Here is a 72,089-nt window from a genome sequence, read left to right on the forward strand (position 1 = left end):
CCAGAAGCAGGTGGTGGGGGACGGTGTCGAAAGCCGCCGAGAGATCCAGCAGTATTAGGGCAACAGTTTTCCCCTGATCTACGTGCATCCTGATGTGATCCAGCACTGCTAGGAGAGTTGTTTCCGTGCTGTTATTGGCCCTAAAACCCATTTGTGAGATGTCCAGCAGATTGTTTGCCTCGAGAAAGCTGGCCAGTTGTCTGTTGACCAGTTTCTCTAGGACTTTCGACAGGTAGGGAAGTTGGGATATGGGTCTGAAGTTGGCCGGATTGTTAATATCTAGACCAGCTTTTTTTACCAGGGGAGTGACAGTGGCGTTCTTCCAGCAGGATGGGAACTCTGCAGCATCTAACGAATGATTTAATACCTGAGTCACTGCAGGGCAGATCAAGGGAATGAGCTGCCGGAAAATGTGATGAGGGCAGGGGTCCAGGGGGGAGCCCAATTTGATTTCGAGCATTGCTTTGCCTACTTCCTCTTCGGAGTATGGGCCAAAGCTAGTGCAGCAGGCATGGGGGGAGGAGGGCTCGTGATCCACTGGGCTGCCTGTTTTGGGTTTAGAGAAAGATGAATAGATCTTGTCTATTTTTTCACAAAAAAAGTTGTTCATTTTATCACAACCTGCTTGAGAGGGGGTCAGGTTAGATGAGAGACTGGCTGGGCTGCAGAGCTCTTTTACAATTTTTGAAAAGCTCTTTTGAGGAGTTTTTGTTCTCGAAAATTCTGCTAGAAAAGTAATCTTTTTTTGCCTTCCTGATGGCTTTAGTATATTGTGACAGTTCTTTCTTGTAAACAGCCCTGGTCTTCAGGGTTCTTGTTAACCTCCATTTGTGTTCGAGCATTGTAAATTTTCTTTTTTGTGCCTTCAGTTCTTGGCCGTACCAGTTTTCGGATGCGGTGCGCCTGGGGTTGGCATCGCAACGGAGCTGTGAGCAGTGTTCCAGAGCCGAAGCGATGTGGCTCTGAAGTCTGTCTGCTGCTTCGTCAACGCTTGACTCTACTCTAGAAGGATGGACAAAGTGTTTCTGAAAGGTTTCAACCTTGAAGTTAGCATAGCATCTCCTATGGGTTGTAATTTGGTGGGAGGACCTAGGGTTTTTGGTAGATAAGTGAAAGTTAAACTCGACCAAAGAGTGGTCCGTCCACAATAGTGGTTTTATAGCAGAAATAGAGATGGAGTTGATATTGGAGAACAGCAGGTCAAGCGTGTGTCCCGCCCTGTGCGTTGGCTGATTCAACTGCAGGATATCCCCGGGGTGGCGCTAGTTCCCACTCCCCCCCCCCATGGACTTCCAATATTTGGTCGTCCTTCATTTTTCGCTAATATTCCTTCCGCCTGCGTGATTCCGCAGCGGTCCCCTCACTGCCCGTCACTCGCCCGCCCTGTAAACGGTCTCTGCCCTCGGCGATCCCCCTTCGCCTCAGCCCTTTGGTTTCCCGGCGATTCCTTCGCCTTTTTACTTCTCGGCGAAGGAGGAAGGCACCTTAGCAACGCCCGCGTTGCGTGCCTCTCCTCCCAAGCGACTTTCCTTTCCCCGGCGGCTGAGCTCGAGCGCTCCTCGGCAACTTTGCCAGTTGCTCTGCTCCAGCCGCCGGAGGAACCTTCTGTTCGTCGCGCTTCGCCCCTTATCACCAAAACAACGCCTTGGCATATATTACCCTTAGAAAAACGCATAGGTACCTAAATAGAGTTAGAATAGTACCCTAGGTTCCACTACCTACTCATTAAAAAAAAAAAGGGGAGTGGTTTCAAAACCCTAAATCAAAAAAAATATATATAAATAATAATATTTTTATATTCAAATATATTAAAAAAAATAATAATAATAATAACAATAATTAAGTCAAAAAAAAAAAGGAGGAGATAGAGAAAAAAGGAGAGAGAGAGGAGAAGCCTTTTACTTTACCTGCTAGTATCCCCTTCTGTCCCTTACTACACCATGCCTGACATGGATTCTGATGACGCCACTGCTAGTTCACCGGCCCCCTTGGACGACTCTCTCAAAAAATTCCTTCAACATGAAATTAAGTCATGTATGATATCCTCTCTTAAAGAAGTCATGCTCTCCAAAAGACCGTGTGATCCTCAGGATCCTCCCCTACACGGCAAGAGACCCAAAAAGACCAAACATTGCGAAAGCACTGCAGGCCCTAGCGCCTTTCACGGTACAGGAGGTCCTAGCACCTCGCTTTGGATGGGTGGCCACCGCGCCCCACTTGAACCTGATGTCTCTCGGGACACTACCTTGATCGGTGCCCATTGCGGCACAAATGTGTACGGTGTCCCTCGCGACACACTTTGGGATAGTGCTAACGAAAAAAGAAAGAATATTGGTCTTGACTCCTCCTCATCCTCCTTTGATGATAATGCCTCAAAAGACCTTTCAGACGAATTCGTCCTTGACCTGGATGAGGTCCACCATGATTTTAACTCGCAACCTGACCCGGAACCCTCCTCAAAAAATATTATTCTAAATCCTGTTGGAGAGGAGATGTTCTCTCCCCTGAACATCTCTCACCCCAACAGTTCAAAATGGTTCCCGCAGGATCATGTTTCTAAATTTGTTTCTCGCTGGTTGAGAAACCTTTTAGATAGAAACTCCAGGAATACTATGAGATCTGAATCCCCCAGACCTACCATCGATGAGAGGGTCTGTCAAACCCCCAACCTGGATCCTAGTCTTATCAAATTCTTATTTAAACTAGGGCGAGACCCCAGAAAAGGATTGGAGAGGGCCCTTAAAGGCTGCCAAGACCGCCTCTTGGACGTCTTGGGACCCCTCGTTAGGATCCTTGATATGGCCGAACAATCCCATCTCTCCTCCACACCCTTGAATATTGATCTCGTCCGAGGATGGAGCCAAAGGGCCATCTTTCTCCTTGGCAACGCTAACTCGAGCTTAAATATTGAACGGAGGAGATCCATTTTAAACAAGATCGACCCTAAGTTAGGTGATATGGCGGAGAAAGAACCCTCCCAGAACCCCAAGGGCCTTCTCTTTGGAGAGGACATAATCAAAGAAATTGGCAAATACGTATCCACCTTTACTGCCCTTGATAGAGCCCAAAATAACCTGAGACGGGTATTCAACAACAACCTTTTTGGCCAGGCCGGTAGAAGGGGTCGCTCTTCCGGCCGAGGCAACCAACGACCCTATTCATCCTTCAGAGGAACAGCAAGTGGCTTCTACCCCCCGAGACAACCCTTCTTTCCCCAGAGAGGAAGAGGTCAGAGAAACCGTGGTTCAAGAGGTCGAGGTACTCCCAACACCTCCAACTCTACAAGTAAGTACTACTCCTCCTTCTTCTTTCCCTCCCATAGTGGGGGCAGATTAAAACAGTTCTATCATGTTTGGGACTCAATTACCCAAGACCCATGGGTTCTGGAAACCGTCTTGGGCTTCAGGATAGATTTCTTTCAGATTCCCTTCCAATCACATTTACCCAGACCCTTTGCCCTTCCGGAAGATCAACAAATGATCGTGGAGGAAGAAATCATCTCCATGCTCAAAAAAGACGCAATCGTGGAAGTCCCCTGGTCCGATGCAAGGTTCATAAGCACACTATTTCTTGTTCAGAAAAAAGACAAGGGTTGGAGACCCGTTATAAACCTCCGAGAAGTCAACAAATTTCTAGTTTATCGTCACTTCAAAATGGAGGGTATCCACCTCCTGAGGGATCTCCTTCTCGAAGGAGACTGGCTGGTCAAGCTAGACCTGAAAGACGCCTACTTCACCATCCCTATGTACAAGGAACACCAACCTTTCCTTCAATTTGCTTGGAAAGAACGTCTTTACCAGTTCCAAGCTCTTCCCTTCGGCCTCTCTTCTGCCCCTTGGTGTTTTACCAAGATCATGAAGTGTGTTGTTACAATCCTAAGAGAGAGGGGTATCCGCCTCATCATTTACCTGGACGATATTCTTATCATGTCCCAATCCCACTCAGACCTCCTAAGAGATCTAGAAACTTCCATGAACTTAATAGAGAGCCTGGGATTCATCATCAACAGAGAGAAATCCATTCTCTCTCCCTGCAAAATTATAGAGTTCCTCGGTTTCACCCTAGACACCCTGAAATGCCTTCTCCTTCTCCCTGCCAAGAAGATTGCCAAGATACGGAAGGAGATCAGATCCGTGTTGAGACAAGACTCCTTAACTCTCCGCGAAGTAGCCAGACTTCTTGGGCTCCTTTCTTCTTCCATCCAGGATATTTTTCCGGGTCCCCTGAACTACCGCGCGCTTCAGAGAATAAAGAGGAAAGCCCTCAATTCGGGTCTGTGGTATGGGGACCTTGTATCTCTAGACCCAGATGCCAGGGCAGAGCTCTTCTGGTGGCTGGAGAACTTAGACGCCTGGAACGGCAAAGCTATCTTCGGCTCATCCCCGGATTTTGTCCTAGAATCAGATGCCAGCCTTCATGGCTGGGGTGCTCGCTTGGGAGACCAGAACACCAGTGGGGTTTGGACCCTGTCGGAATCCTCTCAACACATACATTTTCTGGAATTGACGGCCGGTTTATACGCCCTTATGAGCTTCAAACATTCCATCCAAGGGAGATCCGTTGTTCTGAAAATGGACAACATTTCCGCGGTGGCCTATATCAATCGCCTTGGAGGGACAAGATCCGCAGATCTCTCCGACCTTGCCAGGAAACTTTGGATGTTCTGTATGGAACACAAGATTTCCCTCAGGGTGGAGTATCTTTCCGGGAAATCGAATATTTCTGCAGACTGGAATTCAAGATTCCTCATAGACTTCTCGGACTGGAAACTCGATGTGAACGTATTCAATTCCCTCTTCCACTTTTGGGGTCCCATGGACGTGGACTTATTTGCCAGCAGACTTACCTTCCAACTTCCCAACTATTTCAGTTGGATGCCGGACCCGGGCGCTCTTGCCGTGAACGCGTTTCTCCAACCTTGGTCCCACTTCCTGGGTTATGCCTTCCCTCCTTTCGCCATGATTCAGAGGGTTCTTCAGAAGGTCAGATTGGAACAATGCCTTCTGATTCTAATAACTCCCTTTTGGCTGTCCCAGGCATGGTTCCCGACAGCCCTGGAACTAGCATGCGACATTCCCTTTCTGATCCCAGCCTCCCCAGGTCTGGTCTCAAACGCAGACGGCGAAGATCATCACCTTATTCTCGAGGGGAATTTGAACCTTCTTGCCTGGAAGGTGTCAGGCAATCTAACGAGCTGTCTGGACTTTCGTCAACAGCTCTCTCTCTCCTTGGAGAATCCTGGGCCCCTGGAACACACCTTAGATACAACAACATTTGGAAGAAATGGTTTCATTGGTGCCTGGAAAGGAGTTTGGATCCCGTGGAGACTCCTGTCGTGAATATCGTAAATTTCCTGGTCGAACAATTCGACAGAGGCCTCTCCTATCGCTCTATTAATTGCTTCAGATCCGCAATTTCTGCTGGTCATTCTCCTATCAACGGTAAATCGGTAGGTAAAAATCCTATTATTTGCAGGGTCCTCAAGAGTATAAGACTAAGAAGACCCCCTAGACCGAAATACCAGACCCTTTGGGATGTCAAGTCTATTTTAGACCTTCTTTGCTCTTGGCCTGATAATTCTTCCCTTAATAGAAAGTTCCTCTCCTTTAAGCTCGCCACGCTCTTATGTTTAATCTCTTGTAGGAGAGTATCCGACATCAGAAGTTTGGACATCTCAAATAGGTGTTATGATATGTTTGGGGTCAAGTTTGAATTGCTAAGAAGAACTAAAACCATGTCAGATTTTATCTTTTATCCTCGTTTTGACAGTTTTCCTAAACTGTGTGTGGTTGCTTGTATGAAAGAATACGACGCTAGGATGTCTCTCCTACGCCCTCATGATCCAAATCAAATTTTAGTTTCTTTTGTGAAACCTTTCAAACCTGTTTCTTCCACCTCCATTGCTAGATGGGTTAAGTCTACCATGAAACTCGCTGGTATAGACCTCTCCAAGTTCCAAGCACATTCTATCAGAGGAGCTATGGCCAGTAAGTCCTTTTGGTCAGGTGGTAAGTTGGATGATATCCTGAAAGCTGCCGACTGGTCAAATGCCAATACCTTTGCTCGTCATTACTGCAAGCCTATCGAGCATATGTCTGATGTGGTCCTTCGGGGCTACGAACATGCATAATGTAGCCTCCGGTCTTGTAATGAAATTGCGATTCTCCTATTAACATGACCAGAGAATCTGGATTTCATTAAAGACACGGAGGCTGACATTATCCCTCCCTCCTCCCTTTTACAACCTCTGGGATGTCCTTTATGATCTTATTACATCTTTGTTATATTTTTCTTGATCTTATTGATTGCTGCAATTGTTTTTTATCTATTATTATGCCTATGTGACAAGATAGCTCTTTAGGCTCTTGGTTCTTATTCATTTCTTTGTTTCAGGCAATTCCGTTTGACCGGCTGGCCTTGGACATGCTGACATTTCTTCCATGATGTTCTTCAAGCTTCCTGTTTTCTCAACCTATGAAGTTCGCTCCTTTCCCGGATCTCTCAGTTTTTGAAGTTCTTCCTGCTGCGATTCTTTTAAAAGAGGCAGATCATCTCCTGGTTACATCCTTTGTTGTTAACGCTAGAACGTTATCCTTTATGATGTAGTGCGGCTGTGTGAGTTGCTATTAAAGGATAATGCATAATGTCAGCCTCCGTGTCTTTAATGAAATCCAGATTCTCTGGTCATGTTTATAGGAGAATCGCAATTCTCTGGGACAACTGCAGGATCTCCATATTCTCGGTCAGTTGTCTGGTGAGGGGGTTGTTACTGTCATCATAGTGGATGTTAAAGTCCCCTATGAGCAATATGTTTTTGTTCTGAAGGCATATTGGCATAGCTTGTGATAGGAGTTGGGCGTTGAAGTCAGAGGTGCAGCCAGGAGGATTATAGATGATGGCACCGCCAAGAAGAATGGTGGTGTTGATGGATACTGAAAATGCCATAGCTTCGTGGCTGCTGGCTTGAGTGATTACCTCCTGTCTGCAAGTGAGGGAATCTTTAAACAATAAAGCTACCCCCCTCCTTTCTTTTTTTCCCTATTCAGGGTGAGTAATTTATAGTTATCAGGGAGGGCCGTAGCGACGTCCGGGGTGCTGTGGTTGTCAAGCCATGTCTCTGTGATGAAGGCTAGGTCAGGTTGGTCATTTTCGAGAATGTCCCAAATTTCAATGGCATGTTTGGGGAGGGACCTTACATTTAGCAGAATACATTTTAAGACCAAGTCGGGGGTAGTGAGATTAATAGGACAATGCCAGGGATTGCTCAGCCATTGGCAGTTCCGACAACTAACTGGTCCCATGGTGTTCAAGGAATCCAGTTGTGCACACGAGGCATAGTGCGATGTGCAAGTGGTGTTAAGCTTCCTTAGTTCACTGCCTGAGTATGTAGTGACGCCATTCCTCCGTGGTTGTGGATGGCAGGAGGAAGGGCCAGGGGTTATGGGCCCGTGCCCCGGACTGTCGCGGACGGGCGCAGACGGGCTTGCATTTGGCGCGCCTTCGGTGCGCTGACGGCGCGCCCGCTGCGCCCGTCCGCTGCGCCTCTGGGGTGGTGACTCCATTTTGTATTGATGAGGGCGGGAGGGTGGGAGGGGCCGAGCGCTCGTCTGCTCGCCCTTCTCCTGCCCTCACCCAAGATGGCGGGTGCCCCAGCAGCGTCTACTCGGCTGCCGAGGGGAAGATCAGGTGAAGCTTCAACCACCGGCACACCAGGGATTCTAAATGGCGGCGGGGAGTGAAACCGGGGAGTGAAACACGGTAAATACAATTCTGCAAACTCTTAAAATCAGTCCACAAATGTTGTAAAAACGTCGAGAACAGTTTTAAAACCAAGTTATTAAAAAGTTATTAAAAGCGCTAGCAATGTAAAATAATTTGCTGACAGGTCCCGGCTTTCCGCCTCAGGACGCTTCTTACCACACTCCACACACAATCGTAATCAGAGGGGGAGTGTGAATTTAGGGCTTTATGTATTGACGAGGGCGGGAGGGTGGGAGGGGCCGAGCGCTCGTCTGCTCGCCCTTCTCCTGCCCTCACCCAAGATGGCGGGTGCCCCAGCAGCGTCTACTCGGCTGCCGAGGGGAAGATCAGGGGAAGCTTCAACCACCGGCACACCAGGGATTCTAAATGGCGGCGGGGAGTGAAACCGGGGAGTGAAACACGATAAATACAATTCTGCAAACTCTTAAAATCAGTCCACAAATGTTGTAAAAACGTCAAGAACAGTTTTAAAACCAAGTTATTAAAAAGTTATTAAAAGCGCTAGCAATGTAAAATAATTTGCTGACAGATCCCGGCTTTCCGCCTCAGGACGCTTCTTACCATACTCCACACACAATCGTAATCAGAGGGGGAGTGTGAATTTAGGGCTTTATGTATTGCCGAGGGCGGGAGGGTGGGAGGGGCCGAGCGCTCGTCTGCTCGCCCTTCTCCTGCCCTCACCCAAGATGGCGGGTGCCCCAGCAGCGTCTACTCGGCTGCCGAGGGGAAGATCAGGGGAAGCTTCAACCACCGGCACACCAAGGATTCTAAATGGCGGCGGGGAGTGAAACCGGGGAGTGAAACACGGTAAATACAATTCTGCAAACTCTTAAAATCAGTCCACAAATGTTGTAAAAATGTCAAGAACAGTTTTAAAACCAAGTTATTAAAAGCGCTAGCAATGTAAAATAATTTGCTGACAGGTCCCGGCTTTCCGCCTCAGGACGCTTCTTACCACACTCCACACACAATCGTAATCAGATCGGCAGGCAAGCACCAGCTTGAGCTTTTTAATTTATTAGACACCGATACCCCTGACTTTCTGTTTCTCACAGAGACTTGGTTCTCGGTTGACTCCCTCCCTGATCTTCTGTCCGCCCTCCCCGACTCTTACTACGCCCTTCGGGCGGACCGACCAGCTGGTAAAGCCGGTGGGGGTGTGGCGATGATCACTCGTTCTAATCTTCAGTTTCAGCTTCTTTCCTACCCTCCCATACTTGGCGTCGACTTTTTAGTTGCCCGCTCCATTAACCTTTTTGCCCCCCTTACAATAGTCCTTATGTATCGTCCCCCTCAGAACATGCCCTTCTTTGTGCCCGCCTTGCAAGAACTACTGGCTACGCTTGTGGTCAATAATTCTTCTGTGCTCCTTTTGGGAGACTTTAACTATTGACCGGGCGACCCCAGGGAGGACTTGTCCTCCAAGGACTTCACGGCCACTCTTCAGTGTCTTAATTTTCTTTCTCACCTTCACTCCCCCACCCACATTAATGGCAATATTTTAGATCAAATATGGTCAGCTAGTTGTATTATCCTCCCCCCCACAGTCCTCCCTTGCACCTGGTCTGATCACCTTTTGATTTCATTCCCTATTGAGCTTGGAGCACAAGAGACACCCCCCTGCCCAAGAATGTTACAGCTCGTAATTGGAATCGGGTTGACCTCAACTCTCTCTGTGTCTCTCTTACTACTTCTTCCCCCGACCTATGTACTCTTTCCCTTGATTGTCAAGTAGACGCCGTGAATCACTGGCTGTCCACCTCCTGCGACCATGTGGCCCCCCCTTAGGAAAGTCAAGACCTGCCGCCCCCATGACGCCCAAAAATGGTTCACAGACGAGCTGAATATTCTTAAATTGTATCTTAGGCGTTCCGAACGCCACAGGAGACGCAACTATTGTCCCTTCTTGCGAACCAAATATAAGCTTCTTCTGGCTAATTATAAGAAGGCCATCCTGTTAGCCAAAACCACCTACTTCTCGGAGAGAATATGTTTGTCAGCCAATAAGCCCAAAGAGATTTTCTCCATAGTTCACAAATTAGTTGCTTCGGATAGGTTCAACCCTAATCTCATCCCCTCCCACGCTCTCTGTCTGTCTCTGAACGACTTCTTTCTAGAGAAGATCACGAAGATTAAATCCAATATTCCTTTAGCACCCTCGCCACCTCTTTCTCCTCCTGTTACCCCTCCTCTGTCTTTCCCTTCTCTCGATCAGTTTCCACCTATCCCTCTGAACTCTTTTCTGGCTTTACTTCAAAAAGTGAAGTTAGGCTCTCCGGCTGACTGTGCTCCAGCTCACATTCTGAGAGAACTTTTCACTCATTGCCTGACCCCCCTCTTTCCCTCCTTAACGCCTCTATCTCCTCAGGTTTAGTTCCGAAATTCTTTAAATCAGCTATAGTTCGCCCCATCTTAAAAAAGCCTGGTTCAGACCCCTCTCTTCCCTCCAACTTCAGACCCATTTCCCTTCTCCCTTACCTGGGGAAGATCTTGGAGAGCTATATTACATCTTGTCTCTCTTCCTTCATTGAGGATAATCATCTCTTGGCCTCCCACCAAGCGGGTTTTCGCCCGGCCCATTCTACCGAGTCAGTGGTCCTGTCCGTTCTAGATGAGCTAAAGAGTAAGGCAGACTCCAACTTACCTCAAGCCTTGGTGCTCCTAGATCTGTCCGCCGCGTTTGACACGGTCGATCATGCCATCCTCCTCGGCCGTGCCTGCACGGCGGCCGTTCAGGGCACCGCCCTCTCTTGGCTCGCCTCTTTTCTCAAAGATCGGACTCAGGCCGTCTATCTCTCTGGCTATACCGCCCCAACCCGCTTGGTTCCTTGCGGGGTCCCCCAAGGTTCTTCCCTGTCCCCTCTTCTTTTGAATCTTTATATCCGTCCCCTTATTCTTTCTCTCCTTGACATGGGGGTCTCCGTATATGACTATGCGGATGACCTCCAGTTAGTTTTTGATCTCTCTTCTCCTCTGCACTCCCTTCCTAAATTCCACTCCATTTTAGTTTTCATCTCGGAGTGGATGAACCGTAACCAACTCAAGCTTAATCTGGGCAAGATAGAGTTGGTCATGACTGGCCCTACCATCTCCCCGTGGTCGGCCGCCTTTTGGCCCTCCATCTTCGGCCCCCACCCATACCGGCTGCCTCCGCAAAGACCTTGGGTATTAAAGTCAGTAGGGACCTCTCTATGCATGCCCAAATTAGCTCAGTTGTTTCTTCCTGTTTCCTCTCTCTCCGGATTATCGGGAAAGTGTCCTGCTTTTTTTCCTCTGATGCCCTCAAACTTATTATTTTTGGCAATGATTCTTTCCCGTCTTGATTACGGGAATAGCCTGTATGTGGGCATCCCGGCCTACGAACTACGTCGACTGCAGGCTATCCAGAATCAGGCCGCCCGTCTCATTTATCACCTTCCCAAGTCCTCCCACATCACTCCTATTTTGAAATCCCTCCACTGGCTTCCCATCTGCCAGAGATCCCTCTTTAAGATGGGCTGCCTGGCCTTCATGGCTCGTACCTGCACTGCCCCGGCCTTCATCAACTCTCGTATTATCCCCTATACTCCTAAACGTGCCCTTCGTTCCTCCAATCAATCTCTCCTCACTGTTCCACGGTTCCGTAGATCTAAAACTGGAGGCACTAGATTCTCTGTACTAGCTCCCCGTTTTTGGAACACCCTCCCTCTGTTGATCAGATCTATACCAGTCTACTCCCAATTCCGCAAAGCTCTCAAGACTCATTTGTTTTCCATAGCGTACTCTAGCTGATCTCTTTCGGCAATACCTACTCTTTAGCTCTTTACCCTCAGCGTCAGGAAGCCGCTTGGTCGCAGTGCGCTTTATTAAGAACTTTCTTCATTTCATTTCAAGTCCTGAAGATGATTTGCACAGCATTAAGAATTGAGCAATGACTGCATTGCAGTTATCAACCCGAAGTTTCAGGCATTGTCGAGCAGATGAATGTGATTATGAAGTCTCATTTAGTAAAAGGTTTGTGCATCAACCTCACTGATGGCCAGATGCTTTACCATTGGTGTTGATGAGTATCTGAAGTATTCCCGATAGAAAGACTGGTCTTTCTACCCATGAAGTATTGAGGGGAAGAACAATGAGATTACCATCTATAACTATAACTGCAAATGCACTATTAAACATCACAGATGATATGCTACTCAGCTTATGCAAAGGATTGCCTGATGTGGTGCATTCTGTTCCTTACCAGGTTGCAGCTGCCTCAAGGATCCACATCAAAAACAGTGCCACAACCTCAATCCTGGTGATTAGGTTGTGATCAAGAAGCAAGTTTGGAAGACGTCTTTGCAGCCCGAGTGGAAAGTCCCCTTACAGGTTATTTGGTGTCCAAAACTGCTGTAGAGTGTTGAGGACTTCCAAACTGGTCGCAAACATTCCCAAACCAAGAAGGTGAGGATTCCCGAAGAGGAGAATGTGCTTTTTCACCCTGACCCAAGAGCACTGGTGACTGCACCACCTCAAGCTGAGAGTCCATGTGGAGCAGCAGTTCTAAGATCTCACAAGCAGCATGGAAAAGAAAGGCGGTAAACAGCTGCCACAAGTTGCATTAATTCAAGTGCCTGTTATTGCACAAAGGGGCATCAAAGTCTCTAATAAAGAAGAAGCAGATACTGATTTTCATATGGGAGCTGCGATTGAAACAAAAACAGTACAGCAATAAGATCCAGATGAAGGCACAAGTACTGGACGAAGAAGAACTACCTGCAAAGTTGAATGGCCACAGACTCATAATTGAGGAATGTTGAAACAAAGTTTGTCTCTTGATCAAATCCCAGTTACAATAAAGGGAAGAAACAGAAACAAGTGATGAGATTGACATAGTAGAATATCAGCAAAAGTGCATTTACAAAGAGACGGCAATAAGTTTCAAAGAAAACATGCAAAACAAAATAAAACTGGCATTGCTTGATTCCTATTTTTTTAAATCTTTTTGTTTATCAGAAGATCAACCCGAGTCCAAGTGTGTGGTAGAAGTCTAGGGAGAACATTTGAAGAAGAACATGGGGTTGGGTTAAAGAGTGTCTTATCTTGCTGGCTGAAAAATGTTAAGAGCCTTTGGAAAAAAAGAAGAAAACTTTGCATCTTGAGCTTTAACTTCATACCATTCATCTGATACTAAAGAGAACATGTGCTGACTTAGAAATAAGTGTAAATATATTGTGTTCAAGCTTTGTGATAACAGGTATTATGATTACTATAGTATTAGTAGGGTTTTGTTAAAAATCTGAGAAGATTCTAGGAATCCAAACACTACACAAAAACAAATGTATCTGAGTGATGAAAAGGAATTGAAAGCCCCATTTGTCGCATGCATTTTGGAGGATTACTCAGCAAACGTTTATTCTAGATAGGTACAGGAATACACACATGCCATAGGAGCTAAAGGCTGTTATGTCTGTGCTCATTCACTGCCATCCATCTCAGAAGAATTCGCTTATTACCACATGCTGTTAGCTTATGGGATTTCTTGTAGCATATTACTTATACTTGTATGTAGATAAGAAATTAATACTTAATGACTTAATATTTTCTAGAGTACCATTGATAGAAAGCATGAATATCCATGCACAAATGAAAAGAAAAGGACACAGTACTATTGTATGCCACATAGCCATATAGATAGTGTTAAAGCTCCTCAGAATAATTTACCATGTTTAATGTGTCCAGTAGAAAAAGTATTCATCATTTCTTTAGAAGTAAGAAACACTCATATAACACATAGCAAAGATAGACATAGGATGTTTTGTAAAACATTTGGAAAAAGATACATTTAGAAAGAAAATGGTTTACCAAAAATTAAGATTGAACAGTTAGCACAAAGGGAAAATTTGTTTTTTCAGAAGAAGGACACCAACATGAACCAGATATTTGGGGATTAGCATTGTTGAACATACATTTGAATTAATGGGAGGGACATGGCAAATTTTGCAAGGAGAAGAATCTGCTATTCCAGAAGTTTATTTTGTTTGTGAACTAAATGCCTATTTTCTATAGTCTGCTGATTGGGAAGGTATTTGTTATATAGGAGTGCCATTTCCTAAAATGTACCATGTGACTAGTATAGTTGCAATAACAATGTCTCCAGGGTACAAACACACTGGTAGTACAGATAAAGAATCTCAACAAGTATGAAACATTTTTGGTGCAATCAGTCCACCTGTAGTAGTCATTTTAAATTTAAATGACAAAAAGATTAGAAAACTGTCAACTGTTGTCACCAAGCTGGCAACAAGGAGTTCTGAAGCTTTGCTGGTACTATACACTGAGCTGATAGCCATATGCTCCATGGATTTGCAAGATCATTTAGCATTAGACATTTAACTCACGGAAAAAGGCGAAGTCTTCAAAATTTTTAAATTAACCAATTGCTGCTGCTATATACCTGATGAGAGTAAGAAAATAGAGGAATCTGCAAAGAACATTTCAGATTTAAAGTCTGAATTAGAAATGCTGAAAACACTAATTACGGTGTCGGTCAGACCACAACTCACCGGCCGCCAGTTGCAGTCTGACCGACATCTTCCTCTGCAGTCTGACCACCATGTTATCATGCGGCGGTCGGAGGCGACAGGTGAAGGAACTATTTGGCTTAAGAAGCTTGTTGGCCCAGTGGTCGGAATGTATTCCCTACAATATGGGCAGGGCCTTCTCAGGCACAGTTGTAGGGATTTGATGTGCTGTTTTGTCTTCCTTTTTAAGGCATCATGACCACCATAGAAAGCCAGTTGGTAACAGACTTTGAGGGCCCCTACCAGGGGCCCTGTCCTCCTGCGGCCTCCACTATTAGGCCATGGTGCCACCTAAACATCCTGCACTGTCTGGCAGGCACCATATAGTGCTTGTCACATGGTGCAGGATTGTTTAAAAAGTGCATGTTTACTACTGCTACTTGTGCTGCAGCCCACAGCACAAGCCGTAATAATAAATGCACACTCTGCTTCCGCGGTGAAGAAGATTGCATAATAATTCAGAATGTGGGACCTCCGACTCCTTGTCAGGCAGTTTCGTTTACAACACAATGCCAGTTGGACGCTCATGTGACCAACATCGTAATAGGGTCCTTAGTTTTTTAGAACATTTTGGAAAAAGAATGCATATAATTGGAAATCGGATTGCAAATGCTGGAGGAAATATTTTAAAGTCATGTTAATATTAATATTGGTTTGTAGCAGGGGTGCACTGCTTGATACGCTTGTTTTTTTAGTCAAAGGCTGTAAATATTACTTACACAAGCGAAGGAAAAGAGAAATTACCAAGAGATTTGAAAAGAGTTTCACTTTGAATCACATCATCAATGATGACTATAGAAAATCATTGACGTTTACAAAGAAAGAGAAGGGATTCAACTGATTAAGAGAGTGCCTCATATGTGAAACCAAAACAGTGTGATGGTTTATAAACCATCAGATGGGGGACTAATAGAGTCTAAAAATTAGGATAAAAAATGTAATAATATAGTATGATAATGTGCCAGAAAGAGTGTATAATTTAACGTTAAACTGATACTCATTTGAAATGTGCTAACTCACAGTAAGCAATCATTGCTATTCATATAGGCCACAGAAGAACCCTGACATAAGTTTTGCTAGCTAAGAAGAACCTCAATATTTTTGATATGTGTACAACGTACTGTAGAAGCTCTTAATTTATAGAATAGGAACTTTCTTCCTTTATGGAACACTCTTAAATGCATTGATACTGATGATTGATGTTGTTCTAACCAATTTTCTTTATTGTAAGAATTCTATAAACATGTTCGATTGCTGGACAAACTGAACAAAGATCAATAATAAATAAAGAACTGCATACCATCTCTGAGGTACACTTTCTAAGAATGTGTTTTTTTACCACCAAAGTGTAGAGCCCCTCAAAGTTATCCACCCTGTTACCCTTTATCCAGCCTTCCAGTGACTTCACAGAGGTACTTACAATGTTCCACCCATGTCTAAATTGACCCCCTGTGTGTGTTTGCTTGTCTGTACTCCTCTGGGTGAGACCATATCGCTTGATAAATGCCTCCTTCATTTGGTGTATGACTCTGCAACCTCATCCTCCAGTGTCAGTAGCCTATTTCTCCCTACTATTGGATCCAATTTCCACAATAAGGATCTCGAGCGTTGGGTACCCACCGTTCTCATCCTGAGAGCTTTCTCATAGGATGCCAGCCATTTGTCTATGCCATCCCCCTCTACAAATTTGGGAACAATGCTCTTGGGAAACCTGGGATTATAGGCACACTTTGGCTTTACCTCTGGTTCTTTGTTGCTGCCACCATGTGCCTGGGGTTTAATCCCATCTTGAACCTTCTCTCTTCCAGAGCTGATCTTGTTTCGTCTAGAGCCAGCTTCTTCTCTTGAATTTCTAGGAGGATGAGCCAGGCTTCTAGGCCTCTGGGTCTTCTTACAGAAGTTGGTTCCTGGTCCTCTACCCACATGCCATTCTAAGCAGTCCCTGAATCCGAGGGTTGAGTGTCCTTAACCGACCTCCCATTTACCCAGTTTTATCATTCTGGAATTTGTTGATCGGGCTGGGTTTAATTTATTCCATTGCTGTTTTTATTGCAGGGGCTCTACTCCCTGTCGGTTCAGGTCCATCTGCACCGCCGTTAGGGTCCATCCTTTCTTGCCTGTGTGCTAGGTTGGATGAGTGCATCTTAATGAAATAGTATAGCTCCAGGGCAGGATCCATTCATAAGTTTTTTTACTTCTGTTTGTTGCCCCGTTTCAAGCTGTGTTTCAGCTTGGCACTATGTATATCTTTTAAGTTGTTAGACCTTAAAATCTCTTTTCGCATCCTTAATAATTCCTTGGCAACAGTACACGGAATGGACAATGGACTATTTTTGTTTTCCATTTTTTTTTTTATTTTTTTATTTTATGTATTTAGAGAGACATTATACATATATTCATCAAAAGAAAATTAATTAATTTGTTATACATTGTCAATAATTATCAATTAATCCAGATCCAAAATAATACTGATACATGAAAGGGACACAGAGATCTAGTACATCACAAACATTCATATTACAAAAATTGTCATCTATTTACATTATCCTACCCTTATTACCCATTTCGAAATGGGAACCCATAGTTTTATACCCCATCTTTTAGGATGCTACCCTTTACAGGTATATAGAGCTTGTTCAAATTTATATACAGCTATAAAATGAGCCAAAAATTCATAAAAATTTGGGAGAATTGGATCATTCCATCTAGTTGTAATGAGTAATCTTAATATCACAACTGAGATAAATACGATACAGGTCTGGGGTTTATCTAACTCAATACTGCTGTCATATCCAAACATCATAAGCAAAGGGGTTAATGCCACCGTTTTTCAAGCAATCTTCTCCCAGAACTTTACCAAATCAGTTGTCATTAAATCAAGTTGTAAACACCCATAACATATATGAATCTCTTCTGCTGGTCCTATCCCAATCTGGAGCATTTATCATCCTCCCTTTTCCCCCATTTGAATAACTTGGCTGGAGTAAAATACAAGTTATAGATTATGTTATAGTGTTGTGATTTTAGATTAGCGGATAGAAGCATTTTTTTTACTATCCGTAGTGACATGTCAATATCAACATTTTCGTTCTCCAATCTATAGGCCCATTTATTCTCAATTTGTTTCAATATCATCCAGAGCAAATTCCATTATTATACTATATATATGTTTAATTTTACAAGCAGTTCTCCCCCTGATTTCAAACAATGTAATTTTACTGTTAGAAATTGCCTGTCTCCTTTTGCCCAAACCCTCCTTTATTTGTAAACACTTTAGATAATGCCTATCCGGTATTCCAAACTCACTTTTTAGCTCACTAAAATAATTAAACTGGGCATTTGGTTTAATATCTCCCACTGTCTGTAAACCCAGTTGTTCGCATTTCCTGGCTATTACATCATAAAACACAGGGGGGAATAGGAATGATTTCCAAATGGGTGTATATTTTGTTATCTTCACGATATTCATATGTTTTTGTATTCTACCCCAGGTTTTCCATGCGTTTGATGTGATCTTAATTCGGACTTTCTTATAGTAGCTCGGTTCCAGTTCACTCAGTGCCAGCTTGTAGATTGATGGGAGACCGTCAGCCTGTGTCTCACTAGTACTGACAGAAGTTTAAAAAAAAGAGTATATTCATTTAATGTAACAAGGCTGCCCAATAATACAAAGTTAAATTAGAATATTGTACCCCCAAGAACAAATCCCAAAGCAAGGGAGCTAGCACTTCTTGAAAAATTTTATAAAATTCAGATGGAATTTTGTCAGGGCCAGCTGCTTTGCCCAAAGCCAGCTGCTTTATCGCTATTTGTGTCTCCTCCAATATAAATTCAATCTCCAACCCCTCACTAGCATCATACCCCAAAGTTCTATATCCTGTACTAGCCCTCACAAAAGCATCCCCATGGGATCCTTCCTTCTCCTCCATATAGAGCTCTATGTAGAATGTATGGAATGCCATAACTATATCCCCCGAATTTGTATATGAGATCCCCCCACTGGTTATTAGAGATATCTGGCTCTTTGCAGATTTGTGTCTAGTCTTTAGGTCAAGTAGTTTCCCAACAGTTTTGCCATACTCATAGCTATCCACCCTATGGGTCTGATAGCTTGCTGCAACGTTCTGAGAATAATAAGACCCTATCTCAGCTTTAACCACCATAATATCTAGCTGCGTTATAGCTACTTCCATCCCCCGCACTATCTTCCCCAGATGTTTTCTCTCCAAGTCCCGGAGCTTGGTATGTAATTGCCTAACCTTCTTCGCTTGTTGTTGTCTCTGGTTGGATACGAAGCTTATTGTCTCCCCCTTTCTCCAGCCTTAAACGCTTCCCAAACCACATTGCGTGAGGCACCAAATCTATTCATATTAAAACATTATTTGATCCAAGTTCTAAATTGGCAGACATATCCTTGATTAACCAACAATTTCCGGTCAAACGTCCATTGTGTTTTGACACATATAAATTTGCGGCAATCTTAGCCCGAGAATCAAAGGGTTATGATCCGACGTTGATTTTGGCAAAAGTTCTATTTCTGCCCTTCCTAGGATCTGCTTGGATATAAATAAATAGTCCAGCCTGACATATTGCTGGTGGGGATAATAAAAGTACGTATATCCTGGATCGGAGGGGAACTTGGATTCCCATACATCTATTAGCCCATGACTTTTAATCAATGATGGTAATGCTCAAGAGACTCTGGGCTTCCATCCTTGATATCTGTTAAAATTCGCATCACCTACTCCTAAATGTATATTAAAATCCCCACTCAGAATTGAAGGTGTAGGCTAAGCAGCTAACTCCAGTTCCAGGTCTTCGAGTATGTTGGATTCATCCTGGTTTGAGCCATACACCCTTACTATTGTTTTTCCATACTCGAGCTCCACTACAGCCCACCTCCCTGCTGCATTGCGCAATGTCCACCTAGTACATCCTATGTGTTTTTTAGCTAAAATAGCCACCCCTCTAGTATTAGAGGTTTGGGTAGAGCAGACCAATAAAGAATAAGCCTCTATCATGATTAGCCCTCTCTTTTCCCATGGTATATGCGTTTCTTGAAGTGCAATTATATCAGGTTTATTAAATCTCAACATTTCCATAGTCCTGTTTTGCTTATTACTGTCCCCTAAGCCGAACAAACTGTCACCTTACCCATTTAGATTGATATATTGGCCCTTCTATTTTGTTTGATCCTTTTCCTTTCTTAAACCAAAGAACAAACCTAAGTGACAGTAGTTTACTCTCATTTCTGTCATTATTCTTATCATTTTCAAATTCGATTTTTCTTTTAAACCCATTGAACCTCTGAATTTTTTTCACTCTGTTTTGTGCCCCCCACCCAGTACCCCTAGAACGTCCTGTCCAACCCTCCCCATTCCCCTAGTCCCTACCCTACCTTCCAACCCAACCCACCCTCCCCTCCCTCTCTCCCATCTTCGAGAAATGTCCAGATCGAAAATTGGTCTGTTGGCAGAGATGGAGAGCAATTTGCCAGTACTATCATTCCCTTATACACACCATACTATTTTTTTAAGGGATTGCCCTAACAATGGGGATTCATCCTAATAGGAAAGAGGAGAAAGAAGCGGGAAAGAAAAAAAAATGAGAAAAAGTTAGGGAAGGGGTATCTTTACAATAGATTTCCAAGTACCTGACACAACAGGAAAAACAGAGAGAGCCCCCTTACAACACTTCATTCGACCCAGTGGACCTATAAAGTATTAGGGCTTCAATCCAGCCAGAAACTCTTGAGCCTTTACCTCGGATGTAAAAAATTTGGTTGACCCCTGCCATTCTACCTTTAGTGAGGCAGGATTATTCAAAAACACTTTTGCCCCATTGTCCGAAAAGGGTTTTATCAATTGGCGCAAGCGCCACCTCCTCTCAACGGTAATATGACAAAAGTCAGGTCTCACAAAAATAGAAACATCATCAACATTTCTCCTGGCCTCTGGACTGGCCTTTTCAAACACCGCCTGTCTCAAAAGAAAATTGCCAAAAAAAAAAAAATTCTCTAGGCTTGGATCCCTCCCTGGCTGAATTTCTCAAAGTAAAGGTGTCCTGTGCACTCGCTGGATCTCTTGTTGCCAATTCCCGTCTTTAAGTTCGGGGAAGGCTCGCGGAAAGAGATCTAGCACGTAAGTCCAGATATCTGATCCCTCCTTTCCTTCAGGAACACCCAAGACCCTCAGATTATTACGTCGCTGGTGGTTCTCGCTTTCTTCCAGTTTCCATTGAATGTCTGTCATTCGTTCCTCTTGTTCCTTGAATTGACTACGTTTATCGGTCTCTTCGGTCTCAACATTACTAACTCGGGTTTCGAACTCCGTAAGCCATTCACTGATGATGTTACATGATTTTGTCAGCTACCTGACTGCCCCTGGACTTTCCGTGCCACACTCTGGGCTTTACTGGCATCCGCCCGTGTCTCATATCGGTGTTGCATTATTGTCTGCAAGACCATTTCTAATGTTTTGAGCTTGCAGGCCGGGGGTATCCTGAGGTTCTATGCTTTGCGTAGGGTTAGTTGAGTAAGTTAAGAAGCAATCCCAATTCAAGCTTGCTGTCCCTAGCGCATGAGACCCAATTTTCTTTCTGCCAACCCGTCGGGCATTCATATATAAAGAATCTCCTGCTTTCTCCAGCTCACTTGCATCTTCATCGTCGCTTGATATTATTGAGGATCCAGAGTCATTACCTGACTACTCATGGCCATCAGACAAGGAAAAAAATATTCATTAGGGTAATTAGGGTCTATATCCACTTCGGGGTTAACCTGCAGTACCCCTTGCCTCTGGCTTGGGGAATTTAACTGGGCTGTGAGCATCCCTGGTCAAAGTTACTGGGCCAACCTCTGTTGTTACTAGCATGGTGTTCGGTATATCCTCAATAGTCTCCCCCTGGCTTGTCTTCTGGTCACCCTCACCACCCCCATATTGTGCTGACAGCCCCCTACCGTATCTCATTTGATCTTCAAGTATGCCCTCTAATACATTGACATTCCGCCATATCTCAGAGCTTACTTCCTGATTTCCAGTGGGGAGATCCTTATCCAGGTCCTTAGCCAGGTCGTCCTCCCTAGCCATTATGGGGTTGTTTGTTTGTTTGGACTTGTAGGGGAGACCCTCCTCTTCAGCCTCAGCATTGCTTGTGTCGTGAGAGATGCTCTCCACCCATTTGTCACTAGAAGTACAAAGGATTTCCAATACTGTGCCACCCGGCAGACGCCGTCCAGATGAGGTCCAGCCTCTTCCCCTAACCGAAACTAAAACCAGCTCGCTCTCCTTCTCCGCAGCGGTTTCTGTGTCAGCGGCACCCGCCGGCCACCTCGTTTCCCCTCAGGGCCCACAGAATCCACCGTTGCACCCACCTTCCCCTTGAAAGAACTGGGTACTTTAGGTGCCATTTGGTTGTACGCTCTTCGCCGACATCGCCAACAGCCAGTGAATGCAAAAACTCGCGCCAGGAGTTTCAATACTGCCGTATAGTCCCCCGACTGTTCTTCCCCAAGGCTGCTTCTGGGTCCAAAGTCAGTATCCACTGCCGTGTTGGAGCCTCCTGTATCTACGAGCATTATACTGGTGAGTACTGTTTTATTTTGGGTTAATTTCCCTTTTGTTCGTCCTCGGTTTCACAGTGCTCCTGGCAAGTCCGCTCCTGCAGCCTCAAGCGGCTGCCATCTTGCTTTCCCCAACACATATTTTCTTTTCCTTTGTGTTTTCATGGAGCAAATTCCACACTCATAGTGGTTCTCATTTAAACCCTGTTGGAGTTTTGTACCCCCAAGACATCTTTTGGATATCTATTGGGCTGTTTTCCGTGTTACTTTTGTGCCAATACCGCACTTTCATCTTTCCTTTTTGAGGTGTTTTCAGGCTCCCATTACCGTTATATGCCTGTGATGTTATCACCATATCCTACGCTGCTCCATTCACAAGGTGATGTTCTTCTTTATTAGGTTTTCGGCATTGTCAGCTGGGTAGATGAGATAGTGAGCCTAAGCATTTAAAGGGTCTTGTGGCCCATAAGGTGCTACGTCCAGGTGCCAGTCGTTGCAAGTGAAATAATATTCTGCTTTTAAATTCACTATTATGGGGCACATCAGATATTCGGGCTGAGACACTTGGACCATTTACCTACCCATCAGCCACTTGTTATTATATTACTGATTTTTTGGGTCTAATGGCATTCTTGGGGGTCCATCTAGGAGCAATATTTTCTCTATTTGCCTCTGGCTTTTTCTGTTTCTTTTTCTGGTGACCACTCTCTCCAGCAGCCATTGCATGGGATTATAAGGTGAACTGTGATTTTTTGTTTTTTGCACAATGTATGACGCATGACTCCACCTCCCCTCCTTCATCCTCTTCGAGGATAGTGCTCTCAACTTTGGGGCATGAGTGTGCATCCTTTTACATGGTTTTATCCTTTAGGCTAATATTTCTGCAGGCGCATTGTGTTATTTTCAGTTACCCACCTCTGCTGCCCCAAATTTCTATTCTTGAAGCGCCCTGAAGGTGTGACCACATCAATTGGTCTTCCACCCAAACACGCTTTGGCACATTGTACGAACAAGACTGCCTGACAAACATGTGTTTTAAAAATTTATAAACACTTTGAAGAAAGAATAAAGGCAATTTTTAACATCTACATAGCAATGTACAGGAACAAGTGTAGGTCAATTTTTTTTTGTCATTTCTGGTATTTATGGTAATTTATTAGTATTCTGTACTTGGTCAGTTGGTGAGTGATGCTTGGTCTTGTTCATGTGTTTGAGTGTGAGCGTGACTGTAAGAGCTCGGTTTAAATTATTGTATGACACTGGGGGTAGACTGTTTACAACAACAATGAAGTATGTTTTTGCTGCATAGGGGTACTTGTTACCTTTTTTGTGTATGAAATTTATTGAAAGTCGATGTTCATTGATCTATATATTTTTTGCTTGACGGATATGTATAATAAATAGATTATAAATGTTTTAATAATATGAACTTTTGACATTTAATCCTGATGTGTAGGCGTCCTTAACTGCACACTCTCTTTAGCTCCCCACGGAGGAGGAGATATATATACCTACTAGATGGTGGAGATTTTGCCCATATTAAATAAATAGCTTTTAGGCAGGTGGATTTGTCTGGTTGATTATGCACAATGCCAGGGGTGCCATATTCATTCCCAGAAAGTGCCCCCAGGGAATGATGAGGTCAATAGCCAATGGGCTACAAGATCATCCCCTCTTGGTGATGACTTTCCAGATAGGTATGGCACCTAATTTTCCCAGAGTGCACTATTCTGTCACATCTCAAGATGTCTAGACCTGTCCTCGGATGTCAGGACCTTGGTAGCCCACACTAAATGGGTGGCCACATATGGGCTACATGCCCTTGGGAATACCAGTTTGGCCACTGGTTTTCCCTCTCTGTCCCTGTCTCCAGCCTCTGTACCTGAAAATAGGGCAGCCCCTCAGCAGTGTAAATGACATTTGGCCACCAAAGGTGGCTTCCCCTTTGAAGCTTGCAGTTTGGGCTAATGCCCTGAGTGGCTTCCAGCAAAGGGCTGGCTGCTATTTTTGCCAAAAAGGAAGGCAGAATGCTGTCTGTTGGACATTGCCCATGTGAAGCCACTGGACAACTGGGTCACAGAGTGGCATCTTTCAAAAAAGTTGCATTTCTTCAATAGTGAGATTGCATTCCACCTGGGAAACAAGTTGGGTTGAGTTAGTGCCATAAATAATGTTATACCTTGCAGTACCAAGTTCAGTAGTCCCATTCAGACGTAAGCCAGGCTGATGGTTCAGCTGGTAAACCTGAGTTAGCCAATTGGGCTACTAGCTCTTCCACATCAAAATGACAATTTGGAAGTGTTGCTGTGAACACATATATAAAAATACATGTCCTACCTAATTATATACAGCTCACTGCCTTAGGGCTCTGTTGGCCTTCCTTAAGGGAATCTTACATATATTGGTAAAGGAAGTGGGGGATTTAAAATTAGAGTAAATGGCAAAGTCAAACTAGCAATATTACCAAGTACTTCTAATCTGCAGGGGCAGGTTAGGAGCCCTGGATGGACACTCTACCTTACATGCCCTGTGTACCATATACTAGGGACTTAGTAGTAAGTCAATTCATGCCAACTGGGGACAGCCAATTCAACATATGATTTTTAATGGATTGGAGCACTGGCACTGAGTTCTGATTAGCAGGCCTCACTGCAGTCATAGAATCAATAAACCAGCAGCATCCGTTCAGAAATGTGTAGGTGAACATTCAAAGAGAGGCATTTTCTTACATTAACAGAGACAGAAAAAATACTATCTCCTTGAGAGCTAGCTTTTAGCAATGATACTAGCTTGTACCAAATGTAGACATTTTGGGGCATATTACCAACGATTAGCGATATTTATCGCTAACGCTAAGCATCGCCGGAAATTATCGCAGAGATAACTTCCTATAGCAAGGTTTATCTCTGAAGTGATAAAAATCCTTGCGCTAACTGCCAAATGAGAGATTATCGCTGGAAAACCAACGATAATCTCTCGAAGTTTGGCGTTAGCTTGATGATAGGGGCTCACAAACTTAGCCATGATATCCACCTTCCATAGGATATCATGGCTAAGTCAGGAAAATTCCAGGTGTAAAAAAAGCAGCGCTAACCGCGGTTAGCGCTGCTTTTTTTATCACTAACAGGGTTAGCGAAATCCTTGATAATAGGAGAAATGTCGCTTAACAACATTTCTCCTATTATTATTCTCAGGAACGCTCCTTTGCATCTCATTAGAGATGCAAGGGGAAGCGTAGAGAAAAAGGGTGCTAACATGCGAATTTGCGTGTTAGCACCCTGTTGCTGAGAGAGATAATTTTATCTCTGCTTTCGTGGCTTTTAAAGCCAAAAAAGCGGAGATAAATCCCTTTATAATATGCCCCTTTGTTTTGAGGCCACTTAAACTATTTGAAATCTACACAGAACATGGCAACTTTCAATGCCTTAGAAATATGCCATGTGGTAATATATTCCAGGCTCATGGGTTTACTCTTTCAATCAATATGACTTTATTATAACTTATATATCTGGCTCAAAGAACATCCTGGCTGATTCCCTTTCTATTACATATCTGTAATCACCACTCATCTATAATCAGCGCATTATCTAGCCTCCCAGTATCCTATAAGCTGTCCAATCATTCCTTCAAAAAGTTAAGAAGAACTGTGCTGTGGAATCAGAAAAAGGAGTCGAATATTGTGGCAGACATTTTAACCTCACGATATAACCTCTATTTTAAAGATTGTTTTCCCGGCTCACAAGCTAACACAGGAAACCTGCTGAATGTGTCACAATTCTACTTTTGCTGATCATGTAGGTTCCAAGGCTACCTTGTAGCTAATACTTTCATCTTTTTGGTGGCCATCAATGTGGATGGATGCAGAGCAATATGTTGCTTACTGTCTGATGTGTTTAAGAAAAGACATCTCATTTAAAACCTCCTTGCCAAATCCAACCCATACCTATTTCTTCAAAATTTGGCACACCATTTTACCATATTTTATTATTGCATTACCTGCATCTGAATTACATTGATTAATCATGGTCACTTAAGGCTCCTTTTCATTGATGGTGTATTTCACTGCCCTAAAGTGTTGCCTTCTGCCAAGTCTATGGCTTGAATTCTTCTGAAACGAAATATTTGATTGCATGACAATCTTCAAATCTTAATCTCAAGGATTCCTTTATGTCTAAGCTTCTGGAAGGCTTTCTGCAAGATCCTGCAGAATAAAACAGCTTTGGCTTCTGGCTACCACCTGTAAACCAATGGGCAGACAGAGCATGTGAATTAGAATCTGCAACAACATTTACAGTTATTGTAAATGCATTTAGTGAGATTGGACATTTACTTAGGTTGAGCAGAATTTTCTTTCAACAACATTTTTCACAGTGCCACTCAGGTTTCATATTTTTCTGCCTCCACTGTTTCAACAGTGGATATTTCCTCTGAATACCTTGATCACACATCTTTTACCTGCTGCTATTCATTTCATTCAAAATCTTCAGATTTTTAGATGTTAGGTCAGTGAAAATCTTGGTAACTCCAGGAACTCTATGAAACTTTATGCTGATGCTCTCTGTAAACCATCTTCTCTCTACAAGAGCGGAGATAAGGTCTACCTATCCTCATCATTTTTTACTTCTCTTTTTTTGGATAACAAGTTCAAACCACACTCTTATGGGCCATTCTATATATTTAAATTCAGTAGTATTCATACTGCAACAATCCTAATCATGGAAGTTTCCTTCAGATTTTCATTCATCACAAATAAAACCTTTCCACTCTGATGTACTCCAACGTTCATTTCCATTACCACCTCTAGTCATAATTATTGATCTGCTAGAATTTTAGGTGCAAGAGATCCCCAATTCTCAATTCTTTAGAGGAACACTCCACTATCTCATCAGCTGTAAAGATAATCCACATATCAATCAGTCTTGGGAAAATGCCTCATCAGTTTATGCTCCATCTTTATTGTACCAAATCTTTAGTTTTTAGACAAACCAGGAGCCTTCAAAGAGGGTCATAATATCATGCTATGCCTCTTAGCTCAAACTCCTTGTCATCCACAGATAATTTTAAGCATGGGCAGGAAAGAATCAAGAGAGCAGTGCAGCAGCTGCCATAATGAAGACCAACAAGTGACTAACCCAATAGTGATTATCCTCCTGGTGTGGGCTTCCCTCTACACTCATTTCCTTGAAGGTGATGCAATTTGTGTCTCACTCAGTGCTCCAGATATGGTGTTTCCCTGCTTCTATTAAGTAATGGGGGTATTATAAAGAGGATTTTTGCTCTCTCTTTTAAAAAATGATGGAAGTGAGATTAAATAAAGATCTTTTCTCTCATTGCAAGATGGTGGCAGAAGTAATCCTTGGAATAGCTTCCTCGTCCATCCCTAAATAAGAGGGTGTTGGGACTCAGTGATTTTCTGTCAGCACAAAGCTTCAGAAATTATTTTCGTCATGTACTTCATTCCCTACCTCCTTTCAGGTACTTTCTTAGATTAGGCTCAAACTATCTTCTCCAGTTCTCTGCTTCATTTCATCTGTTCCAGGCTTATGCTCCAGTCTTCTGCTCCATTTCATTTGCTTCAGTTTTCTAATCCAGATGTGTGCTCCAGTTCATTTTTATCCCAGTTCTTTAGCTCCAGTCCTTTGCTACAGTGTACCTTCTGCAGCTATCCATCAAGCTTCTCCTAGCGTGCTGTCATTTGAGAGGTGTTTTATGGCCTGACTTTTTCCTCCCTTGGGCTCATTTCATAAGCAACTTGACCAATGCTTCCCATTGTCAGCAGCATCATGGCTACTGGAAGGGCTTACCCATACCTCTGACAGTCAGGAAGTTTGGACAAGAGAGGCATCATTGTAATCCTCACCTTGACAAGAAATGATTGATGATGTTACATTTGTCAAAACATGGTTGTATTGGATGGACTAAGAGTGGCTTGATGCAGTGCTTAGTGGCATTAAATAATCAGTTGCTTCAATTTGTTGCATTGCTGATAGTGGTCTTTTAGTTGTGGTGTTGAAATATGTGAATACAGAGTGAGTAATTTGAGTTGGGCCACTTTGTTTAGGAGACTTTTCTGTCTGAGTATGTCATGTTTGTTGTCTGAAAGTTGTTGCCAGTGCAGGGTTTTAGGTTAGGAAAATCTATTTTCAATCAAGTTCTACATGTTTTTTCAGAGTTGTGTCATAGAAATTGAGGAGTGCATTGACAGATGACATGGTCTGGAGGCTACTGCACAGGTTGATGAGCATGCAGCTCATCCATGGGAGGGTCTTGTTTGACCATGATGCAAAAGTGTGGTGTGAAGGACAGAGGAAGACAACTTCAACCTATTACAGGGGTAGTGTGCCCTAGCAGTGTATTATTGGTGAGGCTCACAGGATGAGAGTTGGTTGGTTCAGTGATTTATTTTTTAAATATATGTTTTATTGTTTTTGTTTAAACAACCCAATACATGCCATTAAAAGTGGATATTGGTTCAGTGATATGCAGCTAGGATTTTGAGAAGTTTTTGGAGGGATTATTTCATTGTATTTGTGCTGATGTGAGCGAGTAGCCTCAAACAAGGAAACTTGCAATGTTCTACAAAAGCTCTCTCTGATGCCCACTGGGTTTAAACACTCATGCACACGGGCATAGCTTTGGGCGGTGATTGGTGTGTGATGCCTCCCCAAATAAATGCATTTTTTACTGCATTTAATTGGGTGAGGGGCCCTGAGTTGGGTGTAGTATTCATGTGTTAGTTTTCTGCCACAACTAAAACACAAAACAGAGATTTTGATATAGAACAGTGGAAAGACAGAGACATACATCTGGTGACTGAATTTCGAAATGTGAAACTATATAACCTGAAATTAACATTAGCTTCCCTGCTTGTCCAAGGTGATTGATCCCAAGCAAAAATGTTATTTCACAGAGCCTACCTTTTCTTTTTGATCACATATGAGCACACTTTTAAATAATTGTGTTTAAGATGTGCATTGTACACATTTATGTTTGATTTAATAGGCTTCATTGTTCCTCTATCTACGAAAAGAATCTAGGCCATGTTTAGGGTTTGCGTGACTACTGAGTTACCTCTTAGTTGACTACTATGTTGCCTCTTCTTAGTTCACTAATGCATTATCAATGAGGGAAAGTACAAAAATGTTCATGTTAAAAAATTATGACTTTTATTAAATGTCTTGTTATGCTAGATTATAATCACTAAGGTGAAACACTTCCGCAGGATTAATAATCACTTTCTTGACTTTTGAAGAAAGAGTCTCATATTATTACTTTATGTTTGTTGCACAATATACATGACAAAAGTTTTCATCACTTTCATGCACTCTTAGAGCCAAGCCAAAACATTGCATTGGTTCTGGCTCAGCTCACCCCATTCATTTGCAGGTGCGCCCACTTCTTTTTACCACTGATGCAGAGTACATGGGGCCATATGCCACTTGAGAACATGAACTGTAAAAGGGGTCTGGGAGAGGATGTGGCCTTATGGCTAGAGTGGTTGACCTCGGAGGTGGGGAACCGGGTTCAAGTCGCTGCAACAATGCTCAACATCCTGTGATTCTGGGCAAATCACTTAATCTCCCCATGCCTAACAATAATGAATGTGTCCTCATGTAACGAAACTGGTGCTCATGTAAAGCGCTCTGATATCCGATGTCTCTGGTCTAGTTTGGGCTATATAAAACTCTATAAATAAATGAATAAATATGGAGACATGAAGCCTGCTTGACAAGATTACTCTTAGCAGAGACGAAGAAGAGCGTATGCATATATTGAAAATAAGTGATCCCAGGGTAGGGACTCCAGGCTGTGGTTTAGCATGTAACCACAGTGAATGCTTGCAAATAGACTAAGCAGTGCCAAACACTTGGGATAGCATTCCAACCCATCACATTTTTACTAACTGTGCCACTCTAGAAAGAGGCTCAGCTAATGCAAATCAGTATTGACCCTGCTGCTCTTGGAGAAAGTACACCACAAACATTGACCATCTGATCCCTTCATCCTGCAACAGGGAAATTTGAGATCCCCCATTGTTCTATGGCATTTTATATTTCAAATTAATTTTCCCAATTCATACCCTTATATAGGTACAATTCATGTTGCCCTTATATAGGTATAGAAATCAAGGCCTTATTTTGGCATTGCCCATGCTGCCCAAATACAGGCATGGCTACTTCCATCCGTTCATTAAATGTCACAACTTTTCTTGGAAAACCAGAATCTTAAGCAGAAGGGACTTCCCCTAGCCTGGATATTGATTTCTCCAAGAAACTCATTATTATGCACGAACAATTATTCCTTAGGGGTTCATCCATGAGGTTCATATGCCTGACTTTACATCAAAGCTGGCATTCCTATAAACCTTCAAGTTATAAATTTACCTTTACTTGCCATAGCAAAGCACGTGTGGTTTGATGCAGTTCGACTACCTACTGCAGCTCGCTGCAGCAAGTGCTGAAGGAAGCTGACTCTCCAGCTGAGGCACTGACAAGAAGCTGTCCTCCTATGCTGGTAATCCCGCTCCAGTGTTTCTGTCTCCCCTTGTGGGGTGTTGAAAAATCGAGACCGAGACAGAGATATCAACCTCGTTCATTCTAAGGCATGGAGCTGATTAGAACCTAGAGAAACCTTTGGCAATTCTTGGCAGAAATCAACCTATGCTAAAGACAAACACTTACTTCTTTCCTGGTACTAGACCTAGGTTAGGTACATTGGGGTAGGCGTATTTTAGAAACACCAGTTGAGTATTTTAGCCTGCGTTATTTATGTATGTATTTTTAGATGTCTTAACACTAGACAATGCTATTACAGTATTATTTTATGATACTATTCTCGCTGTACCCATTATACTTTGCATTCTGTCTGACGATTGTAGCAGTTCACCTCTCTTGCATGAGAAAGAAGACTGTTCAATAAACCTTTTATTGAAAACGCCTGTCTCACTATTTCTCTGCAACTCTGTAGAAACGAAGCATGTACGATTGACTGAGTAAAATAGTTATTTATTGTTTCCACGACTCTGAAGGTATTTGTTCCAGTCCTAGGGAAACAAAGTTGTCATGTTTATGTGGTTGTCAGAAACTAATCCCTTCTTGTCTATTCAAGAAAGTTTCTAGTGACCGCTGAGCTAGCTGGCACTCACAAATAAGTTTAGTATATTCAATAGAGACATACTGACCTCAGTCCTATGTCATAACTATAGGATATAGTCTATTGGGAATATAGGAACTACTCTACATGGCGCCGAACGATTGGTAAGGCACTAATTTAACGCTAGATACTAAAATAACTCAGTTGTGCTTTTCTCAGAAATCCCTTTTTCCGAAATACTCCAATAGACGTCTGGAGTGGGTAAAGGGATAATATGCGCCATAGCTGAGTAGGACGAAAATCCTATGTATCAGCTTTTTGGTTTGTTGAACGATGAAGGATACAGTTTTCCAAAATATTGTGCACCTTATCTTTGTTTCCTTGAAAGTTGCTCTGCAAACTTTCATGAAACAATGTCGAATAACAGAAACAACATCGAGGCCAGAGGAACTACAGGCGATGACACCATACAAGTTTTAAACTCTGCAGTTTTTCAAGAAACCGATAAGGATGCTACATCCATTCCTCCAAATTTAAGGAAAGCCATCACTATAAAACTTATATGAAATGGCCTAACATCGAGAGGTGGAAGGATAGTTTTTGTGATAGAGGCACATGAATATCACCAGACATAGGTATTCTACTCATGGACAATCTTTCCTGAAGCAAATCCAGTAACACAGACGTCTCACTTCTACAAAGAAGATGAACCACCAGAGGAATATATTCCTTTTGAGGATATAGAAATGCACTCAAATACCAGGAGCATGAGCTCTAGTATAAAGGCACCTTAAAACATTTAAATCACATTACCAGGCTCGGTCCACTAGGTAGACCAGGAGCAACATGGTCAGCCATAGCCGGCTATATATCTGACCCTGACATTGAAGCAATGTCAGATGATGAATTACTTAGTAATTTGCAAAATTTAATAGAATGATACAGAGAAACCCCAACTGTCTGAAAGTCCTGAAAAGGTCTTTACAAAAAATACTCGTACTCCTTCTAAAAAGAAGTGGGAAAATAGCAAACAAACTTCAAAATAGAAGCGTTCTCATTCCCAAGGTAGGTCTCCTCAAAAGGAGCCCTCTGAAAGGAGGTATATCCTCAGGAATAGGGATAATTTAAGAAAACCTGGTATATCAAGATACTGACACTCGTTCCTCTCGTACCTTTCAAACTTTGTCACAGAAATCCGAAAGAAGAGGACGGTCTGAAAACAAAGAAGAACGTGTGAAGTCCAATGACGATCAACACGGTCAGAAAAACAAGAAAACTCAATTCACCAAAAAGAAGGTAGCAGGTCTAAAAATCAGACATGCCAAGGATTATGAGGACGCAACTCAACAACGGGGAATGGGCTCAGACAATGTTGGACAGTGCAGCAGAAGTCACCATAGCTCGCAAGAATTTGAAGGATCAGATGGAGACACTGGACTTGGATGAATACATCCAAGTTGAAACTGCAGATACCAGGGTTAGTTCTCCACATAGGTTATATGAAATAACACTCCAGATGGAGAGAGACGCACCAAGAAATATAAGAGCACTCTTTTCGAGCAACTTTCTAAGGGTTATGACATTCTTCTAGCTGAACAAGACTGGCCACCTGAATTTGTCAGGGAGTGCCCACATGGCGAAGACATCATTATGCCAGCCTTCTCCAACCACATTCCAATTCATTTAAAATATACCTATGCCAGAAGATGAGCAGTTGCCCAGGCTCCTGAATTATACAAAAATAGTGTAGGATGGGATGAGGATGCTCCTCTCCATAAGATACAGTTAATAAATCAACCAACTGCACAAAGGCAGTACCCAGTTAAGCAAGAAGCTAATAAAAGGTCAGGGAGATCTAAGATCAACTTGAATACCAGGGGGTGATTGAAACATGCACCTCGTCAATGAACAATCCTTTGTTTCCTGTCTCCAAACCAGACAATATATATCGTCTAGTTTTGGACTACATACATTTAAACTCTTGTTGCAAAACATTTGCAGTACAAAATGCACACAGTGCAGCACTAATGAATAACATTGTGCATAAAACATTAGATATTCTAACGGTTCTTCTGTCAAATCATTGCACCAGAAAGTAGGTATTTGACCGTTTTCTCAATTATGGGGACACACAGTCACTTCTGTGGCCTCCCTCAGGGATTCAAGAATAGTCCTGGGTTATTCACAGTGAGGATAACAGAGTTATTATAAACGTATGATGATGAATCATTATCATATGACGATGACATCTATCTGACAGATGATGATTTGTATAGGCACTTGAATAGGGTGAAATCAATTATGTTGGGATTCACCTCTGAAGGGTACAAATTCAATAAAAAAAAACAGAATTGCCAATTTAAATGTCCTCTTTCTAGGATATGAACTTTCAAGTGAAGGCAAAAGCCTGGCAGAAAACTTTCTAGAGAAATGTGCACTGCTCCAATCTCCAAAAAAGCTGAAAATCTTACAGTCGATTCTAGGTTTCCTGAATTTCGGAAGCAAATACATTCTAAATTACGCAGAAAGGATTAAACCTCTCTACAAATTTATTAAACCTGATTTCAAATCAGTCATTTGGACACAAAAACACACAGAAATTTTGCGTTCATTGCAGACAGACATGTTAGCAACTAAACATTTGCAAACACGCGTAAACGCACGCAACTTAGTGATCCGAATCATTCTGGGACAATACGGATTCACGTACTTAACTTTTAACGAAGTCACACTTGTACACACAAGCAGAAATGAAATACACTTCCACTGAAAAAAGTTCTGACAGCGGTTCAAACTGTGGTTGCAAAAGAGAGAGCCCTCGCACAGTGTAAGCACATCATTGTCGTTACTCATGTACCTGCTTTAGAGGCAGTGACAAAAGCGAGCATTTCGAATGCTAATGCTTCACATCCAAGATGGATACAATGGGTTAATTTTCTTGCTGCAACAGACGTTGAATATGTTTTTGACCCATATTTGAAGACACAAGCATTACTACAATACGAACAAGAATGTCCTCTGCCTGCTAAAATTCAGGCTCTAGACCAGTATGAATGTATAATTTATACTGACAGATCAGCTCAACCTGCTACAGGGGGTAAGCAAGCCTATAGTGCGGCGTGCGCGAATGTGAAAGGTCGCTGGCGCAATGGCAAATTCTGACCAATGGTCACTAAAACTCAATCTCTAGGAGATTGTACAGCTCAGCAAGCTGAACCTCAAGCATTCAAAATGGCACTTGAAAATGCAGATCGTGAATTCCCAACACTCATAGTGTGCGATTCGTATTCCTGTGTCCAATCTTATAATGAATACTTGCAAAACTGGATTCAAAATGGTTACAAAGATTCAAAAGGTGGCACAATCAAGCATAAACTGCTTTGGGAACAAGTAGTTAAGTTACGACAAGGACTACGAAATGCTCATGTGATACATACGCTGAGTCGTCAACGTGAAGGCATTCGCGCTGAAGGGAATTCATTGGCTGACAAAGCTGCGAAAGGGGCTGTGCAAACGGCTTCTGTAGCTGCAATCACTAGTTCAAAAACGAAAATAGATGGCAAAATAATGCTAGCTGTCAATGCCTCAAGCAAAGGCAGCGGTACAGTGTTACCTAATAAGTTTCCACTCAAATACTCATATATAATTGATGCAAACTCTGTTCCTTTTGCTCGAATCCCTGGAGTGGGGGATAGGGTAACTCCAAACAGGAAACGTAGAGTAGCTTAGATATACGAAACACATTTGGGAGAGGGTCTGATACATCAGGGGATCTCTAAGACTATACTAGAATTGAAAGAGACGTACTGGTGGCCAGGAACAAATGCACACATTCACACGTTTATAATTAAGTGCAATGACTGCAATAGAGACTGCAGCACAGAACACCGCCAGATTCCTGACTATAGGATAGCCAGCCCAGTACAGACACCTTTGTTAGACAGCATTAGACTGTCTACACGCAGACGTCCCTGTGGACAGATGTGGTCCCACAAATATTAAGACAAGGTTCATTTGGATGTAAAGTCAGAGAAGAATCCCTGGAGAAATATATGTATATGGATACCTAAATACAAATAGACAGTGTAGATAACTTCATATAGATATTGAACAATTTGGTCAATGACTAGTTTGTGATGTTCACAATTTTTTTATTGATTAAAATATGCATCCTAGTTAAAATTTCAGTAGAAATACAATTATACTGAAAACATACGATAAAATAACACGCATTAAAAAATGACGAAATTTCAAAAGTTAAGCAATAATTAAAAAACAATTGAATCTATTCAAATTCAACTGAACAACATAATACATACAAAGGTGCACAATTTCTAGATTATCAGCATACTTTCATTGAAGAAAAAAGGATAGACAAAAGACAGAAAAGAACCCCTCTATGAAGAAAAAATAAGGAATGTAGTCATAGATAAAGAATGATTCAACAGCCTTTCCAATGGTATACTAGAGGCCCTGGTATTGCAGTGTGCAAAATATCCGGAATTCTAGAGGCTTGAATTCATGAAGAAAAAAGGCGTCGACGCGTTTCGGTGTATCAGCACATGGATATCGCTACACCTTCATCAGGACAGTATCGATAGGGGTCATCTGATTCAATAGATGAGAATCAAAGCTGTATAAGACAGAATTATATCAGTCAAAATCTGGTACCACCCCTCTTAATGAGGCAATCCTTATTAAACATCCCCTCTAATAGACGGTGGCATTTAGTTACAGCTCTATGTATAAATCTATATCACCTCTCCTTGTAAGCAGGTTCGTTTTAGTAGTGGTCCTTACTGCAGATGTACCATTTTGTTCAATAAATCTGTGCATTCAACTCAACATTCAATACGTATCTCATAGCACAAGTTTAGATTGCGTCCCTTTGTGGCATCACTATATAGTCAATGACAATACTTTTGCTTTGAATTTAACATAATTTTTAGGGACTACTGACCTTAGTTTGGGAAACTAGACAACCTGCTTGGTGTTGGTCAATTTTCACACAACTTCAAGAACACGATATGGGCCGTTTTATTTTCAGGTAATTCCAATCTATTAACAGAGTTTTATGTATGTATTAGTGACTATTGTCCATTTCATGATCTGGGGACAGGTTAGTCTGGGTAAAAAATAAGCCATTACCGTTTTATCAGGTAGTTTATGTTCTTACGTTCATGTCTATATTTTCTTTAGATCTGGAGTCATTCGTTATGGGTTATATTCTCCCTTTCTTTCGTGCGGTGCTCCCTGGTAAAATACATAGGGATTGATTTTTAATATGCTACATGTTAAAGTGTCAATATCTAGCATCCACCCCATATTTGGGGTCCCATACATACCTTTTGTTTAAGGAGGGGTCACTTTCCCCGTGGTTCGCCTTGTGTATCAACCTCGTCACGTGTCGCTTGATAACGATCAAATGGGCATACACGTCTATCTGTATGGAAAATGGATCACACTATTTTATGCTTATCCACAGGTATTATAGATTTCCTACTAATATTTTTATTTTTATTTTTACATTTACACTCACTCCTCTATTTACGTTTGCCACCTAGTTCTTATCAAGCGCTACTTTTATCAAAATCTCTACTTACATCAGTGTTGGTACACGTGGTTAAAGTACTGAGGGAATGTTGGTATACATACATCCTCTGTTGTGGCTCATAGCTTAACCTCTGTTTTTGTTTATTTCCCTTTTTAACTGCTGACTAGTGCTCTACACTTCTATGTCACGCCGCCCCTAATTACTTGCCTCGTGGACATTGGGTTTTTAAAAAAGATATTGTATACTGAATCTCTCCTTATTTTCCCGTCTCCAAAACATGTAGTCACAATGGGGGTCTAGAGACGATATTATTAGCAGAAGGGTTGTCTCTGGGTATTGTTTATCTAAACGCCCAGTCGAGTACTCACATACTACCGAAACATAACTAAATAGTGCAGGTCTCTAGTCTGTAGCTGTTTTAGCCTTAATCGCGCCGGGGCCAGGATCAATTTGACTAATTTTTACTGCTCCCCTTACAATAACCTTATGTTAAAAGGGACCGCCCAAAGTAAATCTATGGACTCTCGGATTTTCGGGATATCTGCCTGCCATTTGCTCCTGCTTACCTTTTTAATCTCGATGCGGCGCTTTCCACGGGTACGACCTCTCGTTCTCTCCTGTGAGTTACGTGTGGCTTTTTTCCTATTTTATACACCCCTCCTTTGAGATGATTTACTGCAGCTGCGGGGAATCTTTTCTCTATTCCCTTCCTGCGCATGCGTGGAAGATGTTTTGGAGAGCGAGGCGATGGTGGCCATTTTGGAACGGGTTAATCATCTTTACATGCCAGCTGTTTATTACGAAAAGCATCCCTAATGTTTTTCCGTTAGAATTAAAATTATCACCTATGTATTTCTACTCCATCTCCCGATTTTTTTATCAAATAGCCAATGATCCATTATTTGTTGTACTTGTTCGTTTTTCATTTTGCACCACGTTTGGGGTGCTCGAGAGTGGGGGCCGTTTTGAAGTAGGTTAGTTAGCCTTACATACCGGCTATTTTATAGGGATGAAATTCCCAATATTAAACTACTCAAATTATTCTTTAATTTTTCATTTCAATTCCTGCAGATTTCTATTTATTCTCTCAAAGTTTTGGTATTTAAAGGTCCAATATACATTGTATGTTTACATTTTTTAACCGGAGGGGTATACATCATGCAAGGTGCGGCGGCCATTTGTAAAGGGGCTTATATATTATTTCCTATGTGGTTCTTTCTTTTTATCTTTATTCGAGAGCAGTTGGGCTATGCTTTTAAGAGTTCTTAGATTAATGAGTCCCATTCCTCTCTATTATTTAAACCATTTTTTATGGTATTAAATTTCATAATATACCACTGCTCCTGTTGTTAACGTCTTTTAGTACTATTACCCATCCTGGTCTGTTCTTTTATTTTTTCAAGTATCACCCATTTAATATCATTATCGTTGTGGTTTTTATCCTTCCAATGCTCGACCAATGGGGCATTTTCCCTATGTAGTCGGATGGCTGATTTATGCTCCCCTATTCTGATCCTAAGTTCTCTCCCTGTCTCCCCTATGTAGCCTAAGCCACAAGGGCACAGGATCAGGTATACCAAGTTCTTACTCCTACAGTTGTTTAGCGTGTTGATCTTATGTTTAATATTGTTCAGGCATACTTCTTTGGTTGTTAGACATAAATCACAGATGCTGCAGGTTCCACATTTGTGGTTGCCTGTCGCTTTGGTGCCCATCAGTGTTTTTTGTCCTTCCACAACATCCTCTCTATATGTGTGTAGAAAGGATGTAAATAAATTTAGTCATTTGGATGTAGCCTCAGCGCTCGTCTGACGCTTGAACAATTATAAAAGATTTGCGAGTCTTTATCGGCACATGCGCAATTGGCACGCTACATTCTGATCAGGGTCCTGCATTTAGCTCTCGAGCTTACAAAGAAGTCATGGCCAGTTTGGGCGTTGCATTGCGACATTCTAGTCCATTCATCCTAAAGGGAAATTCGGTTGTGGAGAGAAAAAACAGGGACATAAAGCAATCTATAACAGCTAGGGTATTATGCTCGGGTGATGGGTGGGTCAAACATCTAATAAGTGTCCAACGTAGTCTTAACAATCTGCCAAGAAGTTCTCTAAGGGGAAATCACGCCATATGAAGTCCTTTTTAGGACTAGAAAGTTAGTAGCGGACCTCGTTTGTCAGACTTCAGTGGTAGGCCAAAAACCTTTTGATATCACAGACTGTTTGGCTGTTTTACAGGACTTAAATGAAATAGGAATGAAATAAAGGATCGTGTTCCTGAAGCCAACCACCACTGAAGAACAACTGATCATCCTAGCAAGGCCTGTCTGGATTCCTAAGCTTGGGGATCTAGTCAGAGAGAAGATCGCGGACAAGAAGGAATTTGGGCCTTCTTACAGACAACCAGTACCTGTCCTAGCAATCCACGGATCAACAACAGTAATACTGCCGCCCCTTGGTGGAAAAAAAGAGAACAGGTTTGTGTCAATCGACCTGGTCAAACCACATCATGTGCCCGATACTAAGCAGTAGGCCATGCATACTCAACCAATGTAGCAGATGCATTAATCTGGCTACATTCCAAGAGGTTCAAGCTGAGAGACTCATTCCCTTTGAAGAATCTGCAGTGCAAAAAGAAGAACTAAGCAACAAAGCTATGGAACTTGTACCTCTTGAAACCCAAATAACAGTTCGTCAAGAAAAACCTGTCTACAACAAAGTAACAAGTGATCAAGTGGTTCTAGTGATTTCGACAAATCTGGATGCAATCCCCACCATTGACAGAACTGCCTCAGGCTGTTTCATTAACTTTGATATGTTTTTTGAGGATCCCAGCGAGCCTGAAACGATGCCAGCAAAAAGAACTTTCAAAGAACAAGCAACAGACCTTTTTCAACTCCTGGAAAAGACTTATCTGGTTTCACCATGGATTGAACTTTGGATTGTGTTGGGTTTGCTTTTATTTCTAATTTGGATGACTCTGGTAATGATGATTTCCCTAACAGATGTGATCCTATCATCTACCTCATTTAAGGTAACTTTTTGGAAGACGTATGCTATTTCATAGAGACATTCATTTAATCTCCTCCTATAATTAATATAATTAGAGATAAAATGTATATGTATAATATATCATTTTAGGTGAGATCTTACCGTGAACACCACTCAGCAACAAGAACAGTGGACTAAGCATAATAAGAGTTTTTAAGGTGAGACATGCTTTGGAAATAGATGTCTTGGGTAACAACATTATAGAGGTATTAGAAAAGCTCTAAACTATCCTCTCATAATATTTCTGTAGTTGGCCTTCCAGCAAGGGATACAAAAGCTCCCGATCAAAATAAGGGGGCTTGCTAAGTCGGTCCACAAGAGCTTTGCCTTCAACAAAGAGCTAACCTTGATATTAAAAGGTGAGGTGGCATACAGTAATATTATAGCGAAGTAGAATGGAAGAGTTAAGCTTCTCCCTTTCTATGATGAATGTAAATGCATCTGAGGAAGGTTGTTAGTCCCCTCCTCTTTTAATCAGAATGGATGTATGTGAGTTTAGTGAAAAGCACACTAGTGGACAGGATGTCAAGTAATAAAGATTACTTGTATATAACTGAGTGATAGTTAGGACCGTGTTTAACCTGATACAAGCATGATGTTCTCCTGACAAATAACGGTCTCAGCAAGATGTGTGCGGTATGACAAGAGTAATATATGACCAAACTAGGACCACTGTAATGTGGTACTTCCGCAGTGTAGTGTACAATTTCTGAATTTAATTTATATTTTTATAGGTGAATTGTTGAAACAACTATATACTGTAAAAGTGAGTGATTAATCGGTCTTGATAAAGATGGAGTAACCATTGGAAACCATGGAAACGCGTTGACGCCTACAATAAAATACAAAATCCTTTTTTCTCATTACTTGAACAATAGAAAATGTCATTGTTGTCAAGCAATGATTGTAACCTCTTTGAATAATGGATGTGTAGTCTATCAACCTAATTGTATTGGTCTGTTGGTAAAACTTTCTGTATGAATTTTTAAAGTGTCTATTTTGTTAATTTGTGATGATGATTATTTTGTATTGATTTTATGTAACTGTCATTGTTTACAGCTGTATTTCAGCTGTCTTTATAACCTTGTGAGTTTAAGCAACTTGAAATTAATAAACTACATGTAAATTGAATTCAATTCAGTGGCCCTTTAGGTATATATGACCCTAGCTACGGTGGAATGTTGAAAGAGAATGAATGGTGTGTAAACTATTAGTCATAAACAGAGTGTATGTTACCTATCGATTAGAAACTTACACTTTGGGATTTTTTTTTACACTTACACTGACTCTGGTAATAACTTTGGGAATGCTGATAAATGGACGATATGTCAAAAAGGACACAGCAATTAAGAACATCATCTTACTACTCAAGCCACACAAATCGTCCCATCGTGAACAAAGAGACTTGTCTTCAGTGAACATCACAGCCGTTCCTATACCTGGGGGTATAGCTTGGGACAGAACTGACTATAACATTTTTGGCCCGTCAGAGCTGTTGAAGATTCCACACCAAGTTAAGATTTCATTAAGTGATGATTGGGACTTCGAGACTGTTAATAATATGATGTCAAACTTAGAAATGTCTGCAGTATTCACAAATCATGAATATTTCGAAGGTTCATCAGACTATGAACAAATGGAGTGTTATAATCACTATGGTCATCATTTCTTGCACAAATCTGCAAGTCCTAGAAATGTATTAATGTATAACTAATGGGAACATTGTCCAACACCACCAAAGGGTAGCTTGAAAACATTTGCAGGAAATTTCCAGTACTTTTCAGGGTTTAATGTATCCAATGCTGAATAATTTTACTTTAAAAATGTAAACAAAACAGGTATGAAAAGTATGTTCACAAATACCAGACAGATTTATTCTGCAGCCTTTTATGCTCAAATGTCTAAACTAGGTTTTGACTTTTGGAAAGACAACATTGACACAAAAACTGTCTGGGGCATGAAAGATTGGCAGGTCCAGGGTATAGAAGCTATGTTTGGAGCCTGTATCATCCCTGAGCAAATTATGTTTTTGAATTACACTGTCCAACGGATGTCTTGTCTTGGGTTAGCCAAGATAACAGAGCTGAACAATCCGTCCATACCTACGGAAGGCCTGCGTAGGGTTTGGAAGTATGCAGGACACTGGCGCTCTAGCAGTCACACAAATAGTTAGGGAGTAGTAGGTTTAAACAGATTTAGACGGTGCCACCAGTATAGAGGAATACCCTAAACCTCTTAAAGAGCCAAAGATGAGAAACCTTGGCACTGGAGAAACATATAGCAGGTACTGGGCATGCGTTCAAGAGATAAACAGTATTGATACTGAGAGATTTACATAAAAATAAGTCAACACCGGTGGTGTAATAAACACGTTGTTTATGTGGATATATTCTTCAGAACATATAACGCCAGCCGACACGTGTTTCGTCAACAGGGGGATACCTGTGACTCTACAGGGTTGTGGATTTATATCATGACATTTTAAAACAATATATACAATAGAACAAAACAATGGTCAAGATTCACTGGTAAGTGCAGTGTCCCCATAGAAAGGACATGTGAAAAATAAACACCACAATAACGCATGGATGACCCAAAAACAAAGAGTTAAACCAAAAGGTGATGGTGGAATGAGGGGCTTGAAAGTCAAACAAGGCACCCCCATGATAATTCAGCCTATACGGAAAAAGTCTGGGAAGTGTAGTTCAAATTTTTGACATCATCTCGACAGTATAATAACAAGGTCCATGCATGATTCGGACAGATAGGAGAGCTCACTAATGGTCTCTGGATTAGGAAAAAAATCTGGCAAATGGTAAAGGCAAAACCTAAAGACAGGTAATTGATGGCATGGTATTCAACTAGCTGTGTCACAAACAGTAAGAGTAATGATGCACAAACACTAGAATAATGAAAATCGTAATGTGGCAATATTAGTTGGTGTGGACAGTCATTCATTTTTAAGGAAAAAATTGTGGGCGTTAAACATGTGAAAATTAAGCCATAATACCGCAATCGTAATCCTAGTAAGCTGTCATGTTACATGGAAACATAGACTTAGTACATAAATTCAACATGACTGGCTTAAAACATGATCTGTACAAGAGCAAAAAAGGCGTGAGTGAGCAGAAACGGAACGTAGTGAGTGCCTATGCATGATTGACTAAAGGGAGAAAGGACGCTGTAAAGATAACAACCTAAAATGAGGAAAGTTTTACCTGAACAGGAGTGATGAGTAGATCTGCGAGGAAACACAAGCGGAGGGGCCGGGGAGCCAAAGTAAGGGAATGTCAGGCAAAGACAAGTCGGTGACCAAATAAATATGGAAAAGCAGCGCAATAAAGGCACTCACCTAATTACCGGTGATAGTTCCATCCCGGTCGACGGGTATTGAAAGGGCCGTAGGTACGGTATGTATGGATAAAGGCGAAAACACAGGCGGGTATGTCTGTGTGGCCAAGACCTGTAAAGTCAAACGGAAAAGAAAGCATCAGCGTACGGTGTACGAAGTACTCGAACAGTAATGTGGAAAGCAGCACAAGGTGTAGGGGTCGTGTTACCTTATGGTGTCCGGTCTCTGTGGTGCTCGTATTGAATTGGTAAGTCAGAGGCAGAGTGGGTGCTGGTCTCATGTTTTTAAAGCCAACGCGTCTGAGACGTATGTGCGTTGGGAATGAAACCAGAAGTAGGGAATCAGGCGTGTTGGTACAGCTAGAATGCTAACCTACATTCAGTGCTGTAGGTGAGTGGAAGTGGATCCCCATACATGACGCCCGAGTAGTGTTGTAAGAAGTGAATATAGCACTACCGAGTGACATGCAGGATGGAGGCGGACCTGGAGGAGTGGCACAGGATCACTTTTGATCAAAATAAAAATGATCAAGAATGCAGGATAAATTAAGAACATCGCTAACGATAATAAATGTGGTTTTCAAATAGGCAGTCATGTTAACAGTTGCGTGAGCATATTGCAAAGCATGTATAGTTCTCATTGGCAATACATTGTGAGCAAAAAGTTACAAAAATAAGCACTTAAAATATAAAGTTTCAGACAGAAGAAAAAGGTACATAAGCAACCTCCAATGTGGTTATACACTAATAGGCCAGGGGTTGGTGGGAAGACAATTACATCTCATTCACCTCAACCTAACAGGATACCATACCGGTGGTGATGACAAATCAAGTGTCCCGAAAATAATGGAGCTCATGGTCAATATTCTGGCCATATTTGACAGTATGTAAACGCATGATCCAGGTCGCCTCAAGGCGCCTGAGTCTGAGTTCACAATTGCCTCCCCTCACATTGGGTTTGGCAATGTCAATTCCATAGAATTCAAATCTTTTGTGTGTGCCCTGGTTGGGGCATGTAGCCATATGTAGAGCCATGGGGTAGCTGGGATCTTGTTGGTGCATGGCTCTTGCATGTTCGCTAATACGATCTTTCAGCGGCCTGATTGTACTGCCCACATATTGGCAATGGCATGTGCATTCCAAAACGTATACAATGAATTTCGTGTTGCAGTTGATGTTTACATTGATCTCGTATTTTTGTTTATGGTGACTGGTAATTTATCCTGCATTCTTGATAATTTTCATTTTGTTCAAAAGTGATCCTGTGCCACTCCTCCATGTCCGCCTCCATCCTGCATGTCACTCGGTAGTGCCATATTCACTTCTTACAACACTAATCGGGCGTCATGTAGCGCGATCCACTTCCACTCACCTACAGCACTGAATGTAGGTTAGCATTCTAGCTGTGCCGCCACGCCCGATTCCCTACTTCCAGTTTCATTCCCAACGCACTTACGTCTCAGACGCGTTGGCTTTAAAAACACGAGACGAGCACCCACTCTGCCTCCGACTTACAAATACGAGACGAGCAACACTGAGACCGGACACCATAAGGTAACACGACCCCTACACCTTGTGCTGCTTTCCCCATTACGGTTAGAGTACTTCGCATGCCGTACGCTGATGCTTTCTTTTCCGTTTGACTTTTCAGGTCTTTGCCACACAGACATACCTGCCTGTGTTTTTGCCTTTATCCATACGTACCGTACCTACAGCCCTTTCAATACCCGTCGACCGGGTTGGAACTATCACCGGTAATTAGGTGAGTTCCTTTAGTGCGCTGCTATTCCATATTTATATGCTCACGACTTGTCTTTGCCTGACATTCCCTTACTTTGGCTCCCTGCCCCCTCCGCTTATGTTTCCTCGCAGATCTACTCATCACGCCTGTTCAGGTCAAACTCTCCTCATTTTAGGTTTTTATCTTTACCGCGTCCTTTCTACCTTTAGTCAGTCATGCATAGGCACTCACTACGGTCCTTTTGTGCTCATTCACGCCTTTTTTGCTCTTGTAGAGGATCATGTTTTAAGCCAGTCATGTTGAATTTGTGTACTAAGTTTATGTTTCCATGTAACATGATAGCTTACTAGGATTACGATCGCCGTGTTATGGCTTAATTTTCACATGTTTAACACCCGCATTTATTTGCCCAAAATGAATGACGGTCCACACCAACTATTATTGTCACATTACAATTTTCATTATTCTTGTGTTTGTGCATCGTTACTCTCAATGTTTGCGACACAGCTAGTTGAATTCCATGACATCAATTACCTGTCTTTAGGTTTTGCCTTTACCATTTGCCAGAATATTTTCCTAATCGAGAGGACATTAGTGAGCTCTCCTATCTATCCGAAACAGCATGGACCTTGTTATTATACTGTCGAGATGATGTTGAAAATTTGAACTACACTTCCCAGACTTTTTCTGTATAGGCTGAATTATCATGGGGGTGCCTTGTCTGACTTTCAAGCCCCTCATTCCACGATCACCTCTTGGTTTAACTCTTTGTTTTTGGGTCATCCACGCGTTATTGAGGTGTTTGTTTTTCACATGTCCTTTCAATGGGGACACTGCACTTACCAGTGAATCTTGACCATTGTTTTGTTCTATTGTATATATTGTTTTATAATGTCATGATATAAATCCACAGCCCTGAAGAGTCACAGGTATCCCTTTGTTGATGAAACACGTGTCGGCTGGCGTTGTATGTTCTGAAGAATATATCCAAATAAACAACGTGTTTATTACACCACCGGTGTAGACTTATTTTTATGTAAATCTCTCAGTATCAATACTGTTTATCTCTTGAACATGTGCCCAGAACCTGCTATAAATCCGTCCATGCCTACACCTGATAGCAGTAACACTTCAGAGGGGTGGGTCGACGTACACACTTTTTTGCATCACAACAGAACAGACCCAGATTGGAAAAAAATGGTTAATCTGGCCCACAGACACAAACAACTGTCAAGATAGATTCATCAACAAAACACAAGGTTTCATGTTCACTAGGCCGTATCCAAGATATGTTCAAAGACAGCATCCAGGAAAATTAACAACATACAGTGTAGGGAAATTGTGCCTTGAATGGTTACATAGATCTACACTCAAGGATGTAAAAAAACACTTATCTTTTCTTAGAGATGGCGCTGATCTTAGGGAATTCTTGCTAGGATCAAGAAAATCGCATCATAAGCGTTTTATATATGCCGTTATCTATGCTGATTATAATGAAGCATGGAAGATTACGCAAGCAAAGACTGCAGAAAGAATACAAGAAATGTATCATATTAATTTAGAGAAAACTCTCTCTGTGGTTGACAATGGGTTAACGACTCTGTCGTCCAGGATACATTCTTTGGACAGCATAGTGTCTTCTGCCATAGACATCATGGAACAGAACTTGGTCTTGTTGCAACATGGTCAGTTGCAAATACGTTCTATCATGCTATTAGGCTGGACGTTGCAAAACCTGCATTCAGGTTATGTGCCTTGGCATTTAATCAATACTACATCACTGTTTTCAGTATTCAATCTCACTGATATACAGATCAAATTGGCACAGATGGATGCAGAATATATGGCGCTGAGCATTGGAAAACTGGAAAGATTGCCATTTACAGTGCTGAAAAGCCAGCCACTGAATGGATATTACATGAAACAATCACTCTGCCTGTTACAATTTTCCATTTTCAGTATTGCCTAATACCAGCAGGCGCATATGAAAGGTTGGGTAAAGAAAACATCAAGACATCCTGGGAATTACCATACTCGCACAGATGTTAGAGTGGGGGAAGGGAAGGGTTTCTTAGCGGTAAACATTGTGAAAACACACTAAGAGTTTCTCTCCTTTGTCAGGGTATAAAGATACCCGGGGCCTGCGTGGTTCCACTACCAACTTATCCTGCCACCTACAAGGCTCACCAGCTGCAGTGATTGATCCAATTTTTGGACAACTTTCCAATGAAAGTTACCTCATGTTGAACGATCACAGCTGCTGTGGCATGTTGCCAGGTTTACCCTATCTAGCAACTGTGCCAGCCAGGGTCACTTGTTGTATGCAAGTATTGTTTCCAAAGACCAAGATAGACAAGGAGTTGCAGTTATGGCCTTCACTGAAAATCTCTTCTATACGAATTGATACTTTAAGCAGAATGAAAGCCATTCTTTTGCAAAAAACTGTGCCACTGACCTCGGCCAAAGAGACCTAAGATCTGCAAGTTGCAAGGACTTCTGCCAAAATACATGCCCTCTTAACTACAAACTGCCCAGTACATTTCTCTCACCATACTTTCTGGACTGTTAGCACATTTTGAAGCAGTCCTAGGAATATTTCCAATCTTCGTGCACTCTGTGTTTGGAGGACTGCCTCTCATTTTGGGACTCGCTTCAGGGATATTATTTTTGCTCCTGCTACTGCGATATGGCAAGCCAATTCACCAGCGACACCCAGTTCTCCATGGAGAAAACTCTACTGTTGATGAAGTGTCATGAGTGCATCGTCCAAATGTTGGGGCTACCTCGTCTATGAGAATTAAATACCACATGGTTTCTGTCATTCAGACCAATTTGGCAAGATTGCATCTTACCTGTTCTATGCTGCCTGCTATACTGAGAAGAATGCCTGTTAGACTCATGTCTCACACTTCCATGAGTCATGCCAATGGATGTTGATACTTTGCTTGAACAGGTAATGGCCCATGCGCAGTGTTGTACCCAGCGGCTACCAATTCTGATGACGCCATTCATTGAGATCTCACAGATGCAAAACGCTGACGGCGAGGTACGAGAGGAAACAGGCACACAGGTAACTTCCACTACGAACATTGCTAATGCGACCAATGCTGATTGCGATGCTTCACATCTATGTGCAGTTAATCTTCTAAACAAGGTAATCCAACTTTCACCTACAATGGTAGACAACTTTTTTACAGACTTAGAAGATTTGATGTTTTCACCAAACACTAACACTGACTTTTGATTTGGCACACAGTGTTCTGAGAGACTTTGAATTCGACCTCCATTTTTCAAAACCAAGTTCTAACTTTGGGACTCTTCTTCCTATGAATATTTTTTTTTTTCAACATTTGTATTTTTTCCTTTTATGGGCACAAGTAATCTGCTTAAAGTAGACCTATTCATAGAAAACAAGACTTCTTTGAAAAAAAAGTTCCAGAAACAATATTTGACCTTGTCCACATACACAAACAGTTTTTTGAAATCTGACATGAAATGGTTTTGGCCCTTTTTTTCTGTATTTGCGAGCTATTTCATAAATTTATATTTTCTTGATTCATTCAGACAGCATTTACAAATGTCAACATATATGCTTAGAATGAAACATTGCTTTAAATGCGTACAGCACCAATGCGCTTTTGTGTACAACCAGAACCATTGCATTTTTTATGTGTTTAGGTGGGTTTTGACACATTATGTTTAGATATGTTTAACATTTTTAGAACTTAGTAATGCTGTACATAAGAAAGTGGAGTGGGTGTTGTACGGCGTTTTAGATTCCGAATTAATTTTCCCGATTCATACCCTTATATAGGTACAATTCACGTTGCCCTTATATAGGCATAGACATCAATCCCTTATTTAGGCATAGCCCATGCTGCCTAAATACAGGCATGGCTACTTCCATCCGCTCATCAAACGTCACAACGATTTCTTGGAAAACCAGACTCTTAAGCAAAAGGGACTTCCCCTAGCCTGGATATTGATTTTTCCAAGAAACTCATTATTATGCATGAGCAACTATTCCTTAGGGGTTCATCCATGACGTTCATATGCCCAACTTTCTGTCAAAGCTGGCATTCCTAAACACCTTCAAGGTATAAATATACCTTCACTTGCTATAGCAAAGCACGGTGTGGTTCGGTGCAGTTCGACTACCTACTTGCCCGACGGAGCTCAGTACAGCAAGTGCCGAAGGAAGCCGACTCTCCAGCTGACGCACTGACAAGAAGCTGTCCTCCTCTACCGAGAACCCATCTCCAGTATTTCTGACTCCCCTTGCAGGGTGTTGGGAAATCGAGTCCGAGACAGAGATACCAACCTCATTCATTCTAAGGTATGGAGCTGATTACAACTTAGAGAAACCTTTGGCAATTCTTGGCAGAACTAAATCTATGCTAAAAGACAAACACTTACTTCTTCCCTGGTACTAGACCTAGGTTAGGTACATAGGGGTAGGCGTATTTAAGAAGCACCATTTGAGTATTTTAGCATGTGTTATTTATGTATGTATTTTTATATGTCTTAACACTAGACAATGCTATTACAGTATTATTTCATAATACAATTCTCGCTGTACGCATTATACTTTGCATTCTGTCTAACGATTGTAGCAGTTCACCTCTCTTGCATGAGAAAGAAGTCTGTTCAATAAACTTTTTATTGAAAACGCCTGTCTCACTATTTCTCTGCAACTCTGTAGAAACAAAGCATGCACGATTGACTGGGTAAAATAGTTATCTGTTGTTTCCACGACTCTGAAGGTATTTGTTCCAGTCCTAGGGAAACAAAGTTGTCATGTTTATGCGGTTGTCAGAAACTAATCCCTTCTTGTGTATTCGAGAAAGTTTCTAGTGACCGCTGAGCTAGCTGGCACTCACAATTAAGTTTAGTTTATTCAATAGAGACATACTGACGTCAGTCCCATGTCATAACTATAGGATATATTATTCCAATGCGCAGAGCCTATTGGGAATATAGGAACTACACTACACCACACACAACTCTTACGCCCCTGCTCGCACAAACCACTAAATGGTCACACAAGACCAATCAGACATTACAAAACATTGCAACCTATAACTACGTGCCATGGGTGGTATGGTACCTATTTATAAGGTCTATTCTCTTCACTCGCTTCTCGACACATGCATAACTTACTATACTCTTAACCCAAACACTTTTCCAGTAATTTATAAAGGCCTTGGCATACAATTGATAATGTCCCCAAGTGCAACAGAATAATTTGATTGGGCTGAGAGTAAAATGTAAACTAATCCCTGTTTTCTTTTTGAAATGTCGTAAATGCCAAGTGAAAAGCAACGTGTCCAGAAAGAAGCTGCAACTCAGCTGGTTTTTCGTTAAGTGAATTTAGGAAAGTGAAATGAAGCATGCATAAGTGTTTGTTGGTATCAGCAGATAACTGCTCAGCACATAATGCTGCAATGTCAAACAACTCAGGCTTGAAGGTGAACCGATTAGAATGCTTTCATTTTAGAGGGTTGCAAGAGTGTTATTTTTAGCGGATAGTATCACAAATACTGGCAACATCATAATCTAAAAATGAAAGTCGTGAATCTAATGTGTTATTCATATTTCCACATAGTTAAAAGTTTAAAAAAGCGTACCTTCAGCTGTAAAAGATGTTGACAATTTGTTTTTTCTCCCCAATATTTTTGTTATAAAGGTTTGTGAATGTCATGTAATTTCCAGAATTTGACAAGCAAAACGTCCAGAATACAGAGAGATATTTGCCATTTTCTGCAAGTGGTGCCAAAATGTGTCTTTGTTATTCATTATGTTTCGCAAGTATCGTAGGAGGACAGACACAAAGGCTTGATTTAAAAACCACATTTTACTTTTGCTTGACCGCAACGATAAAACCAAAAAACATTACGATACAGAAGTGCAACTCAAAAGCTCTCTTCTTGCCTACTGTCATACCAGCATTGCCCGACTGTAAGTAACAACTTTACTTCTCCCCCAGTCCTAGCAGAATACCTGGCAGTGAGGGGCATAGTAAAGTGTCATGAAGAAAGCTTGAAGTTGTATCCCAGGCATGAGGCACACGGTTCCTTAGATAAGGTAAATGATGGCAAATAATCTGGAATTGTTTGTTCCTGCAATAAGTCTTCAGTAGAGGAACGCACATTGCGCTGTGGCTTGTTGTCAATCATGGTTAACAGACACCCACAAATTTTAGAGCTGCCACAAAATGTAAGCCAAGTGTTATTGCTTTCTTATACTGATATAAGAATTAGATGGCACTTTCTCTAATGTAGATTTTTTTGGGGGGTTAATAACTGTTCAGAATCCCATGTAGCACTGTATGAGGATGTCTGAAAATAGGAGTGGGTACTAAAATCATATGGTTGTTATAAGTAAGTCAATTTTTATTCATGTTCTATTTATTAAAATCATTACATGTCTAAAACTGTACAGGAGATAAAACAAGTAGTGTTTCTAGCAGAGTAATGTTATAAGAAGGTTTTTTAAAAAGCCTGTGAGTTGATTTGTTTCATTAGTATAAGAAAATGACAACACATCAGCTCGCATGCTTTATATAAAGAAACATAATTGCTTTTGAGTATACAATATTGTTTATGCTCCTGAATAAATAATTGTGAAATACAAGACCTCTGTCTCATTAGTGTTAAGCAAGTTTGAAACTGAGGAAAGAGAAGTAGTTGAATTAAAGCGGAGGTTTAACAGAACATGTGTATGCATTAAAAACGTGGAAAGCTTTGAGAGTTATTTATTTTGCTATAGGGCAGACAAAAGAGGGGTCTGCTAACTCTTTTGTCAATGGGGCTCTTGCTCGGTATGTTACTTTTTCTATAGGAATGTATGCCTCCTGAATCTTGATCCAATACTCATGTGATATGGCCTCTTTGCCGTACAGTAAAAACAACACGAGAGAAGGCACTGCACCAGAATGCAACAGGCAACCAAAATCACAACAAGATAGAGCACCTTCTCTGAATCCCTTCCCATCCCCCAAAGAGGGACCAACCCCAATCTCCACTTTCTATTCACTTGACTTTCTCTAAAATGTCTAAAATGTGTTGGGTAACATTCTTTTCCATGTTATTCTGACTACACACTGGTCCCCCACCACTGCGTATACACCACCGCTCTTAGCCAGGATAAAATCAACTGCATATTTTGTTTGCAACGAGTATACCCGCATACTCTCTGAGTGGTGATGTCACGTAAAGCCGCCACTGTGGAGTTAGATAATATCTGCAGCCTACAGCCAAAATATTCCCTAGCACTTTTACCCCTGGCCATGGCAGTACCACCGAACTTAATAATGGAGGAAAGAATATATCCGAAAGTGATACCATTATTATAAATATTGACTTCCAAGTCTGTCACTCCATTGCAGAATTCCTTTGTTAACGTTCTTTTAACCCATCGTACATGTTGCTTGTGATACTAACAAGGTACTCCAAGAGGAAACACCAGCCCAAATCCAAATCTTCAGTACCATTATGAACATTGGAGTATGTGCCATTTTACAGGAAGTAGAATCTGGGTGTGCATAAAGTGGACCTTGGTAATCTGCAAGAGCATAACTAGTATTCATCCACTTAGTACTCAGATCGTCTTTCCTCACTAAAGGCAATGTATTCATGAACAGTATCAGTCCGGAACAGTTTATGTATAAAAAAGCATCAGTACTATTTACTATTGGGTAGCATGCAGGATAGTAACATGCTTCACGAGTGACTGTCAAATCCTTATAATGCCATCCTGTTAAAATAATGTTTTGCTCCTTCATATACATGTTATCGGAATACACATTAGTGTTACAACCTTGGGATTCCTTCCCTCGTGGCTTCCTGTAGTACAAACTGGGACCAGGATATCCCATTCTGAACTCACCCTTTACCTCTGCAAAGTGGGGTGGGCGAACATATGTATAATTGACCATTGACAATGGGTAAGCAGTCCATAAACTTGTAACGGAGTCAGTAGGATAACAAGCTGTACTTTCGACAAAGAATTTCCTGTGTGTATCTAGAAAGACATTACTTGGCATTGCTCTTCTTGCACGACCTGGAGGAACAACCTTATATATAACACATGATGGGGTATTATTACAGCACTGCAAACACAGAACACCCCTACAAAATCAATGACAGTGACAATGCAAAAACAGCACAGAACACTTTTTCCTTAGCGGACCAACCGGACGCAGTTTGTTCGAAATGCAAGGTAGCAAAAGACTGTTCTTCTTCTATAATGGGATGACCAAATGGGTAATTATTTTTATAAAATATATCAAACTACCAGAGCAAAGGTTGCACTATGGAGCCAACAAAGGTAAAACAAAGAAAAGAGGCTCACAGTCCAGCGTCCCTCCGAGCCTCTCTGGTAGACTCCTATTGTTCATCAATGAGGGTGCCATTTGAGCACTTCTCGGTGGAGCTGCACAATCGCAGCCCTTTCTGAAGAAATCCACTTTGCTCAGGATAGGGCACCCTCCCTCCAGAGAGGACACCCTCAACTTATCCTAACCAGTGCCTCGGACAATCCACCAATTTTCCTAATCTACCGTTGGTAACGCAGACAAGGTACACACACGCTATTCTTCATCCATAAACTCCATCCCTGCTAATCTGACTTTCCCTTTGGTGCACTGTCCCTCCGCCGGGGATGCAATTTTACCTAGACACTCCAGGCACTGTCTCGGCCTGGAAAAGGATCTTAAATTAAGAAAGGGCAAGGGACTGAGACTCAAGCTCCTGTGGGCCAGATGGAGGAGGATCTTGGGCAGCCCTTACTTATGGGGGGGACCGTCTCAGTCAAAGTAGCCTTGTTCTCCTCCGTTTGTGCCCATGTCAGTCGAGTGTCAGAAAAAGGAACAAAGTGTGGCACCTTCTCCATCTCGTGGTCCCCTTTGCCATCAAGGACCCATCAATCGCAGGGGAGAGTTAGTGGGACTCTCTGACAATAAGACAAGTGGATCCAGAGCTTCCGGCTGTCCACCTTCACTGCAGTCCGGGTGACGGGGAGGACCTGCAGAGGTCCTTTCCAGGGTGGCTCCAAGCTACTTCTCCTCTGGTAATTGCGGATCAGGATATAGTCGCCGGGTCGAAAGCTGTGACCTGGCCCCTCAGGTATTGGCGGCAAAATCTCATGGATCTGTTGATGAATAGAATGCAAATTTTTAGTCAACTCACATAAGTAGTCGACAAGCAAAGGGTATTCTATTTCAGAGAAACAGCGGGCCCGTGGCACACCCCTGATATTTGCGGGACTGCCGAAAACATACTCATATGGGTTAAATCCTGTTCTAGAATTGGCTGTCGCCCTTCTGAACAACAGGGCTAGGGGTAACGCATCTGGCCATTGCAATGCTGTGCTTTCTTTGACCTTCACCAACTTCACCTTGAGAGTACCATTGTACCTCTCAACTAAACCTGCTGACTTGGGGTGGTATGCTGTGGGAAATTTTTGCTTGATGTGCAATCTGTTGCACGCTAGCTGGATAACCTTTGAGTTGAAGTGACTTCCGTTGTCACTACAATGCAAACAGGGCAAGCTGAAGCGCAGGAAGAAATCTTTTAAAAAGGCATCCGCCGTTTCTATAGCTTTGTTCTCTTTAGTGAAGTAAGCCTCAATCCATTTACTGGTGCACAAAGAACCAGCAATACATACTTTAAGTTGTTGACTCATTTCATTTAGATGAAATCCATCTAGAGAACCTCGAAAGGGAAGTAGGGTCGTTCAAAGTTACCAGAAAGTGTAGGGGTACCTTTACCAGGGTTATGTGTCATACAGACCATACAATACTTCTGCAGATGAGCAGTTACCTTAGGAATGTTATCATTCTGCCATACAAGATCTAATAATTTACATATTTCCTTCGCACTAATGTGGGCTGGCCCATGCGCCATTGTGACTACAGGGAGTACATATGCGCCTGGTAACATCCATTTCTGCTTCCCTGATTTGTCAGTCCAACACCCTTCATTGTTCAAACGTCCTGTTCTCTCCGGCCATATTGCTAACTTCTCAATTGTTACCTCACTCTGGATTTCCTTCACATTCTCCAATGTATCTTCAAACATCGCATTATCGGGTACCCATCTAGCAGGACCCACCACAAACATTCTTTTCATTTTCAATCGGGCTGTCTCCTTAGCTGTCTGATCTACAAATGTATTTCCCCTCCCCACATTATCAGTAATTGCCTTGTGGGCACCGCACTTTACTATTGCAAAGTTTTTTATCAGTGGATCATTCTGGATCTTTAATCTATGTAAGGTCAAGAATCCTCTTTCCACCCAGAGCTGCCCAAAATTATGGGCAACTCCGAAGGCGTACTGTACTGACTGTCAGTATAAATGTTGACAGTCAGTCCCCCACTTAACTGGCATGCTTGAAGGAGAGCAACTAGCTCTTCAGCTTGGGCCGATCCATAAGAACATGTGATGACTCAACTACAGTATGCAGCGTAGTAATGGCGGAAGCTGCAATGGTGGTGCCATCTGGTAATTTAAAACAAGAGCCATCGATATATAGTTCACTTGGAGGGTCACATAAGGGAATATCCGTCTGGGTAACCCATTCCTTCGTTTCTTCCTCCGTTCTAAAAGTACCATCATGTATATCTCCATCCTCACTTTCGGAAGGGAAGGGAAGTAACATGGCTGGGTTCTGAGTAGCACATCCTTGTATTGTGACATGCGGTGCAAAAGGGTTAATTCATAACTAGTCAGACGTGCACTGGTGAGGTGCTATGTCTTCGTTTTCTTCAAAAGTGTGTCCACAGCATGAGGTACCATAACTGTGAGATCAGTATCAAGAAAGAGCCCTGCCAATTGTCAAAGAAAGATGGCCACAGCCGCGACCACTCTTAGACAGGTCGGGGGGCTCTTGCCACGTTGTCAAGAAGAGCAGAAAAATAATCACACAGCCTATGCTTACCTCCAATGGCTTATGTTAGGACAGAGAGAGCACAGCCAGCCGTCTCATGTACATACAACACAAACAGCTTCTGGTAATCAGGCATACCTAGCACTGGCACAGAGCAAAGCACAACCTTTAATTGCCCAAAAGCTTGTTGACATTCACACGTCCAGGGCAAGGGTTCATACACATGTTTAGTGGCTAGCTAGAGCAACAGTTTTGTTAATAAAGAGAAGTTAGGAATCCAGCGCCGACAGTATGAAGTGATGCCAATAAAAGCCCTTTGTGTTTTAGGGATGGGCATGTTAATAATAGCAGTAATGCATTTAGGTGTTAGTCTCCTCCCCTCCTTTGTTATGTTATGTTATGTTATGTTATTTATTCATTTTTATAGCGCACGGCTACTCAAAAAGAGTGTCCCGGCGCTTTTATTGGAAAAGGCAAACAAGCTGCAACACAATAACATAACACCAAATAAGAGACTAAAAGAGCAGTGAGCCAGGAATTCAAGAGAGAGCGGCTTTTTGGAGGTACTTAGCTCCCCCCTTGTGAAGAGCTTTGTAGACCAAGGTCAGAGCCTTAAAGGCGATCCTCTTGCGGATGGGCAACCAATGTAACGTTACCAGCAGGCCCGAGGCACTGGAGCGCCTACTAAGGCCGAAGATTGCCCTGGCCGCGGCGTTCTGCACCACTTGAAGGCGCTGCAGCAAGTACTCTGGAAGGCCCAGGTAGAGAATGTTGGAATAATCCAACCTGGACCCAATCAGAGCCTGAACTGTCAGCGTCCTATGTTCCACGGATAACAGAGGAAGGAACCTCCGCAACATCCTGAGGATGCCAAAGCACATACCCGACACCCCCAGGATCTGAGATTTCAGGGTCAACCTGTTATCCAACTTCACCCCTAGATTCTTTGCAACCTGAGAGGAGCAGGATGGAGGGAACATATCCCGTGGCCACCAAGTCTGCCAGTCAGGTTCGGTGTCACACCCAAAGAAAAGTACTTCGGACTTGTCGGAATTGCACTTAAGGCTGTTTAGATGGAACCAATGAAAAACAGCCCCAAGGCAATCCCGAATACTCTCCCCATCAAAGTCGCCTCCTCTCGTACAAGAGAAGAGGAGCTGGGTGTCATCCGCATAAGATACGATCTGGGCACCATGCGACTCCACCAGTGCCGCCAACGGGGTCATAATGATGTTAAAGAGGGTCGGGCTCAAAATAGAGCCCTGAGGGACCCCGACTCCCAGAGGCGGCATCACGGCGGAATCAGGCGGGGCCCAGATCGTTTGCCGGCGGCCGGCAAGAAAGGAAGAAAACCAGTCGAACACCGTCCCCCGTATGCCTATCTCGCGAAGTCTTGCGAGAAGACCATCATGGGGAACGGTGTCGAAAGCCGCCGACAGGTCTAACATCACCAGCATGACTTTGCCCCCAGAGTCCAGAACCCCTTTAATGGTTTCCGAAACCTCCAGGAGCGCAGTCTCCGTGCTAAGATGGGGACGAAAGCCCGATTGGGTGGCGTGCAAGATCTCATTAGATTCAAGGAAATTGGAAAGCACGCCTTGAACGTGCTTTTCCAGAATCTTCATGAGGGCCGGCAGCAGGGAGATGGGCCTATAATTGACTGGGGCCTTCGGGTCTAGGCCAGATTTTTTAAGCAAGGGAATCACCATCGCCTGCTTCCAGTTTTGCGGGACCACACCTAGCCTCAACGAAAGATTCAAAAGCGGATTAGCCAACGGGTTGATCACCTCCGCGACTTTCGCTAGAAATTTAGCCGGGCATGGGTCAAGGGGAGAACCCGATTTTAAATTGCCCATTAGAGCCAGGGAGTCCGGAGCGGAGATTGGAGGAAACACACTCAACGTCGCCCTAGGCCCCGCCTGTGGCAGTGTGATGATGTCACGTTCAATTTGACCCACAGACATTGGTACCAGGAATGACTCCTGGATGCGTTGGATCTTGCTCGTAAAGAAGTCAGCAAGATCCGCAGCCCAGGTACCAGATGGTTTTTGGTCCGAAGTGTTCGACCAAGGTGAGGTGAATTCTCTCACGATGGAGAATATCTCCTTGCAGGAGTTGGAAGCAGCATCAATTCTCCTGGCTAGATACGCTTTTTTTTCCAGGCGAATGTCCCGGTGATAAGCCTTGACCACCGTTTTATAGGTCAGCTTGGCACCAGTGTCATATTGTGCCCGCCAAGCTCTTTCGGCTACCTTGCACTGCTGCCGCGTAGCCGACAGTGCAGCGGTAAACCAAGGCGCGGAGACCCGTTTCGGTGTCGGGCGAGATGTTACTTCCGGGGCAAGATCGTTTAGCCTGTCCAAAAACCAGTCCTGCATGGTCTGCAAATCCCTGTCTAGATCGCCTGAAAGGAGGCAGGGATAGGCCACAGCTGCTTGCGCCAGCATCTCTGGGGTTACTTGATGGAATGCCCTATGGACACGACCCTGTTGATGTGCCGGAGTAGGCACTGACTTACCTATGCCCTTGATCACAAATTTGGCAAGGAAGTGGTCTGACCAAAGGACAGGAGTAACCTCTATACCCTCAAGAGGCACAGACGAGAAAACTTGGTCAAGGGTGTGCCCCTTCTCATGCGTAGGCTCCCGAAGGTAAGGGATAAGTCCCAGAGGGGTTAGCGCCTCAGAGAGTTTGGTAGCAGCCGGATCGGATGGATCATCCAACCGAAAGTTGAGATCGCCAGCCACGATAAAATGTTCAGCTTTCAGGGCCAACTCAACCAGCACCAAATCCAGATCTTCAAAGAAGGTGCCGGGTGCACCAGGTGGCCTGTATATAAGCAGTCCCTTAAAGGATTGGTGGGGCGATAGAGTGATAGAGAAGGCTAGGGTCTCAGAGCCTCGAATGTCAATAGCTGGCAGGATCGCACAGGGGGTTCCTTTCCGGACCACTAACGCCACTCCACCTCCCCTTCCCTTGGCTCTATCCTTTCTGAAGATGTTATAATCAGGCGGGATTGCCATAGCGACGTCAGGGTTAGAAGAGTCAGTCCACCATGTCTCAGTAAGCATGAGGCATAGTGGCTTCTCTATGTCGAGAAGCTCATAGATGTCCTGCGCATGTTTGCATGCTGACCTGGTGTTTAATAGCATGCATCCGAAGCCCGTCCTGAAGGTGTCATTGCTCGGCCGTGAGGTGAGCGAGCGGGCCGGGTACCAGCCACAACCCGGACAACGGGATTTCCCATGATATCGACCGGGAAAAACAGTGCGACAGCCAGAGACATGAGGATGGAAAGTGCGAAGTTCGCTAGGGGAATAGCGCAAAACGGGGGTCCCAGGGGGACACATCCCTGATGGTAGAGTCCCACCCGCCGCTCCGCCCGCCTCCGGGACGCTGACGGGCGCAGACGGGCAGGACTCTGGCTTGACTCCGGCGCGAGTCCGGCGCTGCCGCTGCGCGTCACCGCTGCGCGAGTGGAGCGAGCATTAAATAGTCTCTGACCTGTGCTCCTATGAAGCGCTAGAGCGCTCAAGCACACAGTCGGTGACCTAAATAGGTGACCTCCTGTCGACAATACTAAAACTTTGAAAGCAACACTTTATGTCTGTGCTGTGCATCTTTGGTACTTACTTCAGTGTCAGAGGTGATCAAGAGGTCATCGACGTACTGTAACAATACATTACCTGAGGGAAGTGTGAGGGAATCCAATTAGTTTTTTAAAGCTTGAATACATATACTAGGGCTTTGAGTATACCACTGGGGAGCGCAACAGAATTGGAAGCTCCTGTCGGCCAGAGTAAACCCAAAAAGGTACCTGCTATCTGGATTAATGGGAATGCTAAAGAAAGAATTTTTCAAATCACAGAAAAGAATGTAGCAGTTGAAGAAATCATTGTCAAAAGGGCGGTGATGTTGTGATCACTGGGAACTTAGGGACTACCATTTTATTACCTCACCCAAATCAATCACAAAATGATAGACATCAGGAAGAGCATCAGAGGAATCCAAGGGTGCCTTCTTAAGGATAGGGAGAATATGAATATTACACACATTCGCAGCTGTCTCCTCAACAACTCTTAATCTTAATCAAATCCTGTACAATCTTCATCAGAGCTCCCTCCCCTGCCTGTGGTATTTTGTAGTGAGGAATACAGGTAACACAGCATTCTCTTTGACCTTGATAGAGACTGGAGGTATATGCAACAACCCTACGTCCGTATCACCTGCAGCCCACCGTGTGGGTGGCACATCCTTAAATTCAGCAGAGAGTGGCACATCTTTAGAAAAAACACTGTCTGGTACTAGTCACATTTGGTCCTATCGTCATATAGACACCATCCGGGGAACAAGAAATTGTAGCGTGCAACTTCTTCAACAGATCTAGTCCCAGTAAAGTCTCTCCACAATTTGTTGTCAGTAAGAATGGAGAATCTGCAGTAAAGGGCCAATAGTCAAAGCAAGGGGTTTGGAAATGGGGCTCACGACCGGTATGCCTGAAAAGCCTACCGAAACGTTACTTTGGCCAGGCAGAGCTGCCCCGGGAACCAGAGAAAGAGAAACAGAGCTATTCACTGCACCTGTAACAAACCAACATGCTTTTCTTTGAGCCATGCAAATGCACTGTGACATAAGGACTACACTGATCTACAAGTATCTAAACTGGTCCCTCACCCTGTCCCTGGCTGTCCTAGCTGTAGGACATCCCTCTTGCCTCATCCATATTATAATCATCAAGATAATACTGCCTTCCTTGAGCGTCCTTAAAATAGTTCTGATCAGAACAACCCCGCGAAGACTCATATGCCTGGACCCCATCACAACTACTACCACCATGACCCCGTCCTCTAGGGGCTGCAACTTTCTGCAACAATTCTGGGCACTCACTTTGCCAATGCCCTTCCTTTTTACAGAAAAACACATTGATTCGGCCCCACAGGAGCACTATTCCTGCTAGTGCAGGGCAACTGTGTAGCAGAACCAAAACAACATCCCCTGCCATTTCCCCTAGCTGCCTGCAGCATCAACACCTTTGTCTTCAACTCTTTAGCCTTCTTTTCCATGTTTTCCTTCTCTTCATTTTCCCTATGCTCATAGTACTGTGCCATACTTAATATAACTGAAGGGGAGGATGTTATCCAAGTGCTCTCAAAAGCCTGCCACCGAGACACAATCTCGGGAAGCAGGTTCATAACAACTCTGTTAACAAACAATCAGACACCTCCCTCCATCGACAAGTCCTGCCCACTAAAATCCCAAAACACACCTTCAAACCTAGTACAAAAAATTTAAAAAAAGTGCCACCCAACTTAATAGCATGGTCCTGTGTATGTACCTGTCTCCAAATATCCACCGGTACCAACAACCCGAACATCTCAATATCCCCCAACATCATCACTGTCAAAGAGGTGGCCTCTGTCAATTCTATATAATATGCAGTCAGATTTTTCCTAGGTTCTGGCAACTGGCCCCTAAGAGATAAAACCTCACTCCTTTTCCATGGAGTGTAAACCCATTGTTCTTGAAAGTGGGCCTCTACTCGCTGTCTGATTATGGCATCATTCTGATTACGCAGCTCCCGTATCTCAGGCTGGAAAATAGGGTGTACTCCCCTCATCGGGAACTGGGACACTGTAGTTGGAGTTTTATGTAATAACCTACCTCGGTAACCAACCAATGTGGTAACATTATTAAAAACCTTGTTAGGAGCCATGTCGGCTGCATACACACGGTCTCTGATGTCATAGACTATCTGAGGCATGATACTATTGAAACACTGTTCCCACAACCCTATTAATCTGTTCGACATATGCTTAAGGGCATGTTGCTGCACAAACGGCTCATAATCTTTCACCACACTCCACACATCCTCCATGCTGTAAATCGGATTCAGGGCCCACTATGCGGCCTGATCAGCCTCCATCTTTTTCTCCTCATTCCCCACATCAGATCGAATCAGCACCTGCCTCAGTCGTTCTCGGGCTGCTGCCCATTTCCCTTTGTCCAGTCCACGCACCGGTGTCACCATACATAGGGCCCAATTCACAGAAGTTTAGGATTTTGTCTTAAGTTAGTTCTATGAATCAGGCCCATAGTAATGTCGGGGAGAAACATTTGAGGAAGACACAATTGATGAAGAGGTAGGCACTAGCATTATTAATGGCTGCATTTAGGATGTGACGGATGGAACGGAAACAATAGGCTTAGCAGAGAGACTTGCAGCCAGTGCATCTGTGGCAGGTAAGGCTAAAACAGAGGCAGGAGGTACCAAAGGCGAAACAGCCAGGCCAAGAGAAGAAAAGCCAGAGGTGGAATCAGGAGGGGCAGAAGACTAAGACGTCGGGGTTAGAGGGTATATTCTCTGCAGAGCATAGGGAGGTGGGGGTTGAGTGTCTAAGAGCTCTTTCACAAATGTATCGCCTTCCTCTCAGGCAGCATAGGATTTGTCACATTGCAATAAAAACATTCTATCAGTGCACTCTATACACCTTTTCGGTTTTCCCACTATCATAAGCTACTGCTTTCTGAGTCACTCTCTGCATTTCCCCTCTCTGGGCCTCTTTTTCTGCTCTCATGCACCTTTGCCTACCTTCCTTTTGCCATACCTGAAGAGAATCAAACATTCACTCTCTACTTTGTTTTGCAAATAATTCATCCTGCAGAAAATTCAGTTTTTGTTCATCAAAGGTACCGGTTAGTGGCCACTGCAGCTTGACATTGTCCCTCGCATTTTTGTGCCACAACGTACTACATATATTAGGGCTTATGCCATGCTTGACGTACATTTCAAAGTTCAGGGTGCCCTCCGGAGGTGCAGGTTGTCTCTCCTCCAGTCGAGCATCTGCGGATCAACAACAGCATCCCAAACACCACATTTTGCTCACATAAGACATCTTAATATAAGACATGTGTACCCTTCGTACCAGACAAATAACTTGCAAATACTTTGTCCGTCCTCAGACTGCACCAGAAGACAGGTTCAAGCCCAAGGCATGTTCAAGAGTACCCCATTATATTGCCTGGCAGAGTGTCTGCAGAGACTCTGGGGTCGATTCCGATTCGGGAAAAAAATCGTCCGTCCGAATCGTATCCGGAGCCCTCTCCGTATGAATCGTACACGTCCGTCCGAATCGCGTAGTACGATTCGTACAGACAGTTTCCATCCGAATCGTCGTGACCCATACGAAGTGCACCGGAGATTCCGTATGACTCGTACCCTTATAGTGGACCGTACGATTCGTACACATGCTTTATGACCCGACAAGTACGATCCGGACCGTGGATTGGATTCATACGGCACACGTCAAGTAAGTGCGATTCGTATGGAGGGTCACAGATTTACATACACACCGTACGGTGGGTACACCCCATGATCGCAGGGGTATGGTGCGTACCCCTGCAATCATGAGGTGTATGCACCGTACCCCATAATCGCAGGGTGTACGCACCGTACACCTTGCGATCAAGGGGTATGCACCGTACACCCTGCGATCATGGGGTACGGTGCGTACACCCCATGATCGCAGGGGTACGCACCGTACCCCTGCGATCATGGGGTGTATGCACTGTACCCGGGGGGGGGGGTCTGTTCCGTACCTGTTTCGAGGCGTACTCTGCTTTTTCGACAGTTTTCAACTCCCGTAGGAAAAGAGTCGTACAGAGGGTCGGCGGGACGATTCGTACTTGCTGGGTCAGGAAAACCTGCTTCGAACCGTACAAACGTCGCTTGCTGCATGTTCCGGCGTCAATTCGTACCGGAATTCAAATCGTATGGTTCCTGGTACGATTCGTACGGGAAGCTGCATTGGGTGAGAATCGTACTACGTCGTACGTACGGGGACGTTGCAGGGTACGATTCGTATGGGAAAAAGATTCCGAACGGCTATTCGGAGTGCTTTTTCCCGAATCGGAATTGGCCCCTCTGTGTCTAAACAGTCTACAGACCTAACAAGTTCAAGCAAGCCACAAAATGGTATTCAGACCATGCCCACGATTATTCAAGATGGCACCATATTCACCAAAAATCAAGACAAACTCACCTGGTGCACACAGGTAGAACATAGATATTCTCCACTGCTGACTCTTTGGACCAAATCGGGCCACCCAGATCACTCACAACCACCTCTCACCCTTCCAAGAAATGAAGAGTTGGTTAAACAATGGAGAATACAAACCAAGTTATTGATTATTAATTGTGCTGCAGCAGAGTCCAGTCAGACTATCCTCCTTAGATGCTACTGAGGGGACTGACTTCAGCAAACATAACAATATATTATGTACACATCTAAACCAATGTAAGCACACCTAATATGGAATTTTCCAAGGAGATGCAGTTGGTCAGTAGATTAGCTAAGAAGTAACTTTTGATTCTGAAGCTGGGCACATCTTATCTATTTGTCAAGGACACTCTGTCTGTTCCCCCGACTAGACAAGTGGCAGAAGGCTTACATCTAAAGGAAAGGTATGCACCTATATGAAAAGTGCATTAGTGTAACAGAACTCAGCAGCGGAGAAACATTACCTAGGGAAGGCTGTTTCTCAGAAATAACATAAGGATAAGTTTTGATTAAAACAACAAAATGGCGGTTGCTAATAAAATGGCCCCATGAATGCTCACTTAACACAGAGAGAAGATGTAAACAAAGGGACAATAACGTGGCAATTCTAACACAGTTAATTTTATCGACTGAGATAACTGCTAAAGCTGGTAGTGATCGGAACGTTGCATTGTTGGGCAAAAGCTCCTGATCAGGTGCACTCTTTCTTTGAATGTTAGCAGGAAAAGAACAATTTGGCTGGAACAATATATTTCCAGAGGTCATGTCACCATCTCCCCCATCCATTTGTATAGTTTCACCTGAAATCCTTACTGAATATTTACTCTATTATTTAACCAGCAGCATCATTTATTTATAAGATTGAAAAATAGACAGCTCCTTTTCTCTACCATGTTGAGTATTCACTCTAAGGTTCTCCTTTAAATTGTCTTGGGATTTCTTGCCCTATTTTGTGACTGCTGATGTATAGAAGGAGATGCTGGAGGAAGTATGCTAAGGACTGCCATGATTAAGGCTGTACCCTTCTGTGCTTCTTTATTTAAGTAGAACTTCTTGTACCCTAAGCTTTCTTGGTCCTCCATTGGTGATTTCTTCAGTTGTAGTTTTTCTGGCTAGGACTTCTTATTTTTTACTTTGGCTAATGTCCAGGCTAAGCATGCATGCTTAACAGGTTTCAGACTGATTTTACTGGGAAAGATTTGAGCAATAAAGGAATACAAGACAATGTGGGCATACTAGATTGTATTGTATGACAAACTATGAAATGCAAATATATTGTGGCACAACAAATGCTGCGGTCAAAATATCAACCAACAAAATATCAAATATGTATAGTTATAATGCCAAGTACAACAATATTATGACCAAATCTTGCATTGCAAAGCACCAACATGATAATGGTAAGTACATATATTAATTTGCAATTCATATTATTATATTTTAAATTAAACAAATTATTTCTTAAGAAAAATACATAGCATAAAACATGAAAAATGCTTATATTTAAAACATTTGGAAAATGCGGATATTAGAGACTTAATATTTACTATTCTACCTCCCAGTTAGCAAAAAATGGGGAGAATGGTTACACGGGGAAGGGACAGGATTCGGATTTACTATTCTAATTCCAGCCTAACAAACACTGTGGAAAGTGCATACATTGTGGGGGTCTGATTTACTATTCTAAGTCCAGTCAAACAAATATTAGAGATGGTGCCTACATTGGGGGTGAGCGGTTTCAAATACAACACACACAATTACAAAAAATAAATGTTGAACATTATTTCATAATGTAATGGAAAAAACCATCTAACTATATTTAAAGGTAAAAATATTAAGATAAATAATAAAAACATCACTTACTAGCAGAATTGCATAAAATATTGTCTGCTTTTAACCACATCGGTGCGGCGCATTTTCCCGCTGTGCGCTGAAGATTTAAAAAACCCGCGGTTCATGACGAGCTCAGCTCGTCATGAGCGTACGAGAGGTGTACCTCATGACGAGCTGAGCTCGTCATCAGCGTCGATGTGGTTAACAAAACAAAAGAAACTAATTACAACAAACCACATACTTAAACCACCACTCAACAAACACACAATTTCCTAATATAAAATTAGTAACAACTGCTATGACAGGAACATTATGTTCATTTTCATTTCACCAGAATAAAAAAAATAAAAAAGCAAATATTAAAATTTTAAAACCAAACCAACTATTAATAATTGACATACATTTTAATAATAACAATACAACCCAATACACAATGCTATCCATAAACGTATATTAAAACAATTTATAGAATCAAATCTACTAAAATGTTTGAAAGCTAGATTAAAAATGAAATAAAGATTAAAAAGTAGCTTTATTTAAAATATATTAGCAATTAAAAAAAACACCTAAACTGTAATGCTGTAAAGCCCACAACCCAAAATTAAAATTGATTGCATTAGTTAAATCGTCAATGAATATGCATACCTTTAGATAACAATTACAAACACTTAAACTATTAACATTAATTAACATGTTTTTGTTTAGACAAATACTACCCACTCAAACCCCAACAAACATCACAATCTGAAATTAAAAATAAAATGTAATAAACGTAATAAAGTAATTAAACTGTATTAAACATTTAAAAACATAAGTATCAAATAGAAATAACTAAATCATTATTTACAATTATTTGTAAATTAAAGAATAAAAACCTAACTTATATCCCAAAGCACCCAACAACCCTAAAAAAATAATTAATGTAATAAGATTTAAAAATACCTAAATATTAATTACTCTATAACATAATTATTAAAACAATATATATTCTTTGTAAAATAATATAAAAAATGATATTCCAATTAAATCTAAGCCTCATTTAGAACTTGGCAAATGGGGAAATCTCTCAAAGCGTGACAATTACCCTTCTGCGTATAACAAATGCCATATGTTGTAACAAAGAAAACGTGGAAACAACATGCATCATATTTGTGACGGAATACCATGCCTGCCAAATTCTGGAATCAAACTATCCTGGCAGAAGAGGGGTGAAACCCCGAAACGGGTCCTAGGATGCTTGTTTCCATTCCAGGGAGGACCTGGCCTGGCAGTTCGGGCTGGACTGTTCCCATGAGGAACAGGGTCAAGACTGATTTGCACATGGCGGGGTTCAAACTGGAATGGCATGGTGAGTGAAAAAATAATGGATTTAGGTGCAGATCTCTGTACTGAAGTGAATGTATGACATTGTTCTGCATTCTGTCAATCAACTGTTGTTTTTTGCATTTGTGACACCAAGTGGGATGGGTATGCCCAGATGTGGGTCCTGTGCTCTCCATGCCTCTGGAATCAAGCTATCCTAGCTGAAGAGGGGTGAAACCCCGAAACCGGTCCTAGGATGCTTGTTTCCAGTTCAGGGAGGACCTGACCTGGCAGTTCGGGCTGGGCTGTTCCCATGAGGCAGAGGGTCAAGACAGGCACTCATGGCCTTTGATAAAGCTGTGGTGGTGCTCGAAAGGGAGAAATGCCAGTTTTTTAAGTGCTCTGTGGAATATCAGAGAAATGTGATTTAAAGTGATGGAGGACAACCTAAAATGGGTTTGGTAGACTCAATTTTAGATGCACCTCCTCCTAGAGATAAGGTAGGGGTCAAAACTTTTCTTGACTTTTTTCAATTTTACTCATGATTTATTCCCAAGTTCGCCACTCGGTTCCGACCCATTTCCAACTTATTGAAGGCCACAATGGAATTCCAAACAAGATTCTGAGTGTATGGCTGCGTTTGCAGACATTAATCGGCAGCTGACCAAGGTTAGTGCTCTTAAATCTTACCACCACAATCTTAAATGTTGTTTAACTGTAGATGCTAGCAAATTGGGTTTGGTGCATTTTGACACAGAAGTCTGGTGAACAAGGGAACACAAAAGGCTTTGCTTCTAGAGTTCTCAGGGAAGCAGATATTCACTATTCAGTCATGGAGAAGGAACTTCTTGCCAGCTAGGGGGAAATAAAGAAGTTTAAGAATAATCTTTGGAGCAGGCACTTTGTTTTACAAATGGATCATAAATCATTGGTTTCCATCCTAAATGGTACCAACTTCAAGGGCAGTACAAGGATTGCAAGATTATCAGCTAGGTTGCTTCATTTCAACATTGAGGTAGTTCACATATCAGGGGATAGGAATGTGAGAGCTGATTATTTGTCTAGATATCCGATCAAGGGTAGTGATGAAGAGAATGACATGCATGATGTTGTCCTTGGGAGAGGTCGTTGGATTTTAATATTCTGCTGTTCTTCAAGATTTCAGAAGAGTTATTCATAGAAGATGGCTTACTCATGAGAGCTGATAAATTAATACTTCCCGTGGATTTTAGACACTTTATTCTAAAAAAAAAGCTCTTGAGGGTCAACTAGGTGCTACATTAACTAAATGGAGAGTATGCATGCCGTACTGGTGGCCTCAAATAACTAGTGAGATTGAATTATTAGTTAAAGGGTATCCTGTGTGTGCCGCTTGTGATAAATCACTTAAAAAAACTACTCCACCGTTGTTGCCGATAGAATGTCGTTCTGGACCCTGGAAGAAATTGGTAATTGATTTATAGGTCCATTTAGTGCTCGGTCTCACAATTCACGCTATGCTTTGGTCCTTATGGATTACTACTCTAAATGGCTTCATGTTAAATTTATAGGTGGCGCTAATTCAAAATCTGTATTGGCATTTCTGAAAGACGTCTTCATGAGTGAAGGCTTTCCAGAGGTGCTGATTTCTGACAATGAGGTACAGTTTGTATCATTTAAGGTGTTAAACATTTTAAAAGAGAGTTCTATTAAAACAGCTCAAGAGTTCACTATATCAACTCCAAAACAATGGTCTAGTAGATTGCTTTAACCCTGTCTTACAAGATCGTATACGGTGGAAGTTAACTAATAAATGTGTGATTAGTGCTGCTGTCCAAACTATATTGTGGTTCTATAGAACCACACCTCATTCAACCACAGGTGTGTCCCTGTTTAAGTGTCAGGGCTAGGGTGGCTTGCGGTCTAGGGCCCGCCCCACTCTGCAGACGAATTTACTCTTCGTCATGTCTGGTGCCCTTGTGCGGTAAAATGCACCAGTTGTCCTTGGGAGGGCGCTGGTGGCAGAAATGTGCCAAGAGATCTTGTTGACTTAATGACAAACTGCTCTTAACTATAATTGTGCTTTGAAACTATGTTCTGTGTTAATCCGCCTAATGCGTGGGGTTTCGCATCCAAAAAGCGTCCGCCAGATGCGTGAGCTTTCGTTTACTGGTCGCATGCGCGAGCTTTTGCTTGGGCGTTGTCACGTTGATATACGCGACCGCGCCCAACCTTCCGTGCTCACTATTCTTTGTGCTTTGAAGAGGAAGCAGGTGGTTCTTGGTTGTCCGCCCCTATTGTAGGTTCTTGGAGCTCATTTCACGGATTGGACCGGAGGCTTTCGGTGGGCCAGTCCAGTGGGCATGGCGGCTTCGTGTTTGGCTCATCAGCAGATTTCCTGATTCCCCCTTCTGAAGAAAAAACCTTCGTGAGTTCTAAGAAGCATCCTGGTGCTTCCTAAAAGTAGAGTAGGTCGTACTCTACAGGTAGGAGGAGATTTTGCTAAAAAATTTAGATAATTGTTAAGTTTATTTTAAAGGAAGTAATCAGACTCAATCTCTCATAGACTTTATTACGAACAGAATTTCAAAAGCTATTTTTTTAAGTACCTTTTCTTGCGCTATGGAATTTTCCTAATTTGAATAAATGTGCAACAACTATGTTAATTCTTTCATTATTTTGGCGCAATTCAGTATTGAGCTTTTCGCAATTTAATAGTTTCAAAAATTATTGTATGTATTTGTTTTCCTCTGACATGTTTAGGATTAGACTGAACTAGTAAGCAGTTTAACGTTTGGTAAAGGAGTTTATTTACTGAATAATGTGTTTCAACCTCTGAGGAAATATTCCGCCGCTATTTACAACAGTCTTGAAAATGCAACAAACAGATTAGAATTTTGTTCATTTTATTGAAATACAGAAAAGTCTATTCTAGTCAAAAGAACCAGGTAACTTTAATCTTTTGAATAAAGAGATAGAAAAATCTCTGATTGTATCATTATCATTTGTTAGACAGTATAAGGCTTAGGAATACTTGCTACTATAACTTTTCCTTTTCAGATCTCCTTCCCTGCTGTTCCCTTCCTAATTCCCTTTTCCCCCCCGCTTGATCACTTCAAAATTCAGTGTAATTATTACAATCAGAATTGGAGGTATCGAGAGGTGGGTCCTTATAGGTTCACAACAGACCCTGAGGAAGACTTCCTCTGACAGAATAGTGAGCCCACGAATTATTTTCCTCCCGGTCTGATTGCGAAGTCATAATGACTACCATAAATGACTTAATGTCGGCAATAGTTCGGATGCAGGCAGATTGAAAAGAAACCATGAATGCAACGGCATTATTAGCTGCTAAGGTGGATAATATTCAACTCCAGAATACTCCTCTTCACGAAGATGTTCAAGACATTGGCGCGAGGGCAGCTACAAACATAGCAGTCACTGTTCCACCTCAGATCCCTCTAGCTGCTCCTGAGCATTTTTCTGGGGATTCTTCCAAGGTGCAAATTTTTTGGACTCAAATTGAATTATATTTTTCTTGTAGACCAACAGCTTTCCCTACCCCTCAGTCCCAAATAGCGTTTTTAATTTCTTATCTAACTGGAGATGCTGCAAACTGGGCTGTTCCTTTGGTCAGACAAGACAACACCTTATTGTATAATTGGCGACGCTTTGTAGAGGAATTTGAGAAGGTGTTTGATAGGCGTACTGTAACTTTATCTGCAGATCGAGAATTACTACAGTTAAGACAAGGTAACAGGGATCTAGTTACTAATTTATCACATTTTAACAGATTAATCGCTGAAACTTCTTGGCCAGAGGAAAAGAGAGCAGCTCTCTTTTATCAGGGGCTTAAAGATGATATGAAAGATGTCCTGGCGCAAATTGATCCACAACCAACAGTTTGTTCAGATTTGATTAATCTGACTTTACGCTTAGATCACAGACTTTCTGAACGAAGATCAGATAAGAAAAGAGTTGTCAAGCCTAATTGGAAAATTGAAAATAAATCTAGAACTCATTTTGAAAACTCTGAATCAAGTTCCGAGCCAATGGAGATTGGGACACTTAGGCAACCATTGTCGAAAGAGGAAAAGGACAATAGACAAAAGAACGGTCAATGCCTCTATTGTGGTCGCAAAGGACATTTTGTGAAAGATTGTTTGATGAAACCGAAAGGCAAGTTTCCTAGTGTCGGCAAGACAGCTGTAATAGAAAAAACTGATCAAACGTCAGAAAACTAATATGCCCAAGATGTTTTAAGGGAGATCTCTTGGGAACCATGCTAGATGGAAGTTTTAATTGATTCAGGAGCTACAGGAAATTTTGTAGATTTAGAAACTGCTCAACGACTAAGTATAATCTGTGAAAAGAAAGAAACTCCAGAAATTGTTCAAGCAGTTGATGGGAAAATATTAGCTGGAGGTCCAGTAACCATGCAAACTTCTAAACTGACTATGTACTGTGAAGATTCTAAACAACAATTGCATAAGGAAGAAGTTCAGTTTGATGTAATCCAGGCACCTCAGTATGGTTTTATTCTAGGAATGCCTTGGCTTTGTTTGCACAATCCTTCTATTAATTGGCAGAAGAGGGAACTAGTTTTTCTATCTGACTTTTGACATTCAACTTGTTTGAAATCCTTTAAACCAACAGTTAGTCAAATAGCCACTGCTGAAGAAAAGGAAACAGTTTTACCAAAAACCTACGAAATGTACAAAGAAGTATTCAGTGAAGTAAAACCAGCCCTTCTTCCTCCCCATCATAGTTACGACTGTCAAATTGATCTCATACCTGGGTCCAGTGTACCAAATTGTAGAATATATGCTTTGTCCGAGAAAGAAAATCAGCATTTGAGACAGTATCTGGATCAGTATTTAGAAAATGGTTTTATCCGCCCTTCCAAGTCACCGGCCGCATCCCCTTTGTTTTCCATTCCTAAAGCAAATGGGGAATTAAGAACATGTATCGATTATAGGGCGTTGAATAAAATAACAATTAAGAATAAATATTCTTTGCCGCTGATTCCAGTTCTTTTGGACCAAGTAAAAAAGGCCGTAATCTACACAAAACTGGATCTTAGGGGGGCTTACCATTTGGTGCGCATTAGACATGGAGATGAATGAAGAAGAAACTTTATTGTATAGTTAATTAAAACCATTACAAAAATACAGATATGACAATATACTAAAAACACACTGATGTGAGAATAATAAAAAACTGGTAGTAAAAACAAGTGTCTTTCTGGGGTAAAAAGTAACAATTTCCATGTTCAAGATTTTGCCTATGATCTTTGTTTTTTCTCAAAATGTTCGACAAATTTGATTGATCTACAAATGAATTGGGGGTCTGTGGTGCATAATGTTTTTATAATCGCA

General features: G+C 42.3%; 1 long non-coding RNA gene across 1 annotated transcript; it reads right to left on the reverse strand.

Annotated features, from left to right (window-relative positions):
- Positions 1 to 35,059: 35,059 nt before the first annotated feature.
- On the reverse strand, positions 35,060 to 38,156 carry LOC144771707 (uncharacterized). Its single transcript, XR_013599436.1, has 5 exons — positions 37,081 to 38,156; positions 36,306 to 36,403; positions 36,109 to 36,213; positions 35,921 to 36,018; positions 35,060 to 35,593 (listed from the first exon to the last, which is right to left on the reverse strand). It is a non-coding gene; the product is annotated as an uncharacterized LOC144771707 (long non-coding RNA).
- Between the last annotated feature and the right edge of the window lie 33,933 nt (positions 38,157 to 72,089).

Source organism: Lissotriton helveticus, chromosome 8, assembly GCF_964261635.1.
Source record: "Lissotriton helveticus chromosome 8, aLisHel1.1, whole genome shotgun sequence".
NCBI classification, from domain to species: Eukaryota; Metazoa; Chordata; class Amphibia; order Caudata; family Salamandridae; genus Lissotriton; species Lissotriton helveticus.